Genomic DNA, 72,089 nt, shown 5'->3' with positions numbered 1-72,089 from the left:
TACTTTATCAAATAGTCAGCATGTTGGGTCAGGGGAAGCATCATGGAAGTTAATTAATCTTCAACCTTGTATTGAAGAAGTTTCATTTGTTTACGTTTTAGCAGATTATTTACTTGTTCTTTCTGTGTCATACGAAGCTAAACCCGGCTACGGAGCAGACAAGGCAAATTCAGCATGAAGTAAAAATTGGATACAGGACAAATAATATAGCTAATGAGAGCAATATAAAACCCAACACAATTACAATAGAAGGTTCTGGAAGGGAATTTTTGAATGTAACAAGCTGCTATTGGCCTTGAATATGAAATCAGAAGAAAACAAGAAGGACATTTTAGCAAATATAGTCATTTGTGTTCTTTGTTCCAAAATATTGGAGTCGGGAATATGAAGTGAACGATGCTAACATAATTCAAGAAAAAGAATCTCCAGAGTCTGTCACTAGAAACACAAATGAAAGAGAAAACACGAATATAACTCTGAAAGAGTAGTGCCATTCATAAGGGCAAGAATTATCAATGGGACCTCTGAGAAGGTTGTTGCTTTAAAGTGTGGTAAATGAAAGGGCAGGTGCTAAATTTAGTTTTACATGGTCGAGTGCATGAACTAACAAGTTAAAGGTGTAAAGGAGCCTATATCAGGTTCCCATGGCTGCTTACAAATTACCACTAATTTAGTAGATTAAAACAACACACATTTATGCTGTTCCAGGTCTGAAGGTCAGAAGTCTTAATGAGTCTTATGGGGAAAACCAAGCCTCCTTCTGGAGGCTTTTGGGAGAGAATCTGCCTCGTGTCCCTGTCAGCTGCTAAAGGACACTTGTGTTCCATGGCCCTTGACCTTTCCTGGCATCACTCCAATCTTTTGCTTCTATGTCAAAGCACATCTCAACTACTGACTGAAATCTCTTATAAGGAGACCTGTGATTATATTGGGTGCACTTGATGAACTAGATGAGTCCTATGATCCTAAGGTCTTTAACGTAATCACATCTCCAAAGTCTCTTTTATCATGGAAGGCGATATGCTCACAGGTGCCAGGGATTGGGATATGGACATTTGGGGGACCATTATTCAGCCTACCACAGAGCCCAGTAGATCATTCTAAGCATGAGACTCAAAGGAGGAAAAAAATGGTACTGGCTGAAAAAAACAAAACAACATATAGCTCCAAGAAATGCTAGAAAGAGTTAAAGTTGCAGCCTATAGAAGAAAATGCAGGAAAATGTTTACTTCCTGCTTGTGATTAAATAGAAACATATATTATATTTAAATCCCATTTAGACCACTTACTAGTTGCATTACCTGTAAGAAGTCACCGGTATACATTTCAAATTCCAAAGCTAGAGTTCCCACCTTTTATTTCTAATCACCTCTTTGATGTAACTGGTATTTTTTGAACTATGACAGATTGTAAGGCATCGTGCAGCACACAGGTGAATGACCCTAATCTCAATATACACAGAGGCACAACCTTAATAAAATTGGATTTCAATGATCACCGACCGGATGGGCACACATGCCCTGAAGCACAAAGGAGGAACTAATTTACCTCTGCTCCCATCCTCCCTCCCCATGCCCTGTAGTAATGAATGACATTCGTCATGATGAGGACCGGGGAGGACTCAGTTCCACCACTTACTGTCTTCTGATATCTACTCTCAGACCAAGTCCTATAAAAGTCACTTACTCTTCATTTCTAGAAGTTCCATGCATGCATGCATGTGAACTTCCACTATGCTCGTCAAATTGCCATATTTACCGCTGGAGAGTGGAAAACACTCACACGTCCATTTTCGGTCCTGTCAGTCTAAGCTTCTGCAAGTTCAAATCTTATCAAGTGCCTCCTTGCTTAATCACTTCCTTTGCTCTTAAAGACCCAAATGTTGAACACATCCTGCCTGGCCCTCAAGAATCTGACCCTGACCTACATTAGTGGCGTCATGATGTGCAAAATTGTCCTCACTCTCTGTGCTCCAACCACAGAAGATGTTTTCAAGTCCTTGCCCTTCTGGCCCTGCTTCCTCTTCCTGGAATGACTTTCCCCCCTCTTTCTCTCATAAATGCCTCTTCTTCTTTTATAATTCAGTTAAATTATCTCTCCTCAGGGATCTAGTCCTTGACCTCCCCAGAGGAGAATACATAGCCTCAGAGTACCTTTTATCTCTCATTCATAGCATTATTGATGACTGCACTTAAATAAATCTATTGTGTCATGAATGGTTTAAGTAATTACACAAATCTTAGACCGTAGGCTCCATTATTCAATGATTGGTAAATATTTTTTTTTTGGATGACTGAATAGCTTAAAGGATAATTAAAGCCTTTCCAAGTTGATAGATAAGTAAACCATTTCTAGTCAGAGAAGGAACTGTCGGTTGAAGCTTAAGTGTCAAGTCAATAACTCTAGTTAAAAATAACAAAAGGAGAAATGTTGCTCATACACAGAGATATCACACAGTGGGAAAGTGTGCTCCGAAGAGTATAGTGAAGGAAAAAAAAGGTCAGGAAGTATGAATTTTACTCAGGATTGTCAATGCACACAAATGTGGCTTTGAGTTCTCCATCTTGGAAAATCACCTAAAGAAAGAAATCTTACTCTCTCCAGAGATTTCGTTCTTTATTAGCACAGGCGATTCTAGTGAAATTCAAAAGGACTCAAAACACAAACAAAAATAATAAATTTCTTTCATTCAAGGTAAAGAATTGAGAACTAAACAACTGACATGAAGGAAAGTAACAGAGGCGGGACCAGATGCAGCATAAATGTGCTGTTAACACCTCTTTAAAATCTTTGAGCATCTTGTAAGACTTGATTGAAATATAAAATTAATGGTTTATAAACCTATTATTGAGTTAAACGAAACATCTACTAGCACATTTAAAGCAGTTATTTCCTGATCTCTTCTGAGCTTATTCACCAAAGGAACAGTTGAATGCATTTCTAATCAACTACAAATTCAAATGTGAAATGATCATTTGGTTCATTAAAAAAAAAAAAAAAAAAAAGTAGCGGGCTTTCCAATTGCATCCTTACTGTTACACTTAGATTCCAGGGAGGAAAATACTAGTAACACTCGTTATTCAGTTTCCTTTGCTTATATTTTTGATGGTTGTATTTAAAGGTATAAAATCAAATATGTTTGTATGTTTCACGGAGCTCTGTCTTTGAAAAAGAATAATAGTTTCTCTAAATCTTAGCAGGTCAGGTTGATGGGAAGATTAAAGACAAACTTCACTTTTTCTAAATTAGTGTTTTTTCTTAATCTATTTCCAGAGACATAATTTGGAAGGAGCGTTGAATAGTAAGTTAGTCATGATACCCATTCTGCAGTAAATGTAGAGAAGGGTATGAGAATACTTATAATAAAGAAGTTTCTAAGAATAATTTCAAAAGGTCAACCATCAATTTTTTTGAGGCTGCCTGCTGTTATCTACAAAGAAATCACTGAAAGAAAGAAGAAAGAAACAAAGAAAAAGAAAGAAAGAAAGAGAATATCGACCAAATTCAAAGCTGTAATTAGCATAAATTATGAAGAATTAAATGTATCAAAGGAAAAAAATAAAATATAATAGTAGGGTTTCTGTATTAAAATGTATAGTCTTGGGGCGCCTGGGTGGCTCAGTCGGTTGAGTGTCCGACTTCAGCTCAGGTCATGATCTCGCAGTCTGTGAGTTCAAGCCCCGTATCGGGCACTGAGCTGACGGCTCAGAGCCTGGAGCCTGCTTTGGATTCTGTCTCCCTCTCTCTCTGACACTCCCCAGCTCATGCTCTGTCTCTGTCTGTCAAAAATAAATAAACATTAAAAAAAAATTTTTTTTAAATGTATAGTCTTAGGAGAAAATGTATAATTTTATGATTTGAACTATAATCTCAAACTGTGATCACAGATTTTATGATAATAATGGTAATAATTGCTATGTTTTTTCATAACTTTTATGAAAAATTAAGTTATGGTATTTTTATTATGGTATTTTTATTTTTATGTTTCTAAGATAATAAATATATGAATCAATAAATTTAAATCAAAAATATCAATCAATCAATAAATCTAAGATAATAAATATATGAATAAATATATGAAGCAAATATTCAGAAAATAAAAATTAAAAACAATGAAATGCAGAAAATAAAAATTAAAAACAGATGAGAAATAAATATATTAAATTAGTAAAAATTTAAAAACTCATTTTGTGTACCTTATATTTTATTTGCAATGAAAAGCCAAACGTTGCAGAGCCAGCACACGAAGTTGCTAATTCTTGTGTAAGCTCACATGGACAGCATGCATATTATAAATGACATATACACATATAGTTGCAACTTAAGGTTTAAAGCTGGTACATTTTGACATGAAAAATGTGTACACCAAGGTTGATAACATACACCCCCTATTAAATCAGAACAAAGTATATTAAACTGAAGAGATTTATCCTTAGTGAAGGAGACTTCAATTCAGTAATTAAAAAGAATAAATCATTTGCATAAGATATTCATTCAATGTAATGTGTAAAAACAGACAGCCTCCAGTAAAACTGACAAATGAAGCAGGTTTGAAAGTCCTGTGATCTCTGCGTATGTTTAATGCACTCATAATTACTACATAGCAAGATGTGTGTTAAATATAATAAATGTAAGTCCTGAAAGTGGGCTTGATTTTAGAATTTTATCATAAACTTGGCTCCATATCACTTAATTTCTTTCTTAAATCAGTCTGGCCTTGACAATCTGTCTCTCTCTCTCTCTCTCTCTCTGTATATGTATAGCATATGTACAACTGTCTACATACACATATACATACATATACATATACGTATACATAAACATATACATATACATATACATATACATGTATGAATATGAAAGGAAAGGATTTGCAGGATTTAAAGTGTTACCCAACTAGAAAGGATGAAGTGTGTCTAAGATAAAAATCTGTATTGATAATTATTTGTTAAGAGACAACTAGCTTTCACTAAGTCTTGGGATTTTCTATACATCAGATCATGTATTCATCTGTGCTATGAGTATATAATATTTTTATAATTTTTACTTTACGTCTCCCAATATTCTATGGGTCCTTTTTAAGCAGTGATTGTCTGCCTCCCAGAGCTAAGCACAAAACCTGGCATATGTTGGATGCATTAAAATGTGTATTAAATTAAATTGAATTAAGTCAAATGAAATCAAATTAAATTGAGTTGAATTAGAGGTACTGGTAACTTTAAAAGTATTACCCTAACAGAAAACTGCATGAAGCTCTAGGACGACGGACAGAGAGTGAATATAAAAAAGGAGTTGGGTATCAGAACTGGCATACAAAGTAGAAGACTGTGTGGGGTTAGGAGAAGATTTGTATCAGAAACATGAAAGAAGTAGAGATGAAGTTGAAATCGAACTAGGACTTGACACAGAAGTAAGTGTCCTTAGTCTTAAAGTAGACTATTTCAATCCCTGAACCCTGGACAGTATCGATACCCAACTCTGTAGATCCATTGAGCCTGAGTTAAAATTTATATGGCTCCATCTTGCTGTAGGACACAAAGTGGGATAAAAAAGTCCAATGAACATGGGAGGAAACATGTCTTTCTAGCTTAGCCCTTTGATTTCACTTCTGGGAGGTCAACATGATCAGACAATAAACAAGAAAAGAAAACTCCTCTTGGGGCGCCTGGGGGATTCCGTTGGTTAAGCGCCAGGTCATGATCTCACTCTCTGTGAGTTTGAGCCCCATGTCAGGCAGGCTCTGAGCTGACAGCCCAGAGCCTGGAGCCTGCTTCAAATTCTCTCTCTCTCTCTCTCTCTCTCTCTCTCTTTCTCTCTCTCAAAAATAAAATAAACATAGAAAAATTAAAAATAATAAAACAAGGAAAAGGAAACTACTCTAAATTTTCAAGCAGAAGGATTTCAGTAAAAGGTATGGCTTAGATCAGTCATGGGCGAGCTAAAACTCCAAATTAAGGACGAGGTAACCTAAAGATTAACAAACGCAAAAAGCTGCTGCTGATTCTGGGCTGAAAAAACACAGTGACTGGAACTAAGGGAGTAGTTCCAGCATTACCAGATCCAAGAAATGGAATCAGGGCACTTCTGTTCATCAGGACCTGGAACCTAAAGGAGATATGGCAGCTGGCAGAGATGTCATCCAGAACCAAGTGGGAGCTGGTCTTTTTCTGCTTTCTTATAGCCTTCTGTTGTTGCCTTTGACTGTACCTCACTTTGGAAACCTGGGAAGCACAGCTGCTAAGCTTCAGCCCTCCTGCAATCCAATGATAATGATAATGATAATGAATGATAATGATAATGATGATAATGATAATGATAATACATTTTTGGGGCGCCTGGGTGGCTCAGTCGGTGGAGTGTTCAACTTCAGCTCAGGTCATGATCTCGCAGTCTGTGAGTTCAAGCCCCATGTCGGGCTCTGTGCTGACAGCTTAGAGCCTGGAGCCTACTTCAGATTCTGTGTCTCTCCATCTCTCGGTCCCTCCCCTGCTCATGCTCTGTCTCTCAATAATAAATAACTGTTAAAAATAATGTTTTAAAAAGTCAGGTAATTTTGGGGTGCCTGGGTGGCTCAGTCGATTAAGCATCCGAATTTGGTTCAGGTCATTATCTCACGGTTTGTGGGTTTGAGCCCGGCATTGGGCTCTGTGCTGATGGCTCATAGCCTAGAGCCTGCTTTGGATTCTGTGTCTCCCTAGCTCTCTGCCCCTCCCCCACTCATGCTCCGTCTCTCTCTCTCTCTCTCTCTCTCTCTCTCTCTCTCTCTCTGTCAAAAATAAATAAACATTAAAAAATTAAAAAATAATAATACATTTTTAAAAATAGGGAAAAGGAAAAGATTACATCTGGGAACACAAAAGCCAAGATTGTGCACGGCCATTTCATATTTTCTCCTTAGCTTCTCTTTTCACTCTTCTCTACATATAAACTCTTATATAAGAGCCTGATACGTCATCTCTCATGATACAGTTATCAATTCAACAGGAAATGTGAACAGCCTTTGAACAAATGGGGCTGAGACAATGGGATAGTCACAAGCAAAATAATTAATATGGACCCCTATTTCATATGCACATGAAAATTAACTCCGAATGGATCACTGATTTGAAGATAAGCTCTAAAGTTGTACCATTCTTAGAAAAAAAGTGGAGGAGTAAATCTTTGAGGCCTTGAGTTAGATGTAGATTTCTTAGAAACAATACCAAAAAGCAGAGGCAACCAAAGAAAAAAGTAGATAATTTGGCTTCATCAAAATCAAATACTTTTTTGCTTCAAAGAATACCATCAAGAGAGCATAGTAAAGGCCCATGGAAGGAGAGAAAATATTTGTATATCTGAAAAGGAACTCATATTTAGAATATATAAGGGGCTCTTACAACTCAGAAACAGAAAGACAAAAAATGGGCAAAACATTTGAAGATGTAGTCACCTGAAGAAATTATACAAATAAACACAATATACAATGTATAAGCATGGTATATAGGAAGTACATGGAAAGATGCTCAATATTATTGGTCATTCGGGAAATTCACGTTAAAGCCGCAAGGAGATACCACTTCATACTCACTAGGATGGCTAAAATCCAAGACCGTCAATAACTAATGTTGGCGAGGATGTGGAAAAATGGGATCCCTCCCGTGTTGCTGTTGAAAATATAAAATGCTGCAGAGACTTTTGCAAAAAAAAAAAAAAAAAAGGCATTTCCTCAAAGTTTTAAACTAGAGTCACCATAAGATCCACCAGTTCAACTCCTAGTTATACACCCAGGACAATTGGGAACGTCTGTCCAGGAGTGGCTGGGTGGTCAGTTAAGAGTCTGACCTCAGCTCAGGCCACGATCTCACAGTTTGTGAGTTCGAGCCCGGAGTTGCTGGTGAGGACCTGCCTGGGATTCTCTCTCTCCCTCTCTCTCTACCCCTCCCTCACTTGTGTGCATGCTGTATCTCTTTCTGTCTCTCTCTCTCTCAAAATAAATAAATAAACTTGAAATGTATGTCCTCAGAAACGCTTGTACCCTAATGTTCATAGCTGTACTATTATAATAGCCAAAACTGCCTATCAGCTAAGGACTAGATACAATTTGATTTATCCCTACAATGGAACATTATACAGCCACAAAAATAAGTGAGGCATTGATACATGCTCTAACGTGGATAAACCTTAAAAGTATGCCAAATGGGGCGCCTGGGTGGCGCAGTCGGTTAAGCGTCCGACTTCAGCCAGGTCATGATCTCGCGGTCCGTGGGTTCGAGCCCCGCGTCAGGCTCTGGGCTGATGGCTCAGAGCCTGGAGCCTGTTTCCGATTCTGTGTCTCCCTCTCTCTCTGCTCCTCCCCCGTTCATGCTCTGTCTCTCTCTGTCCCAAAAATAAATAAAAGTTGAAAAAAAATTAAAAAAAAAAAGTATGCCAAATGATAAAAGTTAGTCAAAAACACAGCAACATTGTATGATTCCATCTATATGCAGTATCTAAAATAGACACATCTATAGAACAGAAACTATACGGTTGCTCCTCTGAAGCAGGGAGGGGAGGGGCACCTGGGGGACTCAGTCAGTTAAGCGTGGGACTCTTGGTTTAGACTCAGGTCATGATCTCACTGTTCATGAGTTCAAGCCCCACGTAGGGCTCTGTGCTGACAACACAGAGCCTGCTCGGGATTCTCTCTCCCCCCCCACTCTCTCTGACCCTCCCCTGATTTCTCTCTCTCTCTGTCTCTCAAAATAAAGAAATTAACTTAAAAAAAAAATTTAAAGGTGGGAAGGGAGAAGTGTTGAGTGGCCATAGGGGCATGTACTACTAACGGGAACAAGGTTTCTTTGGGGGTGTGGACAGACGATAATGATGTTTTATAACACCGTGGATATAAAACCACTAAAAAATGCTGGGCACCTTAAATAGTGAATTTTACAGTAAATGACTCCAACCTCAACAATGCTGTTAAAAAGAGGGCATTGACTTTGCCTCACAAACAAAACAAATACCTTTTGCATCCCTTACATCAAAAACGGTATGGTTCATGCTTTAGTAACCTAAAATAGCTAAGATCGTATTTTGAAAATGTGAAAGAAGCAGATTAAAACAAAATATTGGAGTTTCAGAGCACATACTGCATACGGTGATCAACACGCTCAGGAGAGGTTTGTTTAAATTGTTACCTGTGAAGCTGCTATGAAAATCAGCCAACTTGGGGCATCTGGGTGGCTCAGTCCGTTGGGTGTCTGACTTCAGCTCGGGTCATGATCTCACGGTTCATGAGTTCAAGCCCCGCATCGGGCTCTGTGCTGACAGCTCAGAGCCTGGAGCCTGCTTCGGATTCTGTGTTTCCCTCTCTCTCTGCCCCTCCCTCACTCACACTCTATCCCTATCTCTCCAAAATGGATAAACATTTTAAAAAATTTTTAGAAAATCAGCCAAGTTTGGGGGCGAGGGGGATGTTTACTTGTGTCTGACTCAACATGCAGCACGGCACTGTCCCTTAATCAGATGCCTTTTACCATTTATTGTTATAACCCTTCTCTTCATTTTCTTCATGGTTAAATTGTATGATATGTGTTGTTCTGCTTCATGAAGAACCATCTGTTGTGTAATTATCACCAGGGGCTAACCATTATCTCAAGGTGCAGAAATTCAGCACTATAGGTAATATGAATGCATAATTTATTATGCCTAGGTACCTAATTGAAAACTCAAATGTATCCAGTAAGAATTATATTTGATCGAGAATTCTCTGCCTTGAGAAATGGCATGTTTCTCTCAAACCTGTGAACAAAACAACTTTTAAACCTCAAAATTTACTGAGATTTTTTTTTTAAATGGCGAATTTTTTGGCTTTGAAACAGTTGCACTCATTTCAGAATAATTAACAACGGGAAAATAATGTCTGTGAAAAAAGAGGAAATATTATATTCATGGGCAAGTAGTCACATGTGACTTTGAAGCTTCATTACTGTCTGGAAAATAGAAAGGGAAATTATAATAATATGTGCCAATGCCAATCAAAACATAGGCAGCAATCCTCACCACAAGAGTTTTCTTTTTTCTCTTTCTGAACTGCATAAGCTGGAGGGAAGAAAAAATAATAAAGATAATAGTTAACTACTGAGGATATATTCCGTTATATCGTGCCCTGATTTTAGTTCCTAGACACAGATTTCTGTGCCTTTTGAGCAGATTATGTGTCGATATAAATGTTATTTTCATTAGGGAATCTCAGATAGATATATGAGCTTTTATTTACAAAATATAAAAGTGATAATAACAGCATATATATTTCCATCTGGTGCATTGTCTTTAAATATTCCTGCTCCCCCAATAATGCAGTGTCCAAAATTCATAAGATCTGTAAAATTAACACTTGAGCATGCTGGCTCCAACTTCTCTTACAAGTTACTGAAACCTACCCTAAATAACAAATTATTCTAAAGTTTTATATTGTGGTATTTAATGTACCCAGTAGGAGCCTGGTGTGCTTTTTTTCCTCCTGAATTCTGAAAGCCGCTGTCCAATTGGACCCATCTGGTTCAGGTAGACACCATCAGCATTCCTTGAAAGACTTCTCTAACCCCAGAGTGCACACAGATGATAATAGGTTTAAGTGAAAAATGATGCATGATCCACATCATGCCACCCAGGAGGTGCAAATTAAAACAACAATGATGTTGGCATTTGAGTAAATGGCATTTACTCAAAGGTGAAAACGTAAGTCATACGGAAGCCTGCGCGTGGATGTTTATTGCAACTTTATTCATCATTGTCAAACTGAAGATGTCTTCCAGTAGGTGAATGGATAAGTAAACTTTGGTACCACCAGATGGTGGAATATTATTCAGCACTAAAATATGTGAGCTGGCAAGTCACGAAAAGATATGGAGGAAATTTAAATGCATGTTACTAAGTGAAATGAGTCCATCTGGAAAGGCTGCATACTGTATGACCGTAAAAAGATCATTGGTTGTTGTGGTAGGATTGGGGGGAAATAAACAGGTGGAGCACAGGGGATTTTTAGGGCAGTGAAACTACTATGCGCGATACTATAATGATGGATACGTGTCATTATACATTTGTCAAAACCCATAGAATATGCAACACCAAGAGTGAACCTTAAGGTAAACTACTGCCTTTGGGTGACAATGATGTATCAATGCGGGTTTATCCACTGTAACAAACATGCCAGTATGGTGGCAGATGTTGATAATGGGGAGCCGGGGGGGGGGGGGGCAGGGGTTTGCATGTATGGAGGAATGGGTAGCTGGAAAATCTCTGTACTTTTCTCTCAATTTTGCTATGAGTCTAGAACTGCTCTAAAAATTGTCCTGAAAAAAATGCATACTTTTAAGTATATTCATTTTAAAAATATAAAATTACCAATAACTCATATTGTGCTTTTTATTATGGACTTTCAATTCAACTTTAAGACTGAATTTGTGTAAATGTTAACCAGCTAGAACTGAAGGACATATTTGTGATCTAGAAGTCCAGTGGTTCTCAGAATATTGTCCTGGGATTATCATCATCAAGGTCCCCGGGAGTTTGTTGGAACTGTAGAATCTCCCTCACTTCCCCATCCTCTGAAGCAGAAGCTGTGGGTTGGGGTTGAGCAATCTGTGTTTTTATCTTTAAGTTTATTTATTTATTTTAAGATAGAGAGAGACAACACGAGTGAGGAGGGGCAGAGAGAGAGCGAGAGAGAGAATCCCGAGCAGGCTTTGCACTATCAGTGTGGAGACTGACATGGGACGAGATCCCACAGTGAGATCATGACCTGAGCCAAAATCAAGAGTCAAATGCTTAACCAACTGAGCCACTGAGGTGCCCCATGAGCAATGTGTCTTTTCACAAGCCCTCATGGGATTTCCATGCACAGTGAAGTCTGAGGAACGCTAGTCTAGTTTACGTTGACTTCTCTCTTGCTCACAGCTAGGTTGACTTCTGTCCACTTGGTGCCCCTTTATGGACACCTTTCACAAGAATGAATGTTTCCCTGTGTCAGGAACAAGGAAGCCATATGTTATACTTGACTCTCCACTTATGCCCAGCATTTGTTGAACCTTCACTCAATATTTTATTTCATACATTGTATGTGCCACCCTCTCAAAGTGGACACCCAAATACTAAATTTCCACACTTCCTTATTGGTAGTGAGAAGGTACGTTACCTAGTGATATCAATTAGATTCACTCAAATGGGAACTGGGTATGAGGAGGGGTGGCAGGAGGTGATGGCCACAGACAGGTCGATTGATAGGTGCACAAGCACAGTGGTACAATGCCTGGTTCTTTGGGAGCTAGTCTGTAGCCTTGTCAATGCCAAGTGATAGTGACAGCGTTTTGTTAGAACAGCCTCACAATGTGTTTGGGCACAGATTTTGACTCCACTGTTCTGGACTGAGTAGCGATAAGCCTGGTTCCTTGCCTTTTCTGGAAATTCTGCAAGCTCACCAATTGCCTTTGGCAAAAACTCGCCTTTCAATCTTGCTAGAGTAGATTTTGTTGTTCCTACTAAGAATACCAAATGAGGAGAATATTTGCTGTCATTTATAGAAAATTCTGTCTTTGGCTGTAAGTGGCGGGTTCGCTTTACAACTGGTATCAGCTGTTTTGTTTCTTTTTTTCTTTTCTGTTTTTTATTGAGGAGTAATGGACATCAAATATTATATTAGTTTCAGGTGTACAGCATAGTGATTCAACATCTGCTATATTTTTAAGTTCTGAGTGCTTCTCTTCTCTAAAGCACAACGTAAGTGGCATTCTCACACTGTAGTGATTGCCGTCAGTTGCTCATAACCAAGGAATAGCTTCTGTGTACTTGGAGTGCTCTTTGAATTTCTGCTCTTTATCTTCCTCAGCAGTCTGTCATCTCCCTGAACACCACGATTTGTTTCTTCGCATTGTTTATTGTCTTCGCTTCAGTTACCTCCCAATTGTCCTTGAGTGGTACTTTCTTGGTGGGATGGTTTTATGGTTCCTGGTTTTCTGTCAGGAACAGCTTCTAAAATGGGCCTGACCTTGACTCTGCATGAAGTCCATGCACTCTGGATTCTTTCCTACCTATCTAAATGGCTCAGCCCCCACCCCCCTCCATCCTTGCCTGAAGGTACTGGGAATGTATTGTTTGATCATTTGACATCCATTCTATGATAATGTGCGATCCCTGGATCTATTGAAAAAACAGAAAGATGTGGCAGTTGGAAGGATGTATTTATGATTTAAGGTTTAGAAATGTTAAATTTTGTGTTAGAAAATAATTGCCTAGTCTTCTTTTTTGACCCAGATTTTGAGAACATGAGGATGAAAACATTAAGCAATCAAACAAAATAATAAAGGGATGGATAGGACAAGATCAGGGAGAGGTGGTTTCACATTACTCAAGAAAGACAGGAGAATTAAAGTGACTTAATTTAATACAACACAGCCATTTTACAAGAGTGTTGGAAGATAAATTTATATTTCAAAGTCTTACTGCATAGATGCAGAAAAAGACGGTCAGTGGATATACAGCACCGACTTTAAGAATTTTTGTGAGTGTGTGTGAACCAATACAGAGAAATAGAATGATGATCTTAAGGCATTTGAGTAAAATGCAAGACCTAAAAATCTAAATATACATCTGACATTGAGGCAGCCATTAATATTATAAAAGATCCATCTTCAAAGTCAGTTGAAATTACTCTTTACAACAAATCACAACCAAAATACAACAAATACAACAAAATGCAACAAATAAACCATAATTTATTTACCATCCATTAATCTTCCTGTGGTGAAGGCTAACCATTTCTTGTCTTCACTACTGTATGCTATGGTAAAGAGTTACGAAAGCTTGTTTTTTACCAAAAAAAAAAAATGCTCTATTTACTAAATAAATAAATATTATTTAATGTAGAAAAATAAAAACAAGATAAATGTTGCTAGTTCTAAGGGAATATTGCATTAAAAATTTTGGAAGCCCCGTGTCTCCCTAATGAAGAATGCTATCCGACCAGCCAAGCTTGCTTCCTGACTTACTAAATAAACAATTAATATGGAATGATTTCCAGTAGTTGAATCTGCCATACTTCTTTTTTCAAAATTGCCAAGTAATAGAAGGTCACCAAACCTTATAAAGTGCTAAATTTTTAAAGTTTATCTATTTATTTGTTTTGAGAAAGAGGGGAAAAGAGAGGCAGAGGGAGAGAGAGAAAATCCCATGCTGTCAGTCCAGAGCCCGGTACAGGGCTCGATCCCATGAAAGGTGAGATCATGACCTGAGCCAAAGTTGAGAGACAGATGCTCAACCGACTGAGCCACCCAGGCCCCCCCCTAAGGTGCCAACGTTAATTATTAATTAACTCTACATCATTGTAGATGCATGTGGCCGTATCTTCCTTTTCTTAGGACTCTTTTTTCTTTTACTAAATTATGTATTTCTTTAGGATAAAATTGCACACTTTCAAAGCAAGTATGAGGCCCTTGGCCTAGACTAGATCAGGGATAATAGAAGCATGAGCTAGAGCAGTGACATAGAGAGCAGAGATTACTTTTAGAAAGAGGTGGCAGGGGCGCCTGGGTGGCTCAGTCGGTTAAGCACCCGACTTCAGCTCAGGTCATGATCTCACAGTTTGTGAGTTCACGTCTTGCGTCCATCTCTGTGCTGACAGCTCTGGGCCTGGAGTTTGCTTTGGATTCTATGTCTCCCTCTCTCTTTGTCCCTTCTCTGCTCACGCTGTGTCTCTCTATCTCTCAGAAATACATAGACATTATTATCATTACTTTTAAAGGAAAGAAATTGGTGATAAAATTGGTAGGACTTTGTGGTCTATTAGGTGAAGCCAGCAAATGCAAAGTCTTCATAAACTTAGATGGGAATAAAAACTACAACAACATGGGGCGCCTGGGTGGCAGAGTCGGTTAAGCGTCCGACTTCAGCCAGGTCATGATCTCGCGGTCCGTGGGTTCGAGCCCCGCGTCAGGCTCTGGGCTGATGGCTCAGAGCCTGGAGCCTGTTTCCGATTCTGTGTCTCCCTCTCTCTCTGCCCCTCCCCCGTTCATGCTCTGTCTCTCTCTGTCCCAAAAATAAATAAAAGTTGAAAAAAAAATTAAAAAAAAAAAAAAAACTACAACAACAACAACAATGGCAGTGTCCAAATGAGAAAGAAAAAGCAAAGTGATACCATTTTTACGGTGGAAGAAACTCTATGCTTACATGTTCAGGTTATGGATCTGTTAGAGAGGGAAAGGTCAAGGACAGAGTGATGGCCAATATTTATCGAATATCTTTCTAAGTGCTTTATAAGTCTCTCATTTAATGCTCACCAAATGCCGTATCAGTGAAGTTATATTTTTATCATATTTTACAACTGAAGAAACAGAATTGCAAATAACATGCCCAAGTTCACACAGCTAGTCGTGGTGACGCAATTTGATCTGGATTCTTAACAAACTCACTACTGTGTCCCACTAGAGAAAGAGGAAATAACCGATGAAGTCCTAGAGATGTAATTGAGCAAGAGCACAGATAATGATTTGTCCCGAAAGGAAGATGCTCTGGGACCAGAGGAAGCAGTGCAAAGATAGGACAGATGCAGGTAGGGTCTTAAGAGAGGTTAGACAGGAAGCTAAAGTACTTTGCTGCTAGCTTTCTTTTACTTGATAAAGGAGACAGGAAAGCTGTCCCGCAATTCTGAGTCAGGGTAAATATTGAGGAGATACTCTTTTTTTTAAATGTTTATTTCTTTTTAAGATAGAGAGACAGAATATGAGCAGGGGAGGGGCAGAGAGAGAGGGAGACACAGAATCCGAAGCAGGCTCCAGGCTCAGAGCTGTCAGCACAGAGCCCGATGCGGGGCTCGAACCCATGAACCATGAGATCATGACCTGCTGGAAGACTGATGCTTAATGGACTGAGCCACCCAGGCACCCTGAGAGGATACTCTTAAAACACGTGCTGAAAAAATAAACTACTTGAGGGGAAGCTGGGTGGCTCAGTCGGTTAAGCACGTCTGAATCTTGATTTCAACTCAGGTCATGATCTCATGGTTAGTGGGTTCAAGCCCTGAGTCAGGCTTCATGCTGGCAGTGCAGAATCTGCTTGGGATTCTTTCTCTCCTTATCTCTCGCCCTATCCCGCTTACTCCTGTGTTCTCTCTCTCTCTCTCTCTTTCTCTCTCTCTCAATGAAGACTTAAAAAAATAAGCTACTCGATCTCTGAGGACAGAACAAAGACTATCATCATATTTCTACTGATTTCATTTTGCAAGAAACCTGAGGAAATCATTACAAAATGACCATGTGATAGCATGACTCTATATAAAAAGTAGGAAAAAGGAGGACGCTGATTTTTTTTTATTATTATTATTCAGGCTAGCTCCAAATAACACCGAATGGTTGGATTACCTACTTCTGAGCTACATTATGTAAATCTGATTTTTTAAATTTCATAAAACAAAAATCATGTTTTAAAGGATACAAAAAAATAAGAATTAAATTATACCTTCATATTCTAAGAAGCAAGTATAAGTAACTACCGAGAAATATATATTTATTACTAATAAATATGATTCCGTAAAACTGAAAGGGACTTTGGCATCAGGTGACCCAAATGGTTCACTTCTCAGAAGAGAAAAACTTAAGATCCTATGAAATATATGACTTGACAAAATTGATACAGTTCACTGAGAAAGCCGGGACTTCAATTTCCAGTATCCCTTTTGTATTCAGGGTACAATATCCCTTTTGAATGTGGTCAGAAGAAACGTTATCTCATATTCTCTTTTACTCATATATTCTTAATCTACTGACATAGATGTATAAACTATTCATTGATTCTAAGGGGTGTGTGATAAAGGACGAACATTTACAAAATGCACCCAGTTTGCCAAGATCATTGCTAAGCGCTTCTATTTGTACTTTACCTTACATAATTACCTTAAGTATTTATTGATAGATCCATTTATTTTCATGGTTGACAAAACTGCAGCCGAGAGAGGGTAATAACTCACTCTGGGTCATAGATGGTCATTTTCCCCTGACTGCACTGTGAAATACCAGAATGTTTGTATCTTTTAAGTATCTGAATGTTCTTTTTCCCTGTGAGACCTCAGATTTTTTTTTTCACTCTTAAATAATATCAGCATGGTTCCAGAAATTTTAACCTTTGATTTGGATAGTGTGGACTACATACAGTAGTCCTAATGTAACTGTTAAAAAGAAACTCAGTTTAGGGGCACCTGGGTGGCTCAGTTGGTAGAGGGTGCGACTCTTGATTTCAGCCCAGGTTGTGAACTCATGGTTTGTGGGTTCGAGCCCCTCTTCCGGCTCTGTGCTGGCAGTGTGGAGCCTGCTTGGGATTCTCTGCCTTTTCTCTCTGCCCCTCATCCCTGCCCCACTCCTGTGTGCCCTCTCTCTCAGTATAAGTAAATAAAAATTTAAAAAAGAAAAGAAAGGAAATTAAGCTTAGTTTCTCTTACTCCTAAGTGCTTCTGGAAGGGCCAGTGGAAGCACAATCTACGGGAAGTGAGCACAGAGGGGAATGTGGTTCTACCGCCTTCTCACAGGACCCCGCTGCCCCTGAACCCACTCACACCAGAAGGATGCCTCGCGCCGTATTTCCTCATAAACCTGCTAGGAAATATAACGTTCCTAGGGAACGTTTGGCATTTCCTGAGTCACTTGTGTAAACTCTAGAATATGTGGTTTCCCAAGTTCTCTGCAAGACGTGTATGGAAACCTCAAAACCCAAGGAAGGATTTCAACATACGTTAGGCAGCCCACATTTGAAAATGTTTGCGATAGTCTACCATAAATTTTCCACTATAAACAAACATCCTTTCATACTCAAACAATGGAAATAACAGGCTCCAGTCCCCCATCCTAGGAAAATATAATTTCCTTTACAAGAATGAAAACAAGTGCATTTTATTACCAAAATGAAGAGCCTCACATCTCTTCAGCCTCTGGATCTGCTTCAAGTTCTGATCTCTAGTAATTATTTCTCCTTCACCTAGTTCAGTCATAGTAGCACTTTGATACTCTATAACACGAAAGAAATTTGGGATTTAACCACTCCACAAATGTCCTTCCTATAATAATTAGGAGACGAGAGTGGGAGGATATTAGCTGACATGCACCTGCACATATAACACACAGCAAAGAAATGAGAAGAAAAATGGGCAGGAAGTGCCACTGGTATTTCTCCAATAGGTTTATCAGAAAATCATATTTGTTATTAGTAATTTAATTCTTCCACCAACCATCCCATGTTTCCACTTCCTGGACTCTTTTTTTTTTTTAATTTTTTAAATGTTTTATTATTTGTTTTTGAGAGAGAGAGACAGAGTGTGAGCAGGAGAGGGGCAGAGAGAGGAGAGACACAGAATCCAAAGCAGCTCCAGGCTCTGAGCCATCAGCACAGAGCCCAATGCGGGGCTCAAACCCATGAACCGTGAGATCATAACCTGAGCTGAAGTCGGAAGCTCAACTGCCAGAGCCACCCAGGCACCCCTCAACTATCCCTACTGTATCTGAGTGCACTATTTTCCTGTCTGCAATGGTTGCTGAGCTCTTACATTAACTACTAGCATCAAAGATGGCAAACATAAGAGGCATTCCTAGGAATCTCTGATTTCAGGACATAATCCTTTCTAGACCTACTGCATAGCAGCAAACCTATTACTTTGTCACGGGTTGCATATAGCATGGTGAACAGCTACAGACACCCCAAGAAACAGTGGATCTGGAATAAGTAGACCACGTGTCCAAACTACTTGCAAAACAGTCTGGACTACCTAACAGCCTTCTCTTTCTCTTGCCATCACTCAGAGGTAAGCCTTTCTAAATGCCTTGATAAATGGCTTGAAGCAGCACGTCTCAATGGTGATACAATGTTTCTCCAAGATTTAGTGAGATCTGCCAATCTTCATGCATCATTATAAATGGTAAGGATTATGCTGTCTTTAACTGTGGAGGGTAGACTCGAACAGGTTCCTGAAACCTCAGGTTTTATGCACTCTGGGCCAAGATGGTATACTATAGTGGATCAGCGTTAAGATCCTGTAGGGTGCTGAGAAAATCAGAATCCCTGCAGACTCAATTACAGCATGGCCAGCGAGGCACGTCCGCTTTCTACAGGAGCAAAATCGCTACCAAATTGACCTAAGGAACATGTTATTTCTTTACTCAAGACATCAGAGTATCAACAAGCATTTTGAAACTGATGATCAGTTTTAGCTATTGGGTTTTCATATTTTCAAAACTCATTCTCTTTTTTTTTTCCAGATAAGAATATGGCAGATCAAAAGAGCTGTAAAAAATGTTTTCATCAAAAACATTTTAGATCAATGCTCTCCATACTATTATTGCAAGATTAGTTTTTTGTAAATTCTACCTTCCGTTCAAATTCTATAAAGTATGTATTGTGTATTTAAATAGTCCATGCTCCACTTAATTTTGATATTCATAATTGAACAATTAGGATTATAACAGTGAACCATTATTAAAAAGTACAGTTGATTAAATAAACAATTTGTATGCAATAAAATTATGTATTTTAAACATAAAACTGGCTAATCTGCTTTCCAAAGATAGTTTTCAAAATAAATCTGTTATGGAATTCAAAACTGGCCATATTTTCTTATTCAATCCATTTAATTCTTATTGAAATATTGCTAATGCAATATAAAAGCCATTTGGCAATATTGAAACATCAGAAAACAGTCAGTAATTCCATATTCAAAGTTGGGTAGTGTTATAATGGACATTTCAATAATAACATATAATATAATATATATACATCTCATAATATAATATGTAATATATATATATCGTAATATATAACCTAATTTATATTGTTTGGTATCCGTGATTGAATGATTAGAACTATTTAATCCAAAGTCTGTTCCATTTAACAGTGAAAAATATTCAGTCAGATTGTTAGTTTAAATTAATGAGTCAATTTAGTCAAAGTTAGTGAGGCTTATCTAGAATAAAATTAGAATATTCAGTTTCCCATGAAACTTTATAGGTGTTTTTTTATCAAGTGATTCAGCACTTCACGTCCTGTAACTTCAAACATGGGTCATTTTATACTTCAGCCTGATGCCAGGCACATGAGGCAAATGCACAATAGATACTGATCGAAATGATGGCTAATAAATCTACCTCTTACTTTAATATTCCATAGACGAAGAAATTTCACAGAGCATCCAATAACATTTGGCTATATTTTTTATAGGTAGAGAAAGTCCATATTTTTTAAACGCATTATAAAACTTTAAAACAGATATAAGGAAGATTCTCTAGGAAAACAGGCTTTTCTAATATATGCATTGTTGTTTACTCTTAGACATGATGAATGACAATGAATCTGAAAGATTTATGTACAAACAAAAGCATTTAACACTTATCTTGAAGATATAAATTAAGAATAAATATTAAAATTTTACTGTTTCCTTCTATTTTAAATTTCTGTGGAAACTGAATGCAGAAAACCCTCTGCCAGGAAGATTAAAATTGTAAACTGTTATAGTTAAAGAGAGACAAGGTAGAAATGTTATCTAGGGACAGCAGCTGGCTGTGGTCCTGAGTCCTGTTCTCAGCTTTGCAGATCCAGAGAACCAATGTACCAGAAGACAGAATTCAGGAAAATTGAATTATACACTCTTTCAGGAATTTTGGTAAGATACACGCAGGCACACACACACACACACACACACACACACACAGGGGCACGGAATGTACTCCTCCCTGACAATTTATTCAGCAATAGCTGTGCTAATTTAATTTTTAAAGGCCAGATATTTGAGGCATAAAAACTAATTTATTAACATTTTATAAGCAACGACATTAAATACATATATTTAAATGCTTGAGAATCCATAACTTCTTATCTGTCTTTAGCACACAGTAGGAGAGGGGTGGGGATTGAGGACGTGGAAAGAAAGAGACACAAGACAGAAAAACAGATTCCTGAACAAGAATCTCTTTTTCTGCCAATGTCAACAGGGGACTGATGACCTTCATGTTTCCACAGCTTGATGCATTTTGTAGGGAACAAGTAACAGAGCGGCTGCCCAATAACTGAGTAAACAAACAAACAAACAAACCAAGCAGCTTTCGGCAATATTTACCATCCTGTTCATATCTGCTATTGAGGAATTTCCAGGAATTTGCCGCCGATATACATGAATTCGCACACCGATGGTACTGAATTAGTCCTCCTAAGGGAGTTTTTCTCTCCTAGGCCTCCACCTAAGGGTTCCACAAAGTTCCTGGGTGCAATGCAGTACATTCTTCTCAAGAATGCATTTTATCTATTTTAATTATCTTACACACAAATATACTCAAGATGTTAAAAAAAATTCCCAAAGTAAAAAAAAAAAAAATAGAAAGACAAAGAGAATGAATGCTTTTTTTATATAAATATAGATAGCAAATCTAGATATTTTATGTATTCTTTGAAATTACAGAAATATTTGAACGAGCATGATATATATATATGTATATACGTGATTCTTTTTAAAAATTTTTTTAATGTTTACTTTTTTTTTTTTTGAGAGAGACAGAGTGCAATCAGGGGAGGGGCAGAGAGAGAGGGAGACACAGAACCCGAAGCAGGCTCCAGGCTCCTAGCTGTCAGCACAGAGCTCAACACGAGGCTTGATCTCAAAAAAACATGACATCATGACCTGAGCTGAAATCAAGAGTTGGATGTTTAACCTGCTGAGCCATCCAGGGGCCCCTACATGATTCTTATTTTGTAAATTTAATTTTAGATTATTTTCTTTTTAAGTTCTTTATGTGGGCAAAGTTGAGGACCATAGTCACAGAATGTCAGCCAACTGGTGAAGTTATATGAAAGAACTTGAAAAAAATAATGTTTATTTATTGTTGAGAGAGACACAGACAGAAGAGACAGAGCATGGGTTGGGGAGGGACAGAAAGAGAGAGACAAAATCTGAAGCAAGCTCCAGGTTTAGAGCCTGATGCGGGTCTCAGACTCAAGGATGGTGAGATCATGACCTGAGGCGAAGTCAGACACGTAACCGACTGAGCCACCCAAGCACCCCGGGAAGCACTTTTTAAAAACTAAATCTATTTCAGGAAGTTCTTTCCTTTACCTCTAAGTAATCTATGCAGTTTCGGCATAAGCTAATAGTCTTAAAAGTAAAGAGTTATATTTAATTTTAAAAAGAAAATATATATGTATGGGTGAGGTTTTCTTCAAGGGTGTCTGAAGAATTATTTGATTTGTTGCTAATACACCTGACTTTTTTCAATATATTTAATTCCATTGATATCCCAAACTCTAAGATCTTCACAAAAAGTGTTTATAATTAAATCAACAATGTATAGATCATGTATTCAGTTAGAGTACAAATTAACTAGTGTTTTATATAGAAACACAAGAATATATGTTTAGAAGTGAGGAAATTATGGTTGTTTCTTTCTTTACTTTGATTATAGAATGCAAAGGCTTTACAATTTTAAATGGCAACTTAAAAAAAACTGGGATGAAATACGTGAAGCCATTGAACTATACCGGGTTTCATGCTTTAAAAAATCATACACACTTAGGTGGCAAAAATGAGTCCGAATTAAATGGGCATTGCATAATACTATTCAGAGCACAAGTATGAAATGCAAAGATAACGGAATTGGGAAAGAATAATAGAAATTAATTAAACGAATAAAAAAAAAGAAACCCTTTGCATCCATTTGTAAATTCTCTAAGACTTGCACTCTAAATTGTATATTTGAGAAGTTTTGAGTTACTGAATTTAATTCCTTTGTAACACGGAAGAACAATTCAAAGGTAGAAGGACAAGCACACATCTTCAAGAAGCTCATTGCTTTTCATGAGACGTAGGAATTCTGTAACTAACATCATAGTTCAAAAGAAATGGTTCCCCATTAGTGTAAAGTTCTTGCCATGGTAAATGTTCTTTGTACTTCCACAAAAATAAGTAAATAAGTAAATAAATAAGTAAATAAGTAAATAAATAAGAGAAGGTTTGTAACTTTCCAAAAGGAGAATACAAACAAGAGGTAAGTGAAAAATGATTTCAAAATTTAGAGTTGACCCATGACCTTTCGTTTCTCCTGTTGACCTCGGCACGGAGATGCTCTCCTTAGCATGCTCTCTAAATCAGGATCCTGATCGGCTCTCAGAACATGAGTTACTAGGTTCTGGCAGTGACTCTAATGATAACTTACTGCAGAGCAAGGCCAATACTTTTCCACAAGTTAAGAGAACTTTGGTGGTCTTCAAATCTTTCTGTTAAATTGGTATTCCTATCCCTTGGTGTGGTATACTTACTAATGACAGAAGAGTCAATAACATATGCACAAATACTATAAATGCTGACTTTAAATGATGTTAAAGATAGTATTAAAATTGATTTTAAGGAAAACAATAAAAGCTAATCCACATGAAGTTGAATTTCATTTCTTATAAGTAGCATTATTTATGGAACAAAACCTAATGTTTATCTCTTCTTTAGAGAAAACAGAGTTGAATTCACTTTTTGATGTTCTAAGTCTAATGTTTGTAACATTCTTTATCCAGGATTCTTTTACATAGGGGCACCTGGGTGGTTCAGAGGGTTAAGTGTCCAACTTCAGCTCAGGTCATGATCTCATGGTTCATGGCTGATAGCACAGAGCCTGCTGGGGATTCTGTCTCTCCCTCTCTCTGCCCCTCCCCCGCTGATGCTCTGTCTCTCCCTGTGTCTCAAAAATAAATAAAAGTTAAAAAAAAAGAAAGATTCTGTTCCATAGGATTTTTTTTCCTTTTTCAAGAAAAAAGAACCCTAAAATTTAATCTAATTTGAATATACTACGTGAAAAAAAGATTAGCAAATGTACTTAATAAAACAGTAACATAACTGGAATTATTGTTAACCTGTGACTCAGCTCTTAGCATCTAAGTAAATGGTCCCAACTCTGTCTCTTCTTCCTCCCAGGGAAGTGTATGTTATAAACAGCCAGCGCTACTCACATCTCAGCATCGCGCATCATTTAAATCTCTCCTCTATTTTGCTCACTTTTGAAATGCCATTGCTGAGTATGCCTCTGATCTCTTGGCACAATTTCACATAAAATCTATCATTGGTTCTATGATTATACCTCCTGTTCTTGAAAAACACCCTTCCCTGTGAAATCGTGCTATTCAGTTCTATTGCATTCTTTCCTTCCTCTTGTCTTCAAGGACCTCTCATCTGCGGAATAGTCAAGCCCAATCCCTGCACACAACCACATGAGTGAAACTTCCATGGTCTCTCTGCTCCTTGCACGCCACATTCCAGTGAAATCCCCTTCTGATCTCTACCTATCGTCATGCCTGGGACCTTTCCATCACAACAAAGGTTCTAACTTCTATATCCTGCTGTGGTTTTCCTGGTGTCGATCTTGTTTCACCATAGCTTATTCTCTGTCAGAGAAATTCTTTGGAAACACAGTTCAGGTCTTTTCCATTTCTGCACAAAATACCCTCATGGCTTCCCATCACACCAAGAATATAATTCCATGTCCTTCCCAGGGACCACAAGCCATGTTGGGTAATGCTTGGCTACGTCTGCAGATCTCCATGTCTCACATTTCCCAGTGTAGGACGCTAGCAGCACAGGCTTCCTTGCTGTCTCTCATGACACTCAGCATTCCTCTGTCCCTGGGCCAGAGCACTCGCTGATCCCTTGGCCTGAAATTCTCTTGCTTTGTTCTGTAGTTTCTTTTGGTCTCTGCTCAAATATCACCCCTTAGAGAGGTCTCTAAATTAGCATTCCAGGGCTCCTGCTACTCCTCTCCTTAATCGGCTTTATTTTCTTCTTAGCATTTCTTACTACATAACATTGTATGCTTATTTGTATGTGTGTTTCTTGTACCATTTGAAGGTACAATAAGCCTCCGTGGGGACAAGAGCTTTATTTGTTTGGTTCCCTCGTCTACCTTGAGCAATGAACCTAGCTAGAATGAATAAAAAATGTCAATCCAAAAAGAAAAAGAAGAAAGAGGAGAAAGAGGCAGAGGTGGTGGAGGACGAGGAGGAGACGAGAAAAGGAAAGAATATTGTTTTCTGGAAACACTTCCTCTTCTTCCAGCTTGGGTATATAGCTATTTCTCCAAGGCCATTTTTTTTTTTTTATCCACACCAGATCATCAGTATAGAAGTCTGTCACAGTCATAGTTCCTTTCGTATGCAGCTCAGTTAATGATGTACAAATCATTCGGTGGCGTTGTTATAAATACTTGTATAGTCTCCTTGTCCTGTGTTAAAGGCACAAAAAACATTTGATTACCTTGACCTGGCCGCATAAACGTGGGAAAGAAACAATCTACGGATTTCTTTTAAAGACAGAATCATGTACAAGATTGTATGGGTGGGAAGGAAAGAGTAAGAAGAGTGGGTGGTCCAGGAGCTTGAAGGACATCAGCATGTAACAGCTGCTAAAGAGGTAGAAGGGAAAAAGAGGAAAGATGTCGGTGTCCGTGATGATTCCAAGAAGCGAGAGTGAACAACAACAAAAGCTGCTGAGAGGTCAAGTCAGATGTGGCCTGGAAAAGGTCTGTTGGATTCAGTGACATAAGTATTATTGGTGTCCTCAGAAAGGAGCCCTTTCAGGAAAGGGCAAGAGAAGAAACCAGAATGGATTGGGTAACCAGCGAGCGACAGGTGCCAAAACCAAGACATTAAGCGCCGTGTCAGGAGAAAGGCTAATTTACAGGATCCCAATCAGAAGTGGATTTATTGGCTTTGAGTAAAAGGAGTGATACCTCCCATAGTATAATCTGGGAAGAGAGGCTTCGTACAGCTCTAAGGAGACTTGCAGATCTTCTCGCTAAACAGTGGAGTTCTGGTGCACTGGTTTTAATTTTCAAGGAAAAGGGAGTCACTTCTGCTGAGGGTAAGGAGGAAGATGCCTGAAACTGGCAGTGGGGTCCCCGTCTAGGAGGAATGAGCAAGTCGTGTATTGGTCACAGAAAGAGAAAAGACCAGTTGACCAGAGCTTCAAGAAGGACTGCAAGGCAGAGGTGACAGCCCATGTCTTCTGTCCATCTTCACTGCCACTAGTCTAGCTCGAGCTTCCATAGGTAGCCCGAACTACAGCAAGAGACTCACTGTCTCCCTGTTCACTCTATGACCCCTTGCTAACTTATTCTACTCTGTATGGTCAGAGACATATGTGCAAAACACAAATCTGATATTCATGTTACTCTATGTTCAAAAATCTCAGTGGCTTCCTATCATTATTCAGATACAGACCAAAATCTTTAACACACATAGTGTGATCATTAAATGTATCACCCAGTGAGGAGCCTTTCAAGATTGATAGCGAGCACTATTCATAATTATGCTGAGGAAGTTCGTGTAAACCAGGATAGCCCTGGGCAAAATGGGATTGACTATCACCCTATACATTAATTTTTTTTTAACGTTTATTTATTTTTGAGACAGAGAGAGACAGAGCATGAACAGGGGGGAGGGTCAGAGAGAGAGGGAGACACCGAATCTGAAACAGGCTCCAGGCTCTGAGCTGTCAGCACAGAGCCCAACGCGGGGTTCAAACTCATGGAGCTCGAGATCATGACCTGAGCCAAAGTCAGACACTTAACCAACTGAGCCACCCAGGCGCCCCAGTATCACCCTATGCATTAGATCTTACTTGGTTTTTCTGCTTTATACATCTCCGCGCTTCCTTCCTATCACATTGTCCCAAGCTTTCTCCTATCCAGATAAATGATTCTTTTTGTTTTTCTTATATGCCCGCTTCCTTCCTATTACAGGCATTCACGCTTGCTATTTCATCCACAAGAAACACAACCTTTTCCCCATTCATTGCTGTGGAAACACACCACAGAGTCAGTGTTTTTTTAAAAAAGACTTTGTCCCGTAGTTGCAGTGATGGAAGGTACAAATGAGTCCCTGTCCAGGGATCGGCCTGCCAGTGCTTAGTACACTGAGCCCATAGAAATGACAGGCTTTCTGGAACGTGTAAGCTTAACAGGATTTCCCACATTTTCTCTGTGGCCAGCAGGGGAGCACACGCCCCATAAGGCTCAGTAAGCAAAAGTGAGAAATTCTGATAGTATACTGAAAAAGCCATCGTGTTTGTCTCCTAAAATCTTTAGATTTATCAAAGTTATAAATGGGACAAGGGAATAAAATACTGGAGATCTTCAAAAGGGTGATATTATTTTTCTGAGACAGTAAACCACTGAGGATGTGTTTGTTCGTTGACATTACTTAACTATCAAAATACATGATGTAAAGTTCAACCAATTATGGGGGGTCTGATTTCCTCATCGCTTTCACAGCTCATTGTTCAGATTCTGGCTCAAAGGCTGGTTGCCATTTTCTCCAGAAAGACTTCTGTAAGGATTGTTCTATATTTTTTGTCCACTTTTCACCTTAGCAGGAAATTTTTCGTTGCAATTCAACTTTAAATTTGATACACATTAATCCTAATCTTTCAATGGAACTTTTTCTCCTGAACCAGAACATAAACTCCGTGAGTACTGATACTCTTGTTAACTCGTATGTACCGAATGCTTACCACAGGGCCTGGCATGTAATAGGAGGTCTATTAAGACCTGTTGAATGAATGAACAAACATGAAGATATGCTTAGGAAAGTCATTTTACATAATGATTTTATATAATCAGCATCCATAGTGTCATTCTAGAGTTTACTTTATGATTGCATAAGACAATTATAAAAGGAGATGACCTTTTTTTCTTTTCTGCAACCGTGACTTTTATATCCCCCCAAAAAAAGGAATTGCAATACTCATCAAACGCATAACTCCTTGCCCGTCTCATTCTTGAATCGCTTCTCCCGGGGAACTTCAGCTGCCATGTTGGTAAGAAAATCAAGCCCCCTTGTGGAGAAGTCCATGCAATGGGGAGCTGAGACCTCCTGCCATTAGCCATTTTAGGGACTGAAACTTGACATGGCCAACGGCCATGTGGGTGAGCCTACCCGAAAGCGGCCCCTCTGGCCCCCTTCAAGTCCTCAGAAGACTATCAGCCCTGGCCCACCGTAATAGCATTGTAAAAACGCTGTCTTGAGCAAGTTTGGGGGTCCTGGCTAGAAGCCAATCTGTCCCTTTCTCGAGCAGCCCATTACGTCTACATCTCAACTACCCCCCTATCTAAATCTCACTCACTGGAACACTATACACCCACCTTAAATACATCAGAGCCAGGTACCAGAAAACCAGGGACAGCCTCGATGCCCGCAACCCAGTGAAATAACTTAAACTGGCCAATCTTAAACTTGCTAAACCTGCCTCACTCATCCCTTCCCTCGAAAAGCACAGTGAAGGCCCTCACCCTCAGTTCTTTCTCCTTCAGCCCTGGGACTCACCTTCCCTGAGTGGCCCTGCACGGCACACTGTGTTCTCCCCAGGGAGCTGGGAGTAACAAAAATCCAAAACCCTTTCCAGTTCCTCTCTCTTGATCTGAGCTGGGCCCCACCATGCCTCATGCAACCTAATGCAGTTAAAACACAGCCATGGTGACTGCACCTCTTGAGAAAGCCTGGCTGGAACCATTTCGTCAAACTGTTCCCAGTTATTAATCCTCAGAAATTGTCTGAGAAAAGAATCGTTTGTTTTCAGCTGCCAAGTTTTGGGATAATTTGTTAGGCAGCAGTGGATAACAATATCCAAGCTAACGTTTTTCAAAATTGGCCTGATATTTGGGCTTTACCCCCGTCTCTGTTAAACCGGATTCCATTTCCCTAAAGGCAAATTTTCCCCAATCTCTCTCTATCTCATATGTGTTCTCCAGAAAGAGAAATATATCTGGCAAGAGAATTATGCTTCTAATTCAGATAAAATTTTATAAATGATATCTTTGGAAATGATTCATCCATACATGTGCTTCACAGATTTTTATATAATCAAAACATTTTGCCATAATTTGATTTCACCATAGTGCAATTCAATAAGAGTTAACTGAGCGAAAAGTGCCTGCCTAAAATTCTGGCTGGAACAGATGGGAATACAAAAAAAAAAAAAAAGCAGAAGAAGGAGAAAGAAAAAATACACAATTTCTGGTCTCAAGGACATGATAGTTTAATCAGCTAGTTCTCAAACTTTATTGGGAAACTTGATAAAAATGCAAATTCTCACACCCCACCAAGATTCTGATTCAAAAAGAATCTCTAATGGACACAGAAATCTAGGTGTTTAAAAGGTTTCTGAAAGAATTTTGGTACAAATGTAGACCACATAATTCCTTGAAATACCGCTTTATTTTAAAAAGCATATTAGGATAGGGGCGCCTGGGTGGCGCAGTCGGTTAAGCGTCCGACTTCAGCCAGGTCACGATCTCGCCGTCCGTGAGTTCGAGCCCCGCGTCAGGCTCTGGGCTGATGGCTCAGAGCCTGGAGCCTGTTTCCGATTCTGTGTCTGCCTCTCTCTCTGCCCCTCCCCCGTTCATGCTCTGTCTCTCTCTGTCCCAAAAATAAATAAATGTTGAAAAAAAAAATTAAAAAAAAAAAAAAAGTAAATGTTGGGGGGCGCCTGGGTGGCGCAGTCGGTTAAGCGTCCGACTTCAGCCAGGTCACGATCTCGCGGTCTGGGAGTTCGAGCCCGGCGTCAGGCTCTGGGCTGATGGCTCAGAGCCTGGAGCCTGTTTCCGATTCTGTGTCTCCCTCTCTCTCTGCCCCTCCCCCGTTCATGCTCTGTCTCTCTCTGTCCCAAAAATACATAAACGTTGAAAAAAAAAATTTTTTTTAAAGAAGCATATTAGGATAGTTTTTTTTTCTTTTTTGGGGGGTTAATTTAATATCAGCAGGAACAAATCTAAAATATGTATCATAGGATTCACTTGAAAAGAAATCACATCTTCAACGAAGCAATGACAAGGCTGCAGACGTGCACGAAGAAGCCCGAATTCCCATCCGGTTGTGGTTGCTCTGTCTCCGTCTCACACTGAACGGATTATTTTCCTTCACAGGCCCTCGGCTGCTTTACCTGTAAAATGAAGGGAGTGATTAGCTGTGTCCTTAAAATCTCCTCAGTCTTTAAAATTAGATAAATCCAGACCGCAAGTTGCCAGAAACCGGGTACTATTTTTGTCCCATTATCCTAAGATACGATGATTTTCTATCCTGAATTTTTCTTCCTCAGTTTTTATGTTATTTTATTTTATTTTTTTAACGTTTATGTATTTTTGAGACAGAGAGAGGCAGAGCATGAACGGGGGAGGGGCAGAGAGAGAGGGAGACACAGAATCTGAAACAGGCTCCAGGCTCCGAGCGGTCAGCCCAGAGCCCGACGCGGGGCTCGAACTCACTGACAGTGAGATCATGACCTGAGCCGAAGTCTGACGCTCAGTTTTTTTTAATACAGGCATTACCTCAGAGATACGGAGGGTTTGAGTCCAGACCACCTCGAGAAAGCAAGTATCTTGGTAAAGTGAATCAAGTGAATTTGTTTGGTCTCTCAGTGCGTATAAGCTTCCATTATACTGTAGTCTACCCAGTGTGCAAAGCATGATGTCTAAAAAATTGCGTGCATACCTTAAGTAAAAAATACTGCATTACTACCAAAGGCTAAACATCACCTGTGCTTTCAGAGAGTCGTAATCTTTTCACTCATGGAGGGTCCGGCCCCTCACGGCTGCTGACTCAGGGTAGCGGTGGCGGAAGTCGGGGATGGCCGTGGCAATTTCTTAAAATAAGACGACAGCGGCTTTTGCCCCATCGACTGGCCCTCCCTTTTATGAAGAATGTCTCTGCCACCTGTGATGCTGAGAGCATTTTACCCCCAGTTGGACTTAGACAATTGGGGTCGACCCTCTCGAACCCTGGCTCTGCTTCATCAACTAAGTTTTTAGAATATTCTAAATCCTCTGTTGCCATTTCAACAAACTTCACACAGTCAGAGCCGATTCCATCCCAAGAAACGACTTTTGTTGTTCATCCATGAGAAGCAACGTCCTCATCTGTCCAAGCTTCGTCCTGAGCTCACAGCAATTCGGTCCCATCGGCAGGCTCCTCCCTGGATTCTCTTGCTGTTTCCAACACATCCGAAGTTACTTTCTCCGCCAAGTCGTGACCCTTAAGTTTGCACCAAATGCAGTATTCGTGAAGCACAATAAAGCCAAGAGTAACGAAATTAGGTATGCTTGTCTACAAAAGCGAGTTAACCGTACATCATTCACAGGAGCATTAGAAGAATTAAATGAGATGCATTACGTATGATTGCTTTTTAGCCGCAAAGAGTTTTCCCTGCCTCATCCCCAGAACTCTGTACTAAGGGCTGCCTGTTTCTTCTCAGTTAAGCTTCCCAACTGTCCTTTGCAGTTAGAAAATTTCCCACCCCATTTTTAAAGGTGAGGGCATCCATATTCAGAGAAGTTACATAACCAGCCCAACGTCTCACAACAATTTACAACAGAGACTTGGAGCGTGGATTCAAACCCAGGACCACATCACTCAAAAGTCGAGGCATGTAAACAAGCTAGCTAACACGCAACTAGTTGGTTTGGGAGGAAGGCTGTGACCGGGAGAGAATCACTCTTTACCCCAGTTTTCCGGTGATAATAATCACTCGCTGTACGGACGAGGAACACCGGATTTCTGATTTCCCCTCAGCCTCTGAATCTGCATTTCCAGCACAGGGAATTTTCGAGTGCCTTTGGTGCTTCTTGTCATCAAGGACTTAGAGGAAAACACTGTTCTGTCCATTTCTCTCTCTCTCTCTCTTTTTTTTTTATGTTTAAAATGATTACTAATAAGAGACATGATTTTTATCTTGCTTTTTTGGGTTTGACCGAATCCTCTGATAAAAAGCTCTGGCCCAGGGTGAGGCCTGGGTCCACGGCCTGGCCCCGTTCTTTCCTCCTGAGCCTTCTCAGTGGCCTGTGTTGCGGCCAGCTGCCGGAAAACGGCTCGGTCTCATCCCCAAAGGTCCCCAGATAAACAGCTGAGGTGCCAGATTCGTGGTTTTTGAATTCCCTCATTGTCTATAGGAAATCTCTGGCTAGCTGTGCTGGAAAGTCTGGAAACAGGTCAGCAAGAGAGGATCCAGAATTCCTTTCTGCGGTAGTCAGCCAGCTTGCCTGGTGCCTGGCTGGACTCCAGGTATTCTAACAGAAGGGGTGCAGCTCTGAAAAAAATGCAAACATCCTAGAGATTTCTCACGACGTTTAGAGTTTTATCCATTTTCTCAGTTCCCGAGTCACTCCCAACTCCCAATCCTTCCATCCTCATCAGTGCAAATGTGCTTTCGAAAATAACAGGCAGTGAGAGATGGAGTATCCTTCAAAGATGTTTAAACCTTATGAAGTAATGCTCCAAATACAGAAAACAACGGAAGCAGTAATTCGTAAGTACGATGCCTTTTCATTATGCCTTTTCTGTCCATAAGATTAGATAAGCTCCATTTGGCTGGTAATTTTTTTTTTTTTTTTCCCCATAGAGGTTTCCCAACGAGTTCCTGGCATGGTACATTTTGGAGCACTTAGTGAATGTGTATTGAATAGGTGAAGAAAGAAGTATCACGCATTTCTGCAGATATAAGTATTCTTATTTGAATACATCACCAATCTTTGTTCCAGACCGAGAGAGGTTGTAATAGTAGATAATTTAATAGAAAGAACGGCACTTTTCTCTCCAGTATTAAAATGAAAGTGGAATTCCTGGGATAGATTTGGTCTAACAAAGATAAAAATCAGGAAATTAATTTTCAGTGCGTCCAGCTTCTAAATCAAAAGTCAAAACCTTCCATTTTATGATCTGAATTCATCTTGCAGTCCTATTTTATTTGGCCTTCGCGGTGTTTTCCAAAAAAAAAAAAAAAAAATGAAGCCATTAAAAAATCAGTTTATTTCATGTCATAACCCAGATTTCTGGCTTTCTTTGCAAAAATCAGAGTATCTGGCTATATGGGGCCCCAAATTCCACACGACAGCAGTCAACTTGCTCTCTGCACCCACGTACATTACCCAGTGAGACCCTGTGGTACCACCGTCAGTGTTTAGGTTGTTTAGAGGGTGATACAATACACGCTCAAGAAGTGCCATTGTTCTCGTTAACATCAGCACGTCAACATCATCTTCCCTGTTATGATAAGCACGTATCCACTCTGCATAGGCGTATGGCTGGGGACTTCTGCCGTAAATACTATAATATCATTCTCCCTCCTCGCTCCTTTCTCTGTAGTGTTGTCCAATAGAACTTTCTGCAGCAAAGGGAGTGCTCTAATCTGTGCTATTCAGCATTACAGCCACTAATCACAAGTGTTGCTGAATTAAGAAACCAAATTTTTCATTTTATTTAGCCTTAATAAATTTTAATGTAAGTAACACAGGGGGTGACTGGCTACCGAGGACAACGCGGCTCTCTGACTTCACTCCCATTTGCCTTTTATCCTCAGTCAAACTGCTCTCTGGCTCTGAAACCAATTTATGCTCTATTATGAGTGGCTGGCAATATTTTAAAAAGGTTATCTCTCTAAGGGTAATTTGCCCGTTTTGCATGATCAAAATGACATTTAAAAATATGAATCCCTCGCATCCCCCTTCCCCACCGTAATTCGAAGGTGGGATTTCACATTGTGTATTTTTAGGGAGCATTCCTAGGTGATTTTTATGACCAGACAGATTTAATAAATCCTACCAAAGAAATAATTTTCAAAGAGGGCTAAGAAAGAGGAGTCAGCCTGCATTATGCAGCGTGTGGACATTTTTGAAGCGCGTATATGCCAACCTCCTACCCTACCTTCTGCTATTCCCACCCCCACCTCAACTTCTAGCACCTCTCTTACCCACCATTAAACCCACTGCATTCCTTATGCCTCTCTGGGAAAGCATGGCCCTCTGACATACCGTCCTACTGTAGCTACTTCTCAGATATGAGCCAACTCTGTTCTCTGATGATGATTGATACCCCAAACCCACAATAACCATAACCGTGCCGTGCAATCAGCTTTTCTTCCCGAAGACGTTGAACTCGGATTTCAAAACGGATGATTTCTTTCTGCCTGATGGCGGAATCAAGGCAATATAAACTGGTGCTAAGGGGTGGCCGCATTTAGTCCAATCCCCATGACAGACCTGGTGAGGCTGATCTTCAAAAGTTGAAGAATGAAGCAAAGGCTCAAAAGCGAAGAGAGGACTCTGCTGGCCTTGGATGGGTGGAGCGTGGAGATGTCCTTTCTAGTGGCTTTCCAGTGAGAACGCCTACTGGGGAATATGGGGGCTGGATCTGACAAGGTGACAGCTAGGAGGGAAGGTTACTGGATGACATTACAGAACAGACTGTCTTCTGCCCACAGCTAAACTCTCACTCTTTTCTGGGGAATTTGTAAAGAATTGCAAGTTGGCCACCCAAGGACCCAGGACAAACTTCTCTGCTACCTTTCATTTAATCAGTGTGCCCCCCAAAGGGGCAACACGAGTTTCACTCTTCCCCGGTTGTCTTAATTTTTTTCTCTCTTCTCCATCTTCTGCATTTTATTTACCTCACACTCTCGGGCGTGAACAAACAATTAGCGAGTTAAAAAATCAAGCTAGGTGCAGAACAGCTCCCCACATGTCTCCTGGCTGTTACACAACACCAACTCCTACCCCTAGTTAGGCCCTGTGCTTCTGTCAGCCTGGGGATGTGGCCGTCACAACCCAACTAAAGCCTCAGAGACATGGCCCCCAGGTGTGCGGAGAGGAAAAGAAGGAGAAGCCTCGTCTCAGAACAGTGACTCAGATTTGGAGTGCGCCTCGGGAGCATTTGAAAAGTACAGATCACAGGGTCACACACCCAGAGATTTTTAACCCATAGGCTGGGACAGATTTGAAAGATTGGCATTTTATTTAAAAAAAAAATTTTAATGTTTATTTATTTTTGAGACAGAGACAGAGCATGAACGGGGGAGGGTCAGAGAGAGAGGGAGGCACAGAATCTGAAGAAGGCTCCAGGCTCTGAGCTGTTAGCACAGAGCCTGATGTGGGGCTCGAACTCACGGACCATGAGATCATGACCTGAGCCGAAGTCAGACGCTTAACCGACTGAGCCACCCAGGCGCCCCGAAAGATTGGCATTTTAAACAACACCCTGGTCTTTCTGATCTTGGGAGGTTCAAGAATTTTAATCTGCAATCACTATCTTAGAGGACAAAGTTCAGATAATAATAAAGGTGCCTGGGGTATTCATGTACGTGTGTAGGTATGCCTGTGTGTGAAGGGATGGGAGTTTTCATCAGAAGAGCAGTTCTCCTAACCATAAAGTCACATCTTCCCCTTATTGTTTAGTAGCAACTGACTAATTGCCAGTTGTGCCTGGAAGTCCGCCCAGGCTTTTATTCGAGGTGACGTAGCTGGGCTTAGGGTGTTTTTGGTCAAACAAAGAGAAACAGACGCGTATCTGGTAAACAGAAAGGCATGTGTGAACCAACTGGGTAACAGCTGGCTTTGGAACCACTGCCAAAAGGTGATAGAAAGTCCAGGGGATACGTCAAGACTCGATTTGAACAACCACCAAAAACACGCACATACTTTTTAGAGTCAGTAGTCCAGGACGAGCTTTCTCAAATTCAGCAGTATCGACATTCCGGGCTGGCTAACGCTTCGGGGTTAGGCGCAGGGGTGTTCTGTGCATTGTAGGATGTCTAACAGCATCCCTGGCCTCTACGCTCTGGATGCCAGCAGTCCCGCATCCCCCAGCTGGGACATCAAAAATTTCTCCAGACGTTGCCAAATTAGCTCCAGTGAGAACCACCAGTATGAGACCGGGGTGCAGAGGGGTAGGGGGGGTGGGGGAGGTGAAGAGGGTGGGGGTCCGGGGGTAGGGGACGCAGGGAGAGAGGAATAGCCCCATTTTGGGCTCCCCTTGTAAGTTTCACCTTGCTTAAAATTTTTCTTTTCACAGTGAAAGAGAAAGTGCATGTTCGCAGATACAGTAGCAAGGAAGCTTCCCATTTCTGAATACGGGGTTTTAGTGGACTTATGGGGAAACTTCTTTCCTCAGAATTTGGCTGTGGTATTTTTAAATTTTTATAAATCCAGTTACTGTCATGCAGACCCTTGTACAGCTGGATAAACAAACTCAGGGCACACTCAGCCACATCTTCATTAGCAACTCTGCAGGCAAATTCCCTGTCATTTTGAGACGTTTTGTATTCAAAGCGATTGCAGAAAGATTATTTCTAGATTCTACTGCCTGCTTTAAATCTGTGGTTTTGTCTCTATTATTGGTGCGGCCTATTACCGCTGGCCAATTGTGCAATAAAATTTGCAGCTTAAGTTTGGTGTCTGTTTCTGCACAATCGCAGCTGCTATCTCCCCAAACTCTGGGGAAAACGCTCGTTCTCACAGTGTTCATGGATCAATATAATATACATCTGGCCTTGGTAAGTGGTTCAGGAAATCTGCATCTGAGCTCTCACAGCCAAAACCATCTCAAGGAAGGGTTATGCTAAAGAAAATTAACAAAGTCACCCCCAGATTCAAGTCTGCTCTCTGCACAAGACCATACACTGGGGATCTGGGTGTGGCCAGTTGCTGAACGCACAGCAATTAGTTCTTACGTATCTTTGCCCCAATTATTAAGAGTCCACCAGAATAATAGATGATGAACAAATAAGATTTCAGCCGAGGGACTTTATGTAGTGTCTTGGCTTGTTTTATGGCTTGCGTTTTATCTATCTGTAAGGCGATGCAGTATTTACCTTATGTTCTAAGGCTCAGAACTTGGAATTTACCTATCTTAAGACATGAAATTCTTGCAGAAATTCTCCTTAAAATGTTGGCCAACTTCCCAGTTGTAGTTTTCATTTGAATTAAGTCACCCCAAGACAAAGCTCCAACTATGATTGTGCGGTAACAAGCTTCTCAGCACAGCTGGAGAAAAAGAGTTTCTGATTCTGCTCAGCATTCAGCAGCCCACCTTAGACATTTATGACATTTTCCTCTTCTGCCATAAAATGAGGGTGATAATTCATGTTCGACGTTCAACACACACTCAAGATAAAGTGCTGGGCTCTGGGTTAGGTGATGAGAATTAAAAAAAAAAAAAAAAGAAAAGAAAGAAAAGAAAAGAAGGAAAAGAAGGAAGGAGGGTAGGTGGGCAGGCAGGCTCCCGCCTTGGGGAATCTAGTCCAGAAAGCATCATCTCTGCTGTAAGTAGGGTGGCTGGGGATAGGGCTGGAAGATATTCAAATAAAGCAAACACATTTTCATAAATTCTTTGAAATCCCAAACGAAAGCTCGTGTAGATTTAAGAACCTTGTATATAGGGGGAAATTCAAGCGATAGATTGTACTGTTCTCCACTTATATTAAAATAAGATACGGCTCTAGGATTCTGAATTTAACAGCTGTTGGCATATGTGTCTCTTGCCACACTCATAAAAGTTTTTAATGTGCAATAACATAACATATAGCTCATCCCTTGTATGGTTGAATGCATTATTTATAATTAACTAACTTTGTACCTTCTCCACATGTGGAAGAAGCAGCAATAGTTATCCATTTTTAGTTCCCAGGAAATAAGACTCTATTTATTTTTCATAGTGCCACTTACCTTACCCCCCCTTTCTGCCAATGATTTGAATTGTTTCGCAGTAGCTCTTATTTATTGCAACGCACGCACAACATGGGGGATGATGCCTGTTCAAAGCGAACTAGCCTGAAAGTTCGTCAGAAAATACTGAGACGTTAGGTGCATCCTGCTTCACTGCAGATGCGGGGGGGGGGGGGGGGACCGAAAGACCACACTGTACCTGAATGCTTTCTTCTGTAAAATGAAAATGATCATATTAAGGTGGATAAACCTGAAAAAGCACCGGATGGAAGTTAGAACGTTAGAACGTTTGCCTGGCAGATTTTAGAGCTCATAATGATGATTCTCCATGAGTCACTGTGCCCTAGCATCACGGGGGGACTTTGGATCCGCAGAATGAAAGAACCCCATCCACACATTTTGCCCTAGGAAATGGTCTGCAGTTTTATGCACTACATCGCATTTGGCAACGCTAACTCCCAGGCAGTTTCCAAAGCTCCCTTTCACGGCCAATTACAGGGATCTCTGCATTTGGGATCCTCTTTCCCCCATCTCTTACTCTCTCCCATAAATGAGGCTGGAAGCCACTGTGGGTCACATAGGGGACCATCCCGACCTTTGCAGGAAGTTCTGTTCTTAGAGTTCAGAGGAGAATCCTTGTTTCCGGATGAACCTCAGTGGCAGAGACAATGCTCTATGGGAGCCCAGCTTTTAAAGGTTCGACTCATTTCAGGCACAGATGCAGTGCTCACAGAAGGAATTGAGAGATTGCTGATGACCTGAAGAACTTTGAATACAGCACAGGAGTCCAGTGAAATATTAGGCACAAAACAAATGATCTAAGGGCTGGAAATAGATACAAATCATAGAGTGCAGGAGTAATTTATTCTAACTAGGGAAACCTAAGAGGTGTTCACAGAGGAATTTAAGCATCTGAGCTAAGACAAGGATGATAAAAGAACTCCAGTAGTCAGAAAAATGTCAACTGGTCTCTGGGGTTAGCTGGGCAAGAGGACGCCACGGAGAAAGGAATGAGGTAAGCATAGTTAGGGGGTTGCTAAAGCCAAAGCAAATTTGGCCTTTTGGAGTGGGGTAGAGTTCCCAAGAGGACAAAATTGGAGAGTGATGAGGTAAAGGCACATTTCATCTTCAAGATAAATTATTTTTGAAATTTATTCTGCTAGTAATGGTCTACCATTTAGTTGTACCAAGAAGTGATCTAAGCAAGGGACACATTTGTAAATGGACACGTCTATCCGTTTTACCAAAATGGAATGGAGTTGGAGGAAAGGGAAGGGAAGGTATCATCAACCCCCAGCTGGGGGTTGGGCTTGTTCATTTGTGAGGCTTGGTCCTTCACTGGATTCCGATGATTACTATGTTATTTGTACAGTTTAGGTCAGACGCTGGGTTGGCTCAGGCCCAGGTGTAACCTCAGATAGCTGTGAGAAATTCTGTATGTCAAGTGCAACAGAATTCGCAGCTCTAGGACGTCCTGGAATCGCACACAGGTGTCATACGAAATGAAGCACACTCTCTTCTGCTTGATTTTCGGTTTTCATTTCTTTAATGAGAAAGAGATTCGTTCCACTTGTTTGTCCCACACCGTCTCATATTTATACTGCCGGATAAATGATTTCAATCGATAAAACCGATTAGCCTTTTTGTTTTCCTCCGATCTTTAGCATCTGTGCTCCCGAAGTCATTCTCGTATTAATCTGGCGTATTGATTTTGCTTTTCTAAATGACAGCAACCTCAGGCTGGCTGCCTCTCATTCCTTCCCTCCTCAGTCACTGCTCTTCCTAAGGCTAATTCCTGACATCCTACAGCGTTGTCCCTCAGGTCCCGCTTCTCCTAGGTCATTTGTAATCCTGCCCAGAAAGTCCTGTCTCCCTCCCACCCGCAGCCCGGTTACAGCAGTCCTCCCCCCGAAAACCAGAGGGTAAATATCAGCAGGACCCAGTCAGCACGGCGAGGTCTTCAGACACTTGCGCTTCTAAATGTCCCCCTCCTCGGCTCAGATTGCCCGCCGCAGCCGGGAATTCTCGCGCCCGGAGAACCCACCAACTCGGCGAAGGGTACCGGGGATGGGGCGTTCAGCTCCGCCCAGGCCCCGCCCCCGTCCCCGCCCCAGCCTTGTTCCCGCCACGCCCCCCGCCCCGCAGACTCGGTCGCCATCTCCTCCCTACGGCTCCACTGGCTCTAAGGCCCCGCCCCGTCCCGTTCCCGCCCCGCCCCCGGCTCCCGTCGCAGTCCCTCGCCCGCCCTGGTCCCGAGGCCCCGCCTCCGGCCCCGCCTCCGTCTCGCTCCCGCCCCGCCCAGCGCTCGCCTCCCCATCGCACGCCCTCCCCGGGCCTGAGGCCCCGCCCCGACCCCGCCCCCGTCTCGCTCCCGCCCCGCCCCCGGCCCGCGTCGCCGTCTCTCGCCTTCCCCGGGCCGCGCGGCCGGAGCTGGCACGGAGGAACGGCGGCCGCGGCTGCATCGCGGCCTGGGGACGCCGGCGCTCCGCTGAACTCGGGGTCCGCGAGAGTGCCCGTCGCGCGTGGATCTGCCTTCCGCGGTGCGGGGCTGCCCGGAGCGTCCGGCGTTCCCCGAGGGCGGGCGTGTCCTCGCGGCGCTGGGCGGGGGACCAGCGCGGGGCCGCAGCCTGTTGGAGCGCGGGGGGCCCCGTGCCCGGGGCGCGGGGAGCCCTGCGGGGGACGGCGCGGCCGGGCCCCCTGTGCGGAGCAGTTTTCTCGAACTCTCCACCTCCTCGTTGGGGCCCAGCGCTGCCGGGAGACCCCGTCCCCATCTGCCGAAGGTAAGCGGACTTGGCCATTTAAGGGTCGCTTATCCCCAAACCACAGCCAGAGGTCGAGGGTGGGGAGCGGAGGGTGGGGGCGGGCGGCACGTTGGTAGGAGGCGAATGAAAAATATGCAACAGGCGGGGCGGTTCAGGAAACTCTAGCGTTAATGTTTCCTACGGAGAGGAGACTTGTCCAAGACTGAAACTTGCTTCGGTTCTTCCAAAGCCGAGCCGGGCAGAGGCGAAGCTGCACCTTAAGTCTGGGTGCGAGCTCCCTCTCGTGGCCTCTTGAAAGGATGGAAGGCGAGGCTACAGGTGCGATTGGAGCAGGACTGCCGTTCTTGCTCCCACTCAGGGGCATATGATTTCTCCTTGGAGAAACGTGATCATCTTGGTAGTTTCCCATACAAAGGCACCTTTTGATCCCGTCAAAGCTACCCCCTCAACCGGGACCAAAAAGGTCCTTTCAACTTTCGCTTTTTGTCCAGGGACAAAGTCCCTTGTGACCCAAAGGACAAGAATGATTGCAGGACTCATCTTTGTGTTAACTGCACTTGAATTAAAACGTGTTCAATGTGTACAGCAAGCCACGGCTAAAATACTGCAGGAAAGTTACATCCCGTAGGTGCTTGTCACCTGCCACCATTCATTGTTAGCCTAATACATGCATTTAAAAGTATAAGGGGGGGGGGAGAAAAGAATCACTTGAGCTGAGATTGTATTCAAGGACAGATTTTATGGCTTTGCTACAATTTCTGTCAAGGGGTTGTAGAACATTTAAATCATCAGTTCATGTCCACTCCTAGCCTATCTGTAGCCTCAGAGCATTTTTTTGTGTTCTTCCCCCAGAAAGGAGTGTCATGAAAAAGGAGCAGAAAAGAACCGTCACTCTCGGTGAAAGGGGAGTTTTCTTTCCCAGTTGGTGGTTACTTCATGATTGGAAAAGAAGCACCTAGGTGGCCGAAGCGGTTAGATTTTTATAATTGTACGGATGAAGCTGATAAAAGAAGATATAAGAATACTTTCTCTGGGTCATAATAGGCGATGAGCAAGCCTGAACAGGACAGATTTGAAATGAGGGCAGAAAGGTTGAGTTTTTCAAAGCCAAGTGGGACTTTGCACACTTGTTGAGGATGTTCTTTTCCCAAAAATGGAAGAAGAAAAAAATCTCAAAGCAAAAGTGTAAAAAGCGGAAGGGAATAACAACCAAGTCGACTCCAAGAATTTCAGTAGTTCATCGACTCCTTTGGGCAAACACCCCTCACCCGCATCGTACACGTGGGTGATGGGATCACTAGTGTTGGTTTCCCCTCCTAGGAACGACTTCTTGATTTGGATTTCGGAGTGATTATTCTTCCCCCCCCCCCCCCCAATGTGTGTTTTGACTCCTCATGTTAGATTTACGGAAAGGAAGTAAATCCTGAATTCATGGTATGTTTGACTATACCACTGCTTGGTGTGCGATATGGAAACATTAGAGGTTGTAACATTCCTTGAAGTTGTATTGGAAGCAGAGCTCTGCCAGGCAGACAGATAGTGTACGTTTTCTCTTCTTGGCAACCCTGCTTGCTTTGAATGAACCGAATGTCAGCTGGATCTCACAGCATATATGATTTACAGTCTTTGTTTTTTCGGGGCCTTAAATGTATGTTTTATACTGAGCAGATGGGAAACACATTGAGCACTGTGTGTGACCTGTATGCCTAAGGAAGGGAGCTCCCCGATGGATCATGGCGTTGATGTTTACAGGACATGTCTTGTTTTTAGCATTAGTGATGTTTGCTTTCTCTACTTTTGAGGAATCTGTGAGCAATTACTCTGACTGGGCAGTTTTTGCAGATGATGTAGATCAGTTTAAGACACAGAAAGTACAAGATTTCAAGCCCAATCAAAAGCTGAAGAAAAGTATGCTTCATCCAAGTTTGTATTTCGATGCTGGCGAAATCCAGGCCATGAGACAGAAGTCTCGTACAAGCCATTTGCATCTGTTTAGAGCTATCAGAAGTGCAGTAACAGTTATGCTGTCCAACCCCACATACTACCTACCTCCACCCAAGCATGCCGATTTTGCTGCCAAGTGGAATGAAATTTATGGTAACAATCTGCCTCCTTTAGCATTGTACTGTTTGTTGTGCCCAGAAGACAAAGTTGCCTTTGAGTTTGCCTTGGAATACATGGACAGGATGGTTGGCTACAAAGACTGGCTAGTGGAGAATGCACCAGGGGATGAGGTGCCTGTCGGCCATTCCTTAACGGGTTTTGCCACTGCCTTTGACTTTTTATATAACTTATTGGATGACCATCGAAGACAAAAATACCTGGAAAAAATAGGGGCTGTTACCGAGGAGATGTATGAGTATTCCAAGGTCCGTTCGTGGGGCAAACAACTTCTCCATAATCACCAAGCTACTAATATGATAGCATTACTCACCGGGGCTTTGGTGACCGGGGTAGAGAAAGGATCTAAAGCAAACATATGGAAACAGGTCGTCGTAGATGTGATGGAAAAGACGATGTTCCTTTTGAATCATATTGTCGATGGTTCTCTGGATGAAGGTGTGGCCTATGGAAGCTACACGGCTAAATCAGTCACGCAGTACGTTTTTCTAGCCCAGCGCCATTTCAGTATCAACAACTTGGATAATAACTGGTTGAAGATGCACTTTTGGTTCTATTATGCCACCCTCTTACCAGGCTTCCAAAGAACTGTGGGTATTGCAGATTCCAATTATAATTGGTTTTATGGTCCAGAGAGCCAGTTAGTTTTTTTGGATAAGTTTATCTTAAAGAATGGAGCTGGAAATTGGTTAGCTCAGCAAATTAGAAGGCACCGACCTAAAGATGGACCAATGGTCCCCTCCACTGCCCAGAGGTGGAGTACTCTTCACACCGAATACATCTGGTATGATCCCCAGCTCACCCCACAGCCTCCTGCTGAGTATGGTACTGCGAAAATGCACACGTTCCCTAACTGGGGTGTTGTCACTTATGGGGCTGGCTTGCCAAACACACAGGCCAATACCTTTGTGTCCTTTAAGTCCGGGAAGCTGGGGGGCCGAGCCGTGTACGACATAGTTCACTTTCAGCCATACTCCTGGATTGACGGGTGGAGAAGCTTTAACCCAGGGCATGAACATCCAGATCAGAACTCATTCACTTTTGCCCCAAATGGACAAGTGTTTGTTTCGGAAGCTCTCTACGGACCCAAGCTGAGCCACCTCAACAATGTGCTGGTATTTGCTCCATCACCTACGAGCCAGTGTAACCAGCCCTGGGAGGGTCAGCTGGGAGAGTGTGGCCAGTGGCTCAGGTGGACCGGTGAGGAGGTTGGTGACGCAGCGGGGGAAATCATTACTGCCTCCCAACATGGAGAAATGCTATTTGTGAGTGGGGAAGCAGTGTCTGCTTACTCTTCAGCAATGAAGCTGAAGAGCGTGTATCGTGCTCTGCTTCTCTTAAATTCTCAAACGTTGCTCGTCGTTGATCACGTTGAGAGGCAGGACGGTTCCCCAATAAAATCTGTCAGTGCCTTCTTTCATAATCTGGACATTGATTTTAAGTACATCCCCTATAGGTTTATGAACAGGTATAATGGCGCCATGATGGATGTATGGGATGCACACTACAGAATGTTCTGGTTTGATCATCATGGCAATAGTCCCATTGCTAGTATACAAGAAGCAGAGCAAGCTGCTGAATTTAAGAAACGGTGGACTCAATTTGTTAATGTTACGTTTCAGATGGAATCCACAATCACAAGAATCGCATATGTCTTTTATGGGCCATATGTCAATGTTTCCAGCTGCAGATTTGTTGATAATTCCAATTCTGGACTTCAGATCTCTCTCAATGTCAATAATACCGAACATGTTGTGTCCATTGTAACCGACTACCACAACCTGAAGACAAGATTTGATTACCTGGGTTTTGGTGGCTTTGCCAATGTGGCTGATCAGGGCCAAATAACCCGATTTGGTTTGGGCACCCAAGCGATAGCAAAGCCCATAAAACAAGATAGGGTTATTTTCCCCTTTGGATTTAAATTTAATATAGCAGTTGGGTTGATTTTGTGCATTAGCTTGGTGATTTTAACCTTTCAGTGGCGGTTTTACCTTTCTTTTAGAAAGCTAATGCGGTGGATCCTAGTCCTTGTTGTTGCCTTGTGGTTTATTGAGCTGCTGGATGTGTGGAGCACCTGCACGCAGCCCATCTGTGCAAAATGGGCAAGGACGGAGGCCGAGGCCAGCCCGAAGCCTTTGTCTTCAGAAGGGCCCCACACTGACCTTCCCAGTGTTGTCGTTACCTCACTTCCTGGTTCAGGAGCTGAAATCCTCAAACAACTTTTTTTCAACAGTAGTGATTTTCTCTACATCAGAGTTCCTACAACCTACATTGATATTCCTGAAACTGAATTTGAAATCGACTCGTTTGTAGATGCCTGTGAATGGAAGGCATCGGACATCCACAGTGTGCATTTCCGTTTACTCCGCGGCTGGTTGCAGTCCTTAGTTCAAGACACAAAACTGCATTTGCAAAACATCCATCTGCATGAACCCAGTCGGGGTAAACTGGCCCCATACTTCACAGCAAATAAGGACAAAAAAAGAAAACTGAAAAGGAGGGAGTCTCTGCCCGAACAAAGAAGTAGAATGAAAGGCACCTTTGATAGAGATGCTGAATATATCAGGGCTTTAAGGAGACACCTGGTCTATTACCCAAGTGCACGTCCTGTGCTCAGCTTAAGCAGCGGGAGCTGGACCTTAAAGCTCCATTTTTTTCAAGAAGTCTTAGGAGCTTCTATGAGGGCATTGTACATAGTGAGGGACCCTCGGGCATGGATCTATTCAATGTTGTACAGTAGCAAACCCAGTCTCTACTCTTTGAAGAATGTACCAGAGCACTTAGCTAAACTGTTTAAGATAGAGAGAGGTAAAGGCAAATGTAACTTGAATTCAGGCTACGCTCTCGAATACGAATCATTGAGGAAAGAATTATCAAAATCCCAGTCAAATGCAGTCTCCCTGTTGTCTCATTTGTGGCTCGCAAACACAGCAGCAGCGCTGAGAATAAATACGGATTTGCTGCCCGCCAGCTACCAGCTGATCAAGTTTGAAGATATTGTACATTTTCCTCAGAAAACCACAGAAAGGATTTTTGCCTTTCTTGGAATACCTTTGTCTCCTGCTAGTTTAAACCAAATATTGTTCGCCACCTCCACAAACCTTTTCTATCTTCCCTATGAAGGGGAAATATCACCAACTAACACCAATGTTTGGAAACAAAACTTGCCTAGAGATGAAATTAGACTGATTGAGAACATCTGCTGGACACTGATGGAGCGTCTAGGATATCCAAAGTTTACAGACTGAACGCTGCAGGTCAGCAGACATTTGCACTAACACTTGCCAACGCGGTTTGTGGACGTGAACTAGAAGAGTTTGTTTATTCTTGTATTACGTGTGTGCGTGCGCGCGCGTGTTCCGTTCGTTACTTGCACAAAGATTATTTTAAAAATAGGCACCATGTTTGGCCTCGCAGGATTTATTTTTACGTCACTGCTTTCCTTGCCTGTGTTTCTGAAGTTTTCTTTTTTTTTTTTTTTTTTTTTTTCTGTTGCAATGTTCCCGCTACAGAGGCACAGAGGAAGTTACGGGATGGTGGGCAGGGGAGGTGGGAAGATTTTCCGGGCTTTCGTCGAACTCTCTCCCTCACCTGTAACTGTGCTGATCTATATGGGAACCTCAAACACTGCAGAAGGCCTTTCAATTGCTGCTTTGCCCAAGCATCTCTTGCTTTCAAGATGGACTACAGAAGTTCCTTATCTTTTTTAAAAGATCTTCTAACACATTTATCTTGCACCAAAAAAAAAAAAAAATTAACTGTGTATAATGTTCAGTGCTATCACTGGGGAAATGGTGAAACCTCCTATCATAACTGTAGGATTCCTTCTGGAAAATACAGAGTGAGCATTTTTTTTTTCTTCTTAGAGGTCAGAAACAGTGACCTGGAAAGCCTCCTTTAAGTTTTTTATTCAGAAGTAATAAGGAGTCAGTCTTTGAACAACCTGGGTACCAAGGGCTGGGAGAGTATTTTAGACTTGCTTGTCTGTTTAAAACTCTCTTTTCTCTTCTTTGCCTCCTTGGAGCTACAGCTGTTCCCATCCCACCACTCCCACTGTCCTTTCTGTCACTGTCATGCAAACCAGTCGATGGTTATTAATTGTGGAAGGTCCGGACGTTTGTGGGGATCCCCCCACCCCCACCCCCTGACGATTCATTTTGCATTAAAGCCTGACGCAGACTTAGAATCAGATTTCTTTTTGTGGAACGATCACTGTACGACTCAAAGCCATGCCCATGCTGCCAGTGTTTTTTTTTTTTTTTTTTAGGCTGGAAATGAGTTGGAAACCTGCCTGACTCTCTTGCATCCCTTTGAATGAGTTTACAGACTGCCAGTGTCTGCAAAAGTTGAAGGCAAATGGGAGATGATGTCAGAGGCATCTGTTTCCTTTACCATCTGCATCTTATTATAAATGTAGTCGTCATGAGATGTGGTTCATTTTATTTTGGTAGGCCCCGAAATCAAAACGCCATGCCATTATAAGCCCGTGGAGTGATTACAACGCGTTGGATGAAAACCATTAGGCAGCGCCCAGCCCTGATGAAAGAAAATCTCTGTGCAGATTGCTGTCTTCCTGACGTTTCAGACTGTGGTTCCCCCAAGCTCTCGAGCACTCGGGGGTCTGTCATTCTGACCTAGATAAAAGCGGTTCCTTCTCAGTCGTTTGTTATTATGTCAGAATGTGCCTCCAGAGTGATGAGGCTGTGGATATGTTACAGCCCGGCCAACCCTAAGTGGCCTGTCAGTTTTCTTCCATTAGAGTGTGAACACAGACCGCTCCTCCCCCCTCCCCATGTACTTCCTTCCCATCGCTGGCTGCTTTCTCGCTCCAATGTCAAAGTGAACGAATATCATATCAATATAAGTGGAGAGGGCAGCCAAAGACCTGAGTCTGCACAGGTATCCTCCAGGGAGGTTACTCTTCCTATCTCAGGACCAGCAACAAGCATGTAACACTGCCGCGCGGGTGACAGCACTCGTTCTGTCGTTGGTCATAGTCTGTGTGTCTCCTGTCCGTTCCCGGGATGTGTGATGTCAGATCAGATCCAGGGAAAAGGCTTTGGGTGGCCAGTAATAGCAGGTCTGATCAGGGTAAGAATTACAAATGGGTGCAGGTCACAGAAGAAAGCAGAAGCTGTACCACTGCCTCTGAACTTGGTGCAAACACCCCCATGGGCAGCAGGGGGAACCAGGTTGAAGAACCAGGTTGAAGATGTGGGGGGCATCGGGAGAGATGGGGAAAATGAAAAAGACTGGTTCTGTGAAGGAATATGGGAACGTGTTCTTGATAGCTAAAGAAAGGGACATATTTTATTTTATTTTTTTTTTTTCCCAGTGTTTGTTTATATTTCAGGGAGACAGAGTGCGCGTGGGGGAGGGGCAGAGAGAAGAAGGAGACAGAATCCAAAGCAGGCTCCAGGCTCCGGGCTGTCAGCACAGAGCCCGATGTGGGGCTCGAACTCATGGACTGTGAGATCAGAGATCATGACCTGAGCCAAAGTCCAACACTTGGCTGACTGAGCCACCCAGGCGCCCCAGAAAGGGACATACTTACTACAATGATCTTTACAGTGTCCTAACTTTCACTGCCACATAGCAATGCCAAGGTGAACTTTTCCTGTCACTGTCCTCACCCACTCCCACCCCAGGGGAGAATTTGCCGGAGGAGATTTCTATTTGCAGATTCCCCTGTGAGGAGTGTGAGGGGTGAGGGACCACCCGGCCGTTGGACGTGCACACATGTGTTCGTGCTTGGGGCTCCCCGCCGTATAATCGCAATTCCTAAGGTGGTTAACTTCCAGGACGTGCTGGTCTTGCGTCCTTAGGGTGTTAGCCTCAGATAAATCCGGATAGCCTCCACATCTAATTTTATTGTTACCATCTGGAAAATAATTACGGGGATGATTGTCACTACGTGACACTTCTAAAGGAAATACCTGTCCTCTCGGTAAGATTAACCCCTTTCTTTGTTAACTTCTGCGAACATAGGCCTAATTGGGATAAAAGCTGTTATTAAAATGAAATTTAAGTCTTGAAATTAAAAAAAAAAAGAGTTTTGCTGGCAAAAGTAACAAACCCAGTGGTAATAATAGGGTTCTGGGGAGTTTGAAATGCAGATTAGTCACTTAGGATGAAAAAGGCCATGTCCGGAATTGAGCTTCTTGTAATCAGAGTCTGGAGAGGCGAGGAACTGGGAGACTCTTCAAGAAAAGGAAGATAAATTTGTGACTATGCTTAAAATTAATTGATGGAAACCTAGAGAGGTGCAAGTTGAAAGCAAATGACAAGAATGCATGCACATTAGGTCTAGACCCCAAATATTAGACACTTGATCGGCTGTCTCTTTAAACCAACAGGGAATTAGTAAATGCCTGGGGAGAACAGGGTGTTAAACTCTGAGTCACGGCCGGGGACTTGCCACAGAGCCCTCAGCAAGTGTATTTGTAGAAGAACCTCCCCTCCACACACACCAGCGCATCTTAAACGTGTTACCCCTGTACCACTGACTGGATTAGCGTTCTTTACCAGCCCTTTCGGGTGCCTCGCCAAAGATCCTAGCCATTCTCGATAATGTGAAGTCTATCCAATTATCTGGGAGTAGACGTTAGCAATGGTTTTAACATCACTACGTTCCACTGGCTCGATTAACTGATGATAACTAGTAAAATATTCACTGATTTCTTTAGCAGAAACGTAAATAGGAGGCAGTATGTAATACCATGTTCAGAGGTAAGGATGCCTAACAGGATACATCAAGGAATTTCATATGTGGGCTGTTTACTGCTTATGTAAATGTTGACTAAAGTATGTCTAAGACATCAAAAAATGGCTGCTGTGGCAGTTTTTTCCATTACGTCACTAGTATCTTGATTTCCCTTCATGTTGGCAGAAAACTCCAAATACTATTGCAAGAACTAAATGACTGATGTTTGCACAAAGGATGATAGGAACTTGACACAGCAGATCCTAACATTCGCTACTTCACGTGTAGATGCTTGAGCTGTAATTTATAGGAGTTTAGGTTCTATGTAGTCCAAGTAACGTATACATGTTTAATTCCGTTTCCAAAGACAGATTCAGCTAAGGCTTCCAGACCTTTTGTTTGGTTTTGTTTTGTTTTTCTTTCACACTTACCCAGTTCCTCGGTGAAGAAAAGATAGACTGAAGATCATAAACAGAATTATTGAAACAGTATGTATAACAGGACTCCACTGTTAATAAATAAAAAGCTAAAATCAACTTGGCTCTGGTTGGGATAATTTTGTAATAGCTCTCTTGAGATCTTTGGGGAACCGTGAGGATTTTATGTGGGGCTGAGAAGGCAGGGGCTGGGAAACGGGAGACGCGTTGAATAGGGACACGCAGCCTCATTATTTCAGCTGCGAAACTTGCACCCTTCAGTGACACGCTTGTCCCCTCTCCCCTAACTCAATCCTGGCCCTGTCTCTGGCTTGGACTTGTGTCCCTCGGCTGCATACGTCATCCCACTTGCTGAATGGCAAGCATATCTCGGTGCTATGCACCTGTGCCCTGCATCCGCCCCCACTGCCGTGGCTGAGATCTTCGTGCTATGTGATACCGCTCATAAGAAGGTTGCTCGAGACATTCTCGAGTCTGTGGTGCACAGAATTGGCACGGAAGAGAAGGCTCTATAGTGAATTAGTCTCTGATGTGCTACACATTGGACCGTAAGGTTTTCACGTGTCTTGTTAAAATCCTCACAACTGTATATGGTACTTATTTTACAGGTAAATTCGAAACCCCTATTATCTCCGTGGGAAATACATTTTTGTAAAGGAGTTTTCAGTGGGCTTACGATTCATCAGTTCATTTATTCACTCTACTTTTGGGTATCTACTATCGAGATATTGACTAGTGTGAGGTAAGAATACAAAACTCGGTTGACGATGGCCCTGCTGTGTGACGAATGAGCAGTGTTTCCAGACTGCAAAGCTAATAGGAATTCATCGGGAAGAAAAAGCAGTAGAGGGGCATGTGCCAGGTAGGGATTGTCACCGGAGGAAAGACACCGAACAGTGTTGTCTGTCCTGGCATGGACACGATTGGTTTATTTCTGCAGTGGTGGATGTGAGGAAAGGGAGCCGTTTACTGAGTCAGAGGAAGTTGTGGTTGGTAAACTTGGAGAGAGATCACCCCCCGTTTTTTTCCGAACTAGGTTTTGGCTCTAGGTGTCATAAATCCCATTAAAGAGCAGCCTTTTCCAAAAAAGTAGCGCAAATAAAAGAAAACCAACACTTGTGCTCTCTCTGCTCTCACGCGCTCAACTACCCCAACACCCCAAGTAGTTTGGCCTACAGGTGGATATCACGAGCAACTCTGAAGGGGAAAGGATGTGAGAGTGTGGTCTGACCGGTTGTGTGTGTGTGTGTGTGTGTGTGCACACGCGCTCCTGCAGATCTTTGCTAGTCATGACAGGAAGAAAGATAGGGCTGTGTGTTCCATGCAGAGTCCCGCTGGCCAGTAGCATTTTTCCTCTCCCTCCTCTCGAGAACCTCCAGACCCACGCTGCCAGGCACAGCTCTCAGTACTGGGAATGCGGTGGTGAACGAAACCTATGGAGCTGGCAGTCTAGCGGGGACTAGAAAGAAACACATTCTTATTTTGCATTTCACAGCGATTCCAGTTCAAAGGCGCCTGCACCAAGTGGAAGTGAAACCTCTTGTCAAATCTGTGACTAACAATCAAATGTATTCAAGTAGAATTCATTTTAGGAAAAAGAAAAAAAAATCTGGTCTTTTCTCCACCGTGTAAATAATACCAGCAGGAAGGGAGGGAAAGAGGGGAAGGAAGGGAGGGAAGAAGGGAGGGAGGAAGCCAAAGAGGGAGGGAGGGGTGGGAGGAAGTTGGAGCACAGAAAGCAAGGTGCCCAAGGAGAGTGGCTCCTGTAACAATTGCGTTAATCATTCTCTGAACGATTGAAAACTCTCTTTGAAATCTTATTGTGGTTAAAACTTGAGAAAAAAAATATATAAATTGTAATTTGAGCAGATCTTTTCTGTAGTACATTGCAATTGTTCTTTCTGTTTTGTTTAAACTATTTTTGTATTGCACTTTCTTAAGATCCAATGTAATTTTTCTTGGAAGTGTATTAACACTGACGTTGAATTTTACTTATGTGTTTCGGGTTTTCAAATGTCTGAGATATATGATGTTCTCCCATATGTTGTCTTCCTCTCTATTTCCAAACTTGGGATTATGCATTGTTCTTAGTGGTTTCAGGGAGCAGACTTTCACACACATGTGACATCTGTGATGCTCTACATTCTTTTTTTTTTTTTTTTTTGGAAACTAGTTTAGCTCCCAATCACTGTCACTGGTCTCATTTAGAACATGAGCAGTATAAACACTCTAGTCTCTGCATAAAATCTGGCCTCCCTCTACGAACAATGCATAACACGCCCCTTACCTTATTTATTGCAGGATGCAAATACGCTCTAAACCCTTATTGCACTACGGTGAAAGACTACAGCCTGGTTTTTTCTAGCATTTATTTATTGTTGTAATTATGTATTCATTTATTCCTTCACCTTCTTCCGAAAGATTAGTTTTGTTGTAGATTTGTTTAAAGTGCATGGGATTTTAAAGTATGGCTATTTTAACCATATGAAGTCTTTTTAATCTGATGCCTTAACGTGGTGTTTCACAAAAAAAACTTTGAAGGAGGGGCGGTTATTTGGAGGTAGAGGCACGTGATACTCCAACCAAGACGTGATGAAATTGCTTTCATAAGATACCCAGAAAAAGATACATGCATGTAAAGGATACAGTTAACAGAAGTCAGGCCTACACAAAATAGGTGGTCTTAATCCTCATTTTAAGACTTCAACCTGCTCCCTGTGGCTAATTCAGTGCTAACCGTGCACAGCACGCTTACAGGGGGCTTATGAGTACCGACGCAGGAGGTTCTTTCTTCACACTTCCCAAAATAAACCGAATTGTACATACATCCAGTTATTACTGTATCTTCTACCCAACACTGTTTATAGAACGATCTCTAAAGCTATCAAAAATCGCCCACTGTGGAACACACGAGTAGAAAGCGCGTGCTTGAACATACACACAACTTGGCCGAGTTTCCTCCCTACAAGAGGCATGAGGTTTTCTGGGAATAACTAACAGAAGACCCCTGCGGGACTTTCACCGTCCTTCTTTGTACCTCCCCCCCCCCCCCCATTTCCTGGCTTCGTTTGAAGGGAGCCATTTCTGTTACCATGTTACATTTCTATAACACTTTTATGTATTAGACGAGCTTTGAAATGAAAACAAAACTGAACACAAAGCGCTAGGTCAGTAGATGCTGAACAGCTGTGAGGGCTTGGGCGCCTTTCTTCATTTTAAGTCTCCATTTCCCTCTCTGTAAACCTCCCCCAGCGTCGATGCATGGATTAAATAAAATCACATGTGAAAGCATAATAGAGCGGTACTCGTTTCCTCTTTGGGATCCCCTACAATCTCTGGTCTTCTACATTGTGGTTTAGTATTTAAGGTGTCATCTATTTTAGTGCGGTAGTTAATAGATCAATTGAGTCGCACAGACGTGTACAGTCACAACTCCACAATTGACGTGTTAATTCTATATTGTAACCATTGTCATTTTTCTATTTTGTTTTTTTCCACTTATTTATTATGAGATGAACGTGAAAGCTGCGGTGTGCAAGACTATGTGTGAACACTGCATTTACCCCACTAGCTACGGTGGAAGAAGTGGAAACCAGTTGGAGGTATAGCATATCCAAATTACATATGTGATGATTACTCACCGTAACACCGGACGTAGCAAAGACGACATCAGTATACAACGATCAGATCTGTATAGAATCTTTTCTGTGAAATCATGTGTCATTCACACATATTCTTTGAGTTGGAGTAAAATTCTATACTGTCTTATCCTTTGGTTTCTGCTCTGTAGGTTTGGATGCTTTCTTCCATGACTGTGTATTAAAGACCCAGGAACAAATTCCAGCACCTCCAGCCAGAAACTCCACCTTCCTCAGCAATGAGTGCAAAAAAGAAAGTATCTCTGGGTTGGATCCAAGAGCTCTGGGTGACCTATGATAGTAGGGTTCATACCACTGATAGGAAATCTGGTTTTGTGACGGGTTTTGTGATATGGTTCACTCTATGCAAATTAGAAGACACTGTTGTGTTGATCCCTGTGTATGATGGCTCCATTTCTCCCAAGACTCAAATTGTAGGTATTGCGGATATGCAAATTAGGTTACACTAATATGTTGACACTGAAAAGTTGTGATGACCCTATGTGGAAGTCAGAGCTGTCCTCTATGATATTGATAAGTTTCTGTGGCCAGAGCTGGAGCTTAAGAGTGAGGAATTCTATATTCACATACTCTACAAAGCATATGTGATACAAGAAAATTTAATAACGGCACCTGGGTAGCTCAGGTGGTTAAGCATCCAATTCTGGATTTCAGCTCAGGTCATGATCCCATTGTTCGTGAGATCGAGTCCTGTGTCGGGCTCTGCACTGACAGTGTGGAACCTGCTTGGGATTCTCTTCCTCCCTCTCTCTCTTCCCTCCCTTGTCCGTGTCTGTGCATGCTCTTTCGCAGTCTCTCTCAAAATAAGTAAACTTAAAAAAAAGAAATTAATAAAATGAGCAAGAGTGTACCCACCATCCATAATTACTACTAGTAGTTAAGCCTTCCATCTAACCTTCCATTATTACATCCTCCTGCTCCCAACAATGATCCCGGAGGGAACATCTATCCTGGGTTTGTGTTTACTATTTCCTTGCTTTTCTTTACAGCTCCACACATATGTTTATCCTTCAACATCATGTATATTTTTTCATGGTTTCAAACATTATCTAAACAATGACATACTGCGTATATTTTTGTGCAACTTGCTTTTCTTTACTCAAAATTTTGTTTATCTAGTGCCTATGGATGTTTGTAGGTGGAGATCACTTATTTTCAACGTGGTAGTGTCCCATTGTATGAGGATACCAGTATCTGAACTTGCCATGTTTTATCTTTTATCCTGCTGGATTTGGGAAACCTACCTAATTTGTGAAAATTCAGACATCGCATGTAAAAGTTGGATATGTTCTTTAAAGTCCCCATTGTAAGAATTTTGTTACTGTGTTTTGTTTGTACCTAGAACCTTTCCACACCCCCATTCCAACCTCTTTTCTGGTGTGTGCGTGTGTGTGTGTGTGTGTGCAAGACTGAAAGCATATCCTCAACATCAAGATGATGCCAAGTTATTATTTTCTAGATTGTACAAATTGACCCTCTAGCCATTATGGAAAAGTTTCTGTCGCTCCACATTTTCCCCTAGACATGACATTTTCAGACTTTTAAAATATTTTCCTCTCTGCTGGGGTAAGGGAGTCCATTTGTTTTTTTTTTTTTTTTTTTCTGGATGTGGAAAGACAAAGATGGAAGTGAAGGGTGTCACATTTTTGTCTTTATCTGCAGGCTTTCGAATATTAAGGACATACAGCATATACACCCTGGTGTGTATGTGCACACACACACACACACACACACGTAGTACTCTTTATTATTTCCATTTGTGTTTCTTTTGTGAAATGAAATCCATATTCCTCTCTTTCATCCATTTTTCTATTGAGTTCTTTCTTTTTTTCCTATTGCTTCATTGAAGTTTACCATATATTAATAATACTAACCCTTTTTTGGTCGTATGTGTTGTCAATACCTTTTCAGTGTATATTTTCGTGGTCCTTGGACTGTCACTTTTGTGATGTATTTTGATACCCAGGTGTTCCTCATTTGAATGTGAGTGAATACGTCGGTGTTTTTTCCTTTGTTATTTATACTTTCTCTGCATCGTGTTAAAGAATCTTCTCCAAGGCCTTAGCACAGAAAATGTTCTTTAGTTTATTTTGAGCATTTTAAATTTTTTTGTCACGATCTATTGCTGTAAAACAATACTCTCACAAACATAATGGCTTAAGACAACACATTTTCATCTCACGGTTTCTGTGGGTCAGGAATCCAGGCGTGGCTTTACTGGGTCAGGAATCCAGGAATTGGGGTTTTTCACAAAGCTGCCATCCGGGGGGGGGCTGCCTAGGACTGGGCTCTCATCTGAGGCTCACCTGAGCTCCTGTGCTTCTGAGCAAGAGTCAGACTAAAAGCCTCAGTTCTTTTCTGCCTGTTGGCCGGAGCCCATCCTCAATCATGCGCCAGATGGAGTTATCCATATGTGAGTTCACCTCAGGGAGGACAGGATGAGACAGAATTAATAGGAAAAGTGCTAGCAATGTAGCCTAATCAAACAAGAGACACCTAATCAGTTGTGGTTAGAAGCAAGTCGCAGGCCCCACCCACAGCCAAAGGAAAGGGATTGTACGGAACGTGGACACCAGGAGTTGTGATAATTGGGCTCCATTTTAGAGTCCATTTGTCACAGATTTTGTCTTATTCCAAGAATTGTTTTTTTTTTTTTCCCCTGTGTAAATAATCTGCTGTCCCAGACGGAAAAGATTGAAAAACCTTTTCTTTCCACCAACTTTCGATGCCCCTCTGCCACATACCGGGTCCTTGTGTTTTGTGTGAGTCTATATCTGAGCTCTCTTCTTTGTTCTGCTGGCAAATTTGATTATGCCAATGATAATACCACACTGTCTTAATTACTGTTGTCTTTTTGTTAGCCTTGAAGTCTGGCAAGACAAGTCTTTTTATTCTCTTTCCCCTCCATGTGCATTTTAGAATTAACTCCCACACTTCCTCAAAGCAAACAAACAAAGAACAATGCATGTTAATTGTCAGTGCCTTAGGTCAATATTGGAGAATTCACCTCTGTATGTTAATTAGTCTCTTTCCGGAGCATGATATTTCTCCTTTATATAATACATTTGTTAATCTTTTGATAGATTTAAGTCTGAGCACTTTGTATATTATTATTAGAGCGGGTGATATTTATATTTTAATTATAAATTCTAACTGAGGCCAGTATATAGAAAACCAGTTGATTTTTGTGTATTTATATTGTATCAGGGAACTTATCAAATCCTCCTATTAATTTAATGATTTACCTGTTAATTGTATTTACATAGGAGGTTGTATAATGTGTAAGTGAGAATTATATTCCCTTCCTTCTAATCTTACGACTTTTTAATGTCCTTACTGCACATGTTAGGGCCTCCTAGAAAATATCGAATGGATTTAGTAGTGAGTGTTCTTGTACTGTTCTAATGTAAATGGACTGCTTTTACAGTTCACCAGTGAGCAAATGGATGCTGTGTGTCTTCCAGTAGATTCACCTTATCACTATGTGGTATTCCCTTCTGTTCCTGGTTTGAGAAACGACTTTTTATCGCTAATGCCTGATGAGATTTATTCAATGCTTTCTCACCATTTATTGTGATAGCCACATGTTATTTTGCCTTTATCTTTTAATGTAGGACACATATGTGAACATGTTTTTTGTTTTTTGTTTCCTTTTGAGATTAAGCCACACTTGACTTGCTGGAATAAAACCAGCCTAGGAATGATTCCTTTTATTTCTATATGTTGCTGAATTGAGTTGGATAATATTGAATTTAAGATGTTGACATCAACACTTGTAATTGTGATTTCCTTATAGTGTACTTGTCTAATTTTGAAGTCAACTTACTTGTCACAGAAAATAAATTGAGGATGTTCTATTTTTATATTCTCCAGAAGAGTTTGCATAAGATTCAAATGATCTAATACTAAGCATATTTGTTAAAACTCATTTGTGAAACCAACTGGTCATTGTGCTTTCTTTCTAGAAACATTTTAGCTATGTATACAATTGCATTTGATGTTATTGGCTTATTGTATTTAGGTCATGTGTTTATTTGAAAGCCTATTTTGGACAAAAGACTTTGTCCTTCCTTTTCTTTTAAACCTTCACATGTATTGACCTAAATTTGTTCAAATTGTATTCTACTGCCTCTCTCTAATCATCCACCCCTCACACAAATTTTTCCCATGCCTAGTGCGTGTGACTTATTTCTTTTCGTTCCTTGATCAGGGTTTTCCTCTCATAAAAGTCTTTTAAAAGACTAACTTTTGATTGTTATTGTTCTTCTGACTATTTTCTGTTTATTTGATATTGTATATTGGTTTTTGATTTACATATTTCCTTTATCCTATTTTATTTTATTTTTTCTCTAATTTGCTGTTGTTGTGTTTTGTATCTTTAACCGTACGGCCTGTTATTTTTTGGTCAATGCCCACCACCCAAAAACCATCAGGAACAAACAAGATTTCGTGTTTATTACAGTAAAAAGGATAGAAATAGTGTTACTTGGCTCTAAATTAGCTGCTGTCAGGAAATAGGGTAATTCTATGATTGGGTATCTGGAGCAATCTTATCTAGAAGGAGGGAAAATTAGAGAGAGGCTGAATCTGTAATTGATAAAGGAGTGGCCATCACCCCTATACGAAGAGAGGGATGCGTGTAGGATTCCGTAGCTGGAAAATATTCGTGTTTTTTTCTGTGTCCAGACACAGTTGTGGAGCTGTCCTGTTTTTGTCTTGACCCATTGTAGTCACAGCGTTGCTTTGTTCTTTGAAATGATTTATGGTAAACAGGAGGACACCGCACCTCACTGATGGCAACGGGCCAACTTCTGGATGTCAGGAGGTGTTGTTGTTTTGTTTTTTACGCTCATTTAAAAATATTTATTCTTTTTATTATGTTAATTTAAGGCCACCGAGTTAACTGTAAAATCATATTCATCGTATGCACGCAGTTTAATATGTGGTTTCCCCTTTATGCCCTCTAAATATTTTCTGAATTCCAGTGTGATCTCTTATATGACCATGAGTATTCCTGTATTTACAGGGCTTCTCTAAGTTATATCTTGCTGTCAGTTTTTATCTTCTGTACGTTGAAGTCAGAAACTAAAGCTGCGAGCTATATGGCGGCAATTTTGTCAAACGTAAGGCCCTCTGGATGGATATGGGCTGGTGTCTGGGACATGTTTATAAATGCTCTGTGTGTTGTATAAACAGTGGATACTCTTCACTTGTTGGGTATGAGGTTCTGAAAATCTGCTGGCTCTAGCCTGATAATTCCCTTATTCAAAACATGTGTATCCATATGAGTTTTTCCTAATCTTTCAATTCCTGTAAAAGCTTTATGTCATTAAAGGGATATATGCATGTTATATACAGTACTTGTTGTAAGTTTCATGAATAGAGCCTTCATGTAGTGACTGTCTTTTTTTGAGCATCGCTTTTGGCCAAACAATTTTTTTCGCTGATGGTAGATAACAAACTTCCTCTCGAAGTATTAGCCTATCATGGAATTTTTGCCTTGATGTTTTAAAACATTTTTGGCCTCATGTTTTCAAAATACATTGTAAACAGATTATAATTTATTTATTTGGAGAGAGAGAGAGAGAGAGAGCAGGGGAGGGGCAGAGAGAGAAACAGAGAGAGAATCCTAAGCAGGCTCCGCACTGTTAGTGCAGAGCTCGAAGTGGGGCTCAGCCTCACCTGACCCATGAGATCGTGACCTGAGCCGAAATCAGGAGTCTGAAGCTTAACTGACAGAGCCACCCAGGTGCCCCTTCAGTTTCTTCCTTCTTAAATTATTATTTTGAACTTTTTGTCCTTCCCTCCTTTTTATTGGTTTAGAAGCAATGCATCTTATTTGTATTATTTTGAGGCTTATAGAAAAATGAAAAGTAAATATTACTCTTTTCCATACCCAACATTTATTTACACTTATCCATGTATTTGCTTTTTTTGTTCTTCCTTTCTATTCCATCAAGCTGTCAAAGGTTTTTTTGTGTCTATGTTTTTTTTTTCTATTTAAGTTTACCTTAATATTTTCCCAATTCCTGTTGGCCTAGAATTTGTCTCTTTTTGACACTAACTCTTGTAAGTTTGCTGTGTGTACAGTCCTAGGTGAACAGCACTTGGAACCCATGATACAAGTTATCTGTAGCTCCTTTTTTCTTTGTGAAATAGGTATCGATGGCTGAGAATGCATGGCGGGGGCAAGTATTGGAGGCTGGAGGTGAGAGAAGAAGCCATAGAATAGTCATCCAGGAGATGAGAGGGTAAAGAGAGTGGGGGGTGGGCAGGGTTGCAATATCGTCGGTAGCCCTCAGGACCCCCGTGGTGGGAATGACTCTGCATTTAGACACATAGTTTCTCCCAGCCTTGTTCAGCTGCACCCCTGCAAGTGTGGAAAACACTGGAAAACTGGATTGACCAGAATGTGGCCATTGCACCATGAGGTGACAAGATAAAAGAATGTGAGGTGAGGTTGTGTGCAGGGGATAGATTGTAGGGAGAGAGGCTTAAGGGGATATGAGACTTAGGACACAGCATTACAGAGGACGCTAGGTTCTGGTGGTGCCATAGACTTTTGTCAGGGACCCACTCACCGTAAGGTAGGAAGCAAGTCTTTAAGAGATAGATCTTTGGAACCGAGATTCTTGAGACATTGAAATTACTGCTTATAGTAAAATCTAAGGCATCTTCCAACCAGGTGGGAGGAGACCAGAAGAAAGCATGGGCAACAGTTGAATCAAGTTCAAAAGAAGAAACACCCTCTGGGGTCAGCCGACAGAGTGGGGACAAGAGAGGAAAAGGCATGTGCCTTGGGGTTGTGGAGGATGTGGAGGCTTTGACTGGCTGAGGTCCTGAGATATCGGGAGCTGGAGAAAGGTTGGAAATAGTTCTGAACAATGTCGCTTGCTTTTAGAGTGTAGCCAAGAGGAGTGATTTCATTGCCTTGGTATTTGGGGAGTGAGCAGCAGTTCATAACGGGCATAATGAGGTTGACTGCATGAGATTGATGATACTGGTCTCAAGGCAGGTGACAGCAAGGAAGCTATGAGGTAGAAGGCTGGGGAGATTCTGGCTGTAGATAACAGAAAATGGGCTTACGACGCACATCTTTCTTTTTCTGCTGTGGAAGAAAGGTCCATAGATAGAGAATCCAACAGCCGGTGGATATAACCCTGAGGTAATAAGGGACACAGTTTCTTCCGCTCGTAGCATGCCAGTTCACCATCCTTAGTGGGTGCATGCCGTTTCCAAGATGGTGTCATGAGCCACGAAGGCCAGGAGAGCTCAGTTCAGAAATGAGGGGCCTTCCATCCAACGCCTTCCACTTTTACGAGCTATAATTTTGGTAGAAAATATAAATTTCTGGAATTACTTGAGAACACTTAGAAACATACCCGTGCAGAGGCTTTCACATCCCAGATTCTTTTTCCCTCGGCCTGTAATGGTTCAAGGTATCTGTATTGAAAAATTGTTCTCCCTCCAGAGGATTTCATTGGGTAGCCCAGATTGAGATCTACTGTATTAAGCAGACAATCACCATTATAATTACAGTAGTTTTTTGTTTATTTTATATATTTTATTTTCTAAACTCAACACAAACACTGAATTAGTGAATACGGCCCCGTTGCTCCTACGGGAAAATACAAGGTTATTTATGTTCCTTTGGTCTTCTGGTCCCTATGTTTTTACTAACCAATCAATCCATAACCTTGTGTTATGTGTATTTCTGTTTAAAGATACCTTATTTAATACACATCAATAATTTATTATCAACATTGAAGTCACAGTCAACAGCTCTATAACAAAGTTGATCTGAACTCACTTTCTCTGAGAGGTACGACGCAGCCTTTTTGTGTCTCGAAACACGAGAGGGCACTTCTTTCACTATTCTTTAAAGGTCACCAACCCACAGCCCCACAGATGTGAAAACTATGTCATGAAACTGACGCTGAAGAACACACTTGTCTACAGTAAGGGAGCTGAAACAAGGCAGAACACCCCCACCCCCACCTTGTTGAACCTCCACTGGGCACACTTGAGGCAGGCAACTCGGATTTTTTGCCACTCTGTGCATATCTGCAAATGACATGTGTCATGATCATTGATTGGGGAGAGGGGTAACAAGTAAGTTTTAAGAGAGCCAAGTTTGCAAAGACCGAATCTTCAAATACCGAGGATCACCTGTATCTCAATTTCCTTTCTCCTTCTCATCTGACTCTGATACTTCAGGGATCTCTGCCCTGAACGATAGCTTCCATGGCCACCCCACTTCTGTTCCACCTGATGCTGTCTGTCCCACCTTTACATATCAGAGTTTTTCTGCCTGGTTCTGTCCTTCTATAATTTATGAAAAATGTGTGTCTTCATCTCACCCTTGCCCTCATTTTCAGCCCCTTTTAAGAGTGATATTCCTTATTCTTAACAAAGTATGATCACAGAGGAGGAGTTCTGATAAAACAGAATACATTTTTTAAAGAAAGTTTTGAGAACAGAAAAATTTAAAGAACACCCACGGATATGTATCTGGAGACACTGCTATTAACATTTAACTGTGTCCTTATACTTTCAGGTTTATAAAGGTAAAGTGATCTCAACTGGGATCAAACTGGAATTCGATTTTCAACTAATAAAGGTAAAGGTAGACCCAGTAATGTTAACTCCAACTATTGACCTGGTTGCTAATTTCTTCGGTATATTTCAGGTTTATCATGCACAGTGGCTTTCTAAAGTCCTTATTGTCAGTGTGTCCAAGTCAGTAATTAGAGGATGAGGCAAGCTGTGCATAATAGGAACAAATCCCTAAAAGATGTTTCGGATGCATTAATGATAGAAGTGGCAACACAGACATTTCAGATGATGAAGAGGAACGAATCGTTCATAGAACATTTGCCTGAAGAGCGCAGGACTAACTAATCCCGATGCCAAAGCCAGAAACCAGATAAGACTGAGAGATTTGCTTGAGTATTTTTATTTATTTATTTATTTATTTATTTAAAAACTTATGTGTATTTTTGAGAGACAGAACAGAGTGTGAGCAGGGGAGGGGCAGAGAGAGAGGGAAACAGAAGCCACAGTAGGCTCCAGGCTCTGAGCTGTCAGCACAGAGCCTGATACAGGGCTGGAACCCACTGACCCTGAGATCGTGACCTGAGCCAAAGTCAGCCGCTCAACCGACTGAGCCACCCAGGTGCCCCAGCTTGAGTATTTTTAAATCTTCTCTGTGTCAAAAAACAAACCAATAACAGTAATCACATTAAAGAGCACCAGATTAGAAAACATGATTTCACTATAGACAAGTAAAGATTTAAACTCTTTAATGTAGAAAAAGATCTGTTTATCTGTAGGCAAAAAATGAGTATTGCAACTTTAAAAGACAGAGACGTTAACAGTGATAAGACATGCATAAAGCAAATAAATGGTTTCACCAATTCCAAGTATAAATATTCTTACTTTCTTTTTATTTTACAATTCATGTCTTAAATTTCAAATTATTTCTCCTTAAGGCCTGTCCTCCCACTACTAAATAAATGGAGAAAAAAAGAAATACAGGGAAAAGAAGAATTACAGGAAAAATGTCTTAAAGTTTCTTGGGATTTAATCAAAAGGTTTCAAGACTTTCCAAACATAAAATGGAGAAAGGGCTATAATCCCATGTGGCCAAACTTTCCCTGCTTCTCACTGGTATATAGTGTCATTATAGATGACTGGTCCTGCCTAACTCAACAAATGATATTTGTTGACAGAGGCTAGAATCACATGCTTATACTGTTTCTGTGCAGCTCACATTGCTGGCCCAAGCACAAAAGGACAGTGTATTTTAGCCTTCCTCTCTACCACTCTCTCTCTCTCTCTTTTCTTAATTTTATTCTTACAAACACAACCTACTGGACCATTGTTATTGGGTCTAGAAAAAATGCCTATGTTAGGTACATATTATGCAGAAATTACCCATCCATCCCTCCCCAACCCCTCGGGGGGGAAAAAAAATTCTAGGCACTTCTGTTGAGCCTGAATTATCAGCCTAAATCCTCTCTCAAGGTAATCTTATTTCAGGTATTTTTTTGTCCTTTTCTGCACACACTGTAGTTTTGGGGGTCATGCTGAACCAAATTTCAAGGTCTCTGTACTTTCAGGTTTGGAAAAAGAAGGATTGGTGTAGGGCACTTTGGTTTCACAAATGTCCTGGGTCATTCAATAAAAAAATCAGCAGCCATCAGAGTGACTAGCTTGGTGTCCCATATCATAGGTGAGGGACGTACTTTTCTCAGCCCACAGAAATTTCCTTGTCTCACGCCAAGAGGCACTAATTTATGTTAACACTATGGTTAGGTTAAAACTGTATTTCTTTTGTTTATTTCTTGATTTACACAGTATGAGAATGGACTGCATCTTCTGCCTGAATAAAGAACTTGGAAAGTCAAAAAATACAACTGACCAAGAAATAGTAACATCATCAATACCATTATCAATCATATAAAATCAAATTAAGAAGAATCAATATCATATGTTAGTTTATAAACCAACAAAAGGAAGACCAATTTGGGTGGATATAGCAAAAAGTAAATTATTGGCTACTGGTTTGGTAATATAAGCATATATTCTTTAGTGAAAGCAATTTGGCTGCTCACCAGATATTTTAAAGATCCTTTCTTCTGCCACTACACCATGCCTTTTGGCCCAGAATTCCCATTTCAGGCCTCTTATTCCATCGGAAAAAAAAAATATAAAAGATGCATATATAAGGATATCTATTTCAAGCATTCCTTTATCATATCAAGACATGGAAACTTCCTAAAGGGGCCTGAAAAATCGATGGAGATGTATAGTAGCTTATTAGAAAAGTCTTTGTGGTCATTGTCTATTAATTAATTGCAAAACAACTTAAAGCAATCTGATTTTAATATTGGATACATTTATATCTACCTATTAGGCTAAACTGTTAAGTGGTCATTTTAATAAGTCAACAGAGATCAAGGATCAGTAATTTCAAATTATTCAATTTGATGTTTATATCCATCTGTGCATGAATTATCTACTTATATAGTCATATTTTATATGCATGCACTTTTGGATTATTATGGGTCAAATGTTAGCAGCGGTTTTGAAATTTCAGACGAGTTTTTTTTTCTAATGCTTATCTGTGCTATTATTAGTATAATTGTTCTAAAAATCTCAAAATAAACTGGTTGAGAACTTAGGAAAAACACAGCAAGACATTCTGAACAAAAAAAGTATTCTTAGAGGATTAAATGCAAAATTTAGAAACTGAGTTAAAATGGCCATCAAGCCACTGAATAACTGTTTGATCTCAAAAATTATGCAAACAACTTGAAATCAGATGTTCTTTCCCCCAAACAATAAATTATCTATTTTAAAAATAGATGACTTTATTTTTTAATAACAAAGTCTTTTACATATTGCTGCTGTTCACAGAATTTTCATGAATAATAAATGGCAATAGATATTAAAGGCCTAAAAAATGTGAGTAGCCTTTCATTCAACACTTCCAGCTCAAATTCAGTTCCAAATAGATCTTCTTTATTAATTTAAAACATACATTTTGGAGGACATAATTTAAAGCTTAATTAGACTTATTTTGTGAAGTTCCCTTTTTATAATTTATAGAAATAGGAACACATGTAATTTCTTCTTTCCTTCTTTTAATTTTTTTTTTTCTTTCCTTTTTCTTCCTCTCATCCTTAATGACCATTTATGAAATGACAACTATGGCTAGATAGAGTGAAAGATTCCTAAGGACACAATCCAGATTACTCCAAGAAATAGTTATAAAAGTAAAATGGCCAGAGAACAACCCAACCCAATTTCTAGCCCATCTAATGGTCAGTAGTAAGCAGAGTAAGCAGTCAGCACCAACCTTTGAAAATGAACTCAGTGGCTGTTTCAAGGTTTTGTGAATAAAAAAGAAAGGAATAGACCAAAAACATAGTGGTCAACCATTGTAACTCCTGATTTGGTATTTCATATTCTGTTCTTAGGGTAGGATTCTCCTAGTGTCTTTGCTTTCCTTTCATACTGGATGCTGATGACAATGACTGTGATGGTGGTGAAATCTCTTCAGATACACTTTTTAATTCTGGGTGTTTTATGTCACTCTTGCTTTCAAGAGGGAGGGGGTACACTGCAGCAGACCCATACATGGCTAGGAATAGAAGACATTTTATCCTTTCCTCATTACTTATTATTTAATCATGGGATAGTTATGTGTGCATTTAATTTTCAAATATTTAGAAGTTTCTGTTATTTCTTTTATAGTTTTATTTCATTGTAGGTAGATAAGATGTCTGGTATCATTTCAAGTTTAGAATGTGGTCTGTCTTGATAAATGAACTTTGTGCACTTGGGAAGAATGAATGTGTTGATACTGTTGGGTGAAATAGTTTGTTATTGTCAATGAGGTCAAGTCTGCTCATGTAACATATATTGTTACTATTTCCTTCAGTCAGGAGGACTGTCTTGAAACTTCTTGTAATACGGGTCTGCTGACGAAGCATCTCTTTCTTTTTCTCTCTCATTGGAAAATATTGTCTATTGTCATTTTCCTTTAATTTTTGAAAGATATTTTGAAATGTTATTATACCATCTCCGGTTTCTATTGAATCTGATGAAACGTCATCAGTCATTCATATCATTGCCCCCATGTACTTTTAAAGTGCTCTTTTTAAATCTCTATTTTAAATCTCTTTTTAAATCTCTACTTTAAATTTTCTTTGAGCTTGATTGTGACCAGTTTGTTATGTTTTGCCTGCGGGTTATTTTCGTTGTATTTATTCTGACATTGATGAACTTCTTTAATCTGTAAATGTATGTCTTTCATCAAAGTGAGAAAAAATTTTGTCCACTGATACTTCAGATATATTCTACCTCCTATTTCTCTTATTAGATTTATAGGGGTGCTTAACCCTTTATTTTATAAAGTTAAGTTGGTGAAACTGAAACCACAAATTCTGCTTCCTCGTCAACAGAAGCTGAAATATGCCTCTGGTTCTTTTAGCCTTTTTGCCTCTGCCTGAAGTCTGTTAAGTGACGTCTTAGTTTCTGGATCTGCCAGAAATTTGGCCGAAGTTTATATGCAGAATTTGGTCCTGCTCTCCTGTGGTTTCCTTTTTATGTACTTCTCTTTCTCTCTGTCTCTGTCTCTTTCTCTCTAATTTTCTAAATTCAGTTTTAGGCGTGTCATCTGTTCTCTCGTTCATCAAAAGAGTAAGAATGCAGTTTTCTGGCTAAGTTTTAGACACTGAATGTAAGGCTAACTATCTTAGAGCTACACAGGGGTTTCCAAAGATAAAATAATATTTACTTATTTTTTTTAACATTTATTTATTATTGAGAGACAGAGCATGAGCATGAGCCATGGGAGGGTCCGAGAGATGGGGAGACACAGAATCTGAAGCAGGCTCCAGACTCTGAGCTGTCAGCACAGAGCCCGATGCGGGGCTTGAACTCACAAACCGAGAGATCATGATCTGAGCTGAAGTGAGATGCTTAACTGACTGAGCCACCCAGGGGCCCCTATTTACTTTCTTTAGTTGGTTGGTGAATACATGTTGGTTCACTTTTTCATTTATATTATTTTGTGTATATTTATTCATTAGTGTATCTTAAGTCTACTTTATCAGGTTGGGAGTTTTTAATTTACTAAACAACAGTGAATAATAGTGTTCAACCAGAAGGAAATAATGTTAGAGTTGGAAAGAATCTTTGCGATCACCTAGTTATACAAAAAATAATACCTAAGTTACATAGGTGATCTTTCCAAATGGTACATTGCCATTTGTAAAATTGTATGTTAAAAGATCCTGAAAATTACCCAAATATTTATTATTAAACAAAATACGTGAATATCCTAAAAAGTCTAACATGTATTTTATATTATTGTAGGCAACAGATGTGTGTTTTAAAGACTAAATATCTCTTGAACACGAGTTTATTACAGCAAAATGATAGGTATTCTTTGTGAACTGGAATGTTACAAATCTACAATGTATAATTAAACTTGGACAAAAGAGTTGGTCGCCTGTCAAAATATATTTTTATTCTCACTAACAACAAACTAGACTTAAAATGTTTCCTTCTCATTTTTCAAGTGTCTTGAAACTATGGGGTTATCTTGCTAACAGTGCCCTCTGGATATTATTCATTAGTTTTCCATTTGAGAGCACTCCTGTGATTCTTCAATAACCTTGAAATAAAACTCGCCTATCCCAGGATATACTCCTTACTAGTCTCTTCCAGAGAAAACCTGCAATAAAAGAAAAAAAATCTTCCAAAAAATTTGGAAGATTTTGATATCCTAATGGTACATACAGTTCTTAGGAATCACTCAGCATGGAGACTCATACCTATTCAAACACACTTACACAAGCATCCTTGAGAGTTATTCTCTCTCTTTCAGTAAAGGACTGGGACCTTTAACACAAAAAGAGGATAAATCCCAGGTCTTATTGTTAATTTTGCCACTTTTGTTCCTAGTTCTTGATTATCTTTCATAGAAATGAAAGAGTAACTTCCAAATTGAATAATTTAGAGGATTCATGATGTATGCATCCTCTCCTGAGCACAGGTCATTACTGGCCAAATATTATTTTACCCACATTTTTGAGTAAAGGTGGACCTAGGTTACTTGCTTATTGTGATTATGATATCTCTTACAGTCACTGAAATATTATTTTATAAGGTGTTGCTGTAGGTAACTTACCTTCAAATATTAACATAAGGCTGTTAAAACCAGACTGAACTGCAACTGGCGGTAAAAGTATTCAGGGCTTTTTTTTTTAATACTTATTTATTTATTTTGAGAGAGAAACAGTGAGCCAGGGAGTGTGTGTGTAGGTGTATGTGTGCGCTCGCGCGCAAGTGGGGGAGGGGCAGAGAGAGAGGGAGAGAGAGAGAGAATCCCAAGCAATCTCCATGCCGTCAGCACAGAGCCCAACACGTGGCTCAATCTCATGAACCATGAGATCATGACTTGAGCCAAAACTAAGAGCGAACGCTTAACTGCCTGAGCCATCCAGGCGCTCCATTTTTTTTTTTTTTTTTAATGGAATAAAATTGGTTTTGTACTCAAAGTTTGTAAGGCACCATGGTAAACTTTGGTGGTGGCTGCGAGGTTCTGGCTCTGGCCTCAGCCTTGGCTTTGCCGACACAGCTTCTCCCTCAGGGAATTCAGCTTCTTTTTACACTGGGCAGCTTCAGCCTGCAAGACAGCAGGCTGCTCAGGACAAGAAGAGCATCACCCAGATTTGTGTCCAGAATATCAGCCCTCAAGACACATGGTGACATAAGTCATTCTTGATTTCAGTCCCTGTCACAAGAAGAACAACTAGCACTGACTCATAGACAAGATACCATTACGAAAATATCAGAGCCTGGAGAGGAAGCTGAAGGCCTCTCTGGACTCCAGAGACCAGAAGAAAAGCATTAGAAGTATAAGAGGAGGGGCTCCTGGGGGGCTCAGTCAGTTGAGCGTCCAACTTCAGATCAGGTCATGATCTCACGGTTTGTGAGTTTGAACCCCTCATCTGGCTCTGTGCTGACAGTTCAGAGCCTGGAGCCTGATTCAGATTGTGTTTCTCCCTCTCTGTATTCCCTCCTGCTTGCTTTATCTCTCTCTCTCTCTCTCTGCCACTCTCTCTTTTTCTCTCAAAAATAAATAAGTATTTGAAGATTTTCTTTTATTATGTTTTAATTTTTTTTATGTTTATTTATTTCTGAGCCAGAGAGAGACAGAGCACGAGTGGGGGAGGGGCAGAAAGAGAGGGAGACACAGAATCAGAAGCAGGCTCCAGGGTCTGAGCTGTCAGCACAGAACTCAACGCAGGGCTTGAACTCACAGACTGTGAGATCATGACCTGAGCCGAAGTTGGTTGCTCAAGCGACTGAGCTACCCAGGTGCCCCCAAAATTTTCTTTTAAAAAGAGAAGTGTAACAAGAGAGACTATAGTCTGGCCACATCGCCATCCCCAAGGCTGGCACACTGCCACACTTAGGGGGGCTCCTTAGGCCTGTGGGCTGTCCAGTGGGAAAAGAAAACCTAAGATACATATCCAGCTTCCCCATCATTGTGGGATGCTTCCCAGGAGGCTCAGTTGGATCTCACCATATAGAGACCACAGAAGAATCTCTGGAGCTCACTAAGTGGGAACCAGTGAGAGACAGAGAAAAAGGGTGGGACTTAAACCCGTATTCAAATCATGGTGGACCACATTTCTCCTGGGTAGTACCAGCCTATGGCTCTGCCATCTGTTGATTTCAATAGAAATCTGTAAGAGAAGGAAAGCTGGGAAATTCACAAATATATGGAAGTTAACACAATTCTAAAATACCAATTGATCAAAGAAGAGAAATAAAATATATCTTGAGACAAATGAAATGCAATACAACATACAAAAACAGGAGATGCATCCAAAGCAGTTGTAAGGGGAAAAGTTAGAGCTATAAATGACTACATTAAGAAAAAAATAAAGATCTCAAGTCAACAGCCTAACATTACATCTCGAGGAACTAGAAAATGAAGAACAAATTATGCCCCGATTTAGTAGAAGGAAGCACATAATAAAGATTTGTATAGAAATAAGTGAGAGAATAGGAAACAATAGAAAAGGTTAACAATGATAAGATACTAGTATACTAACACTAATGCTTTCTTTGAAAGATAAACAAAATTGACAAACCTTTAGCTTAACTTACCAAGAAAAAGGAGAGAGCTTGAGGCACCGGTTTAGCTCAGTCACGTAAGCATCCAGACTCTTGATCTCAGCGCAGGTCATGATCTTACAATTGGTGAGATTGAGCCCCTCATTGGGCTCTATGCTGACAGCATGGAACCTTCTTGGGACTCTGTGTCTCTCCTTTTCTATCCTTCTCTCTAAATAAATAAATAAATAAATAAAAATATTTTTAGAAAAAAGAAGGCTCAAATAAATAAAAGCAGATATGAATGAAATCACAATCGATCCCACAGACATACAAAGGGTTGTAAGAGAGGCTACTGTCAAGAATGATATACCAACAACTTGGTCAATCTAGAAAAAAGCAGATATATTTCTAAAAATATACAACTTACCTCATGAAGAAAAGTAAAATCTGAATAGACCAATAATAAGTGAGAAGATTGAAGTAGTTATCAAAAACCTCCCAATAAGGAAAAGCCTGAGACCAGATGGTTTCAGTGGTGAATTCCACCAAAACTTGAAGAATTAACACCAGTCCTTTTCAAGCTCTTCCAAAAAAAGCCAAACCAAACCAAAGCAAAATAAACAAACGAACAAACAAACAAACAAAAAACAGAGAAAGAGGCAACACTCCCAAACTCATTTTACCAGACCAGAATAACCCTGGTACCAAAGTCAGATAAGGATACTGTAAGAAAACTATAGGCCAATATTCCTAATATAGATGCAAAAATTCTCAACAAAGTACTGGCAAACCAAATTCAGCAGCATATTAAAAGGTTCACACACCATGATTGATTGGATTCACCTTTGGGAGACAAGGATGGTCAAATATGAAAAAAATCAATAAACTGATACACTACCTTAATAGAATGAATAAAAATCATATGATTACCTCAATAGATGCAAAAAAGCATTTGACAAAATTCAATTTCTTTCATGATAAATGAAAACTCTGAACAAATCAGGTGTAGAAAGAATGTACATCAACTAATCAAGTCTGTAAATGATGAGCCCACAGCCAAGATCAAACTCAGTGGTGAACAATTGAGAGCTTTACTTCCAAGTCCGGGAACAAGACAAGGTTGCTCTTTGTCACCGGTCCTTATTCATCATAGTAGTAGTCAGAAGCAATCAGGCGAAAATAAGTGAAAGGAAGGAGTAAAATTGTCTCCGTTGAAGGTGACATGACCTTACATATAGAAAACCTTAAAGACTCCAGCAAAAACTGTTGGAAATAATCAACGAATTCAGTAAAGTTGCAGGATACAAAATCAACATACAGAAATCCATTGCATTTCTGTACACTGTAAAATTTCTGAAAAAGAAATAAAGAAAACAATTCCTTCCCAATAGCATTGGGAATTATAAAATACTTAGGAATATATTTAACCAAAGAGGTGAAAGATCTGTACACCAAAAACTATAAAACACTTATGAAAGAAATTGAAGGAGACATACATGAATGGTAAGATTTATCATGTTCAGGGGGTGAAAGAATTAATACCGTTAAAATGTCCATGCTAACCAATGTCAGTTATATCTCAATAAATCTGGGGAAAAAATAAAAGCATAAAGTGTAAATTATTAAAAAATGAAAAAGGCAGTGAAAGCTTGGAGAAAATAAATATATGACAGAGCATTAGGATAAATCTAGTGAGAATGATCTGATTACTTTGAAATCCTGTCATTATCCTGGGTATCGATGCTTGAGTTCACTTCTGGTAAAAGTCAAGTAAACCCGGGTCTTATAAACCCATTCACAGATAGTAACTATAAAGCCCAGAAAAAACTAAAAAACTAAATGATAAGTAAACAAACACACAACTGCTGAAAGACACTAGAAAATGATCCAAAATTAGCAGAACCTTGAGTTCCTCATTGGACGAAGAGAATGGCCCCAGTGAGTTGATTGTTCCTACCACTTCTAAACTGAGGGCAGGCCTTGCCTGCACCTCACGTGGCAGATACAAGGCCAAGAGAACACTTCACTGGAAAGCAAACAAGGAAACTGGCAAAAGGGAGTGTAAGAGATTGGGCCACAAATTCTATGCATTAACTCTGCCTAGATATCTGGTCAACCCTAAACACAAATCCTAAGGACAGAGTCCTAGCAGTATACACAAAGATACAATAGCTGAATAAAGCTGACCTGCTCCTCAAAAGTCTGACTTTTCAATATGAGAACAACTAAATTAATCACCTCCTAAAAACTAAACAAAATAGAAA

The 72,089-nt window shown here is 40.7% G+C and overlaps 1 protein-coding gene across 1 annotated transcript; it reads left to right on the top strand.

Moving 5' to 3' along the window:
- The first annotated feature begins 39,887 nt into the window (after positions 1-39,887).
- Positions 39,888-49,617, top strand: DSEL (dermatan sulfate epimerase like). The gene is made up of 2 exons (XM_043559064.1): positions 39,888-40,276; positions 41,111-49,617. Exon 2 carries the CDS (start codon positions 41,992-41,994, stop codon positions 45,628-45,630), a length of 3,639 nt encoding a protein of 1,212 aa, XP_043414999.1. The 5' UTR covers positions 39,888-40,276; positions 41,111-41,991; the 3' UTR covers positions 45,631-49,617.
- The last annotated feature ends 22,472 nt before the right edge of the window (positions 49,618-72,089 follow it).

Source organism: Prionailurus bengalensis, chromosome D3, assembly GCF_016509475.1.
Source record: "Prionailurus bengalensis isolate Pbe53 chromosome D3, Fcat_Pben_1.1_paternal_pri, whole genome shotgun sequence".
NCBI lineage: Eukaryota > Metazoa > Chordata > Mammalia > Carnivora > Felidae > Prionailurus > Prionailurus bengalensis.
The sequence above is the reverse complement of the archived record's forward strand: the minus strand, read 5'-3'. Positions and strand labels throughout refer to the sequence as shown.

What these genes read in the sequence shown, in the direction of transcription:
- DSEL (XM_043559064.1), top strand. Translation starts at nt 41,992, where the DNA reads ATGGCGTTGATGTTTACAGGACATGTCTTGTTTTTAGCATTAGTGATG.